This window comes from Pipistrellus hanaki (genome assembly GCF_964339955.1).
Source record: "Pipistrellus hanaki genome assembly, chromosome: 8".
NCBI classification, from domain to species: domain Eukaryota; kingdom Metazoa; phylum Chordata; class Mammalia; order Chiroptera; family Vespertilionidae; genus Pipistrellus; species Pipistrellus hanaki.
This window is the reverse complement of record NC_140510.1, coordinates 69934979-70007067: the sequence shown is the minus strand read 5'-3', so window position 1 is coordinate 70007067 and position 72089 is coordinate 69934979.

Here is a 72089-nt window from a genome sequence, read left to right as displayed (position 1 = left end):
TCATTAGGTTTCTATGCTGCCATTGTTGTTTTTATTTTTATACTGATTAAGTTGCTAATATGACGTCACTATATAAGATTGGTGATAGCTGTCATGTTTTCTTCCATATCTCAATGGGAAATGACGTTTTGCTTTAGGTATTTCTTTGGTTGATATAGGACTTATACTAAGCAGTTTAAAAACCAATTGTATAATTTTCAGGAGGAAGTGAAAAAATAAGTGTCATGGTCTGTAAGATCAGCATGTGAAGAGCTTCTATTTGGTTTAATGTATAATTGTAAGAAATATTTTTCATTGACAGAAGCTTTAACGTCAGTTGTTGAAATAATGTAAACATAGAAATATTCATATTTCTCTATCATTAAATGTTAAACAAGATTTAAAAAAGTAACTAAGCAGATAGTCAATAACCTTACTTTAATAGGAATTATCAATAAGAGTAATGCAAGGAATGTAAAATATTTTTGAATGATTGGGACATTTTAAAAATCACAAAATAAAACTTTTACTGATAGTCACTGTCCAAACTTTTGGAGATCACTATACAATAGCATTCTTTGCAATCCTATATAATAAAGATGTAATATGCAAATGGTTGTTATGCCATGAAGTGTTAATGACCAACCTCGTAATGACCAGATCACAGATCAGTAGAGGGTGGGGCAGCAAGCTACAAGTGGGAGGCAGAGAGCTACAGGAGGGGACAGGACAGCAAGATATGAGAAGGGGTGGGGGGTGAGGGAGATACAGGAGGGCAGGGCATTGGGCAGAGAGCTCCTAGTGGGCTGGCAGTGAGCTACTGGTGAGCTATTGGCACACGATTCGTGTGCAGGGCTACTAGTTGTAATATATTTAACAGAACTTTTAACACTACTATTATACTGAGCTCTCAAATTATTTTTTGAAATTTGTGTTTCATTGAGTTAAGGGAGAGGGAGAGAGAGACAGAAATGTCAATGATGAGAGAAAAACATAGATCAGCTTTTTTGAGTCCAAAATCCAGGTATATGTTGTGACTGGGAATGGAACCGTAACCTCCTGGTTCACAGGTCAATGCTCAACCACTGGACCACACAGGTCAGGCTGAGTTCTCCAAATTTCTTGTAAGAGTTTTTAGCAAACATTAGCATGAGGCTGAAACCTTATCTCTTCAGGCCTGATGGAAGTGAAAGCCTGAGTGATGCTAAGGAAGGAGCAGGAGAGAGAACAAAAGGATCTCTGGGGCAGTGTTGTGGGGTAGAACCCTGGGTTCAAAATAAGACTGTTGGAGGCTGATGATTGATTAAAAAAAGCAGGCAAGGATTTATTGAAAAACTGGCCAGGATGGCTGCTAGAGTACCACATGCAGGTGGAATCCACAGGACCGCACTGTTCCAGGTGTAAGCAGTCTTTTTAAAGGTTCAAACCACAGGAATTTTCCTTTGTTCTAAATTCTAAAGGCTGGGAACATTGGAATGTGGCCCTATCTTGCCGATAATACAGAAGCAGAACTCAGAGGTTAATCTCTAAAGGTTATCTATAGTTTCTACCCCTGAAGCTACTGAGTCAGTGGGAATCAATCTCCTGTAACTACCCTATTGTTTAAGCAAGTAAGGGAATGTTGAAGCCAGATAGCAGGGTTAAAATTCAAACAGCAGTTTTTACCCAAGTATGATTGCTATCATATTTCAGGCAGTTCACTCTCTGACACTTTCTCAGCCCAGAGCTGCACAGGGTTTGGCATGTGCCATTGTAGACAGCCTTCCCCTGATGTAGGTGGGGGATATAGGCAAACACCATTCATTTGCTGAAGAACCGCTGAGCCTTTGGGCCATTCAGGCACATACTAGTATGTCAAGTAGGCAGTTGAATAGATGTGTCAGGGGGTCAGAGGAGAGTCAGAGGAAGAGATACTTACTAGATGGTTATGGCATTTTGGAAGCTAATAGAAGTTTAAGGAAATGGGTAGATAAGGTTGTCTAGAACATTGCTTCACAAACTCATTAGTCAACAGAGTGGCAAACTATGGCTCTCAGGCCACATGTTTTAACAAGCTGCAGTTTGCCAACTGGTCTAGAGGAAGAGAATAGAATCTATAATAATAAAAGCTTAATATGCTAATTAGACCTGACAGCCAAATGACCTTTCGAACTACCCTCAGGACGAAGCTGCAGTGGCAGGACTGAGGCAGAGGCAGTTAGGGGCAATCAGGCAGGCAGGCGAGTGGTTGGGATGATCAGGTAGGCAGGCGGAGTGGTTAGGAGCCAGTGGTCCAGGATGGTAAGAGGAATATCAAACTGCTGGTTTAGGCCTAAACCAACAGTCAGACAACCCTGACGGGGTCCCAATTGTGAGAGGGTGCAGGTTGGGCTGAGGGACCTTCCTACTCCAATGAATGAATTTTGTGCACCAGGCCTCTAGTGAGAAAATAAGAGTCTCAGGTCTTATCCTGGATTTAGAGTGTAGGTAGCAAATAAAAGTGTGATGATAGGGACTGCAATAAACTAGCCAAGAGGAGAGACAACAAATGAAGGGACATAGATAGATACAAAGAAAAGAATGTTTAACAAAGAGGAAGGTGTTGGCACTGCTATGTGCTGCTGAAAAGCTGGGAAACAGGGAAGAGGCTTAAATAGGGCTGGTGGAGTGAGAGATGTGATCATTAGTGGAATAAAGGGGGCAGAGAACAGACTGATGCGGGCTGAGCAGCGAGTGGGTGTCAGAGAAAAGAGACAGTCAGGGCTCTTTTAGAGAAAAGTGCTCAGAGTGAAAAGCAAGAAAAGGGTGGCAGCCCGAATGGACAGGATGTGTCAGAATTGATGTTGGTGGTGAGGTATCCACGTCAACCGGTCACAGTTTAGTTGCTGAGTTGTGAAAGCAGATTGTAAAAAGTGTGGGCCCACTTGATAGCTTGGGCATAACTGACACATGATTGGTTGCATGCTTGTGTGAGTGTGTGTGTGTGTGTGTGTGTGTGTGTGTGTGTGTGTGTAGTCTAATTGTTCTGAAGGAAGCCATTCCATATTCTTAGTAAATATATGCTAATATTCAGGTCAATGGATGCTACATAATAAATGACCGCAAAACACAGTGCAATTATCCCTAAAAGGCTAAAAATTCCTGTCTATTTATACATACCTCATTTTGGAGAAAGAATCAAGGCTATACAAGGATTGATTGAGTGCTTTTTAAATTCATGTAAATAGGGAGAGTACTTGTTGTCATTTTTTAGCATTTAGGAAGGCCAGGATTTTCTAACCTGTTCCTTTGGCATCTGGAGAAATAATGGACCAAGAGAAACCATGAGTCCCCCATTCTATAGCTGTCCAAATGATATATTTGCTACTTATGGCTGTTTATTTGGCACCAATCTCCCTTCCCAGGGCACAGGAGGTAATCACGTTGATGAACTGTAAGTGGGTGCAGCTATAATTGGTTGGTAGCAGCAGGCATAGTGAACAAGTTGCCCAAATGCTGCAAGAATTCTTTGGACAAGACACGGACAGTCAGCCAAACAGAGACATTACTGTCATAAGATGTGGCCATAAGATGAAGTCAGTACTGGGAGCAATTTCACATTCTTTTCTTTTTATTTTGATCCTAGAGAAGCTGAAAGACATTTCAAAAATTAATGTAGGATTCCATACACCCCTCCACACACACACAATCTGTTGGTACCCTCAGGTTGGTAATTTGGAGAAATAATCATTGAATCATTAAGTCCCCCAAAGACAAGTGCTAGTAGACTTCATTTAACAATTGCTATGAGACCATGCATGACTAGGTCTAGCTCATACATGTCCTTGTTGTATCTTGCCTGTAGAAAGAGAGAGAGAGAGAGAGAGAGAGAGAGAGAGAGAGAGAGAGAGAGAGAGAGAGAATTGGAATCAAATTATATCAACCAGAGAGATGGGCTGAATGTCGGGAGGCTAAAAATAAAAGGATAAAGTCAGGCAGGAAAGAACAATAAATTAAGTTAAATATTGCAGATGAGTAGAAATGGGTTATAAAATTAATTCATTGTTTTTTTTTATCTCTTTAATGAAAGTAGGATTTTCTTTACAATAATGACAATAGTTTGAAAGTGTTGTTTTTTTTCTGTTTTTTTTTTCTTTTTTTTATATATATATTTTATTGATTTTGTACAGAGAGGAAGGGAGAGAGATAGAGAGTCAGAAACATCGATGAGAGAGAGTCATCGATCAGCTGCCTCTTGCACACCCCCTACTGGGGATATGCCCGCAACCAAGGTACATGCCCTTGACCGGAATCGAACCTGGGACCTTTCAGTCCCCAAGCCGACGCTCTATCCATTGAGCCAAACCGGTCCTGGCTGAAAGTGTTGTTTTTAAATCCTTTAAAAACTGTTTTACAAATCAATGCAATGTATTCCGGATCATATATAAGGCTTTTCACTGTCTGAGATCTTAATTTTAAAATTGTATCACTGTTCCAAATAATTTAGAGATATGAAAAAAATGTGCCAATAATCATAACAAGGGATTGTGAAGTGTTTTTTTTTCTCCATTAAAGAGGATACAAAAATTTAAAAGTCAGTTTAAATAAAGCAAGAAGTGAGAGCTAACATTGCATAGAGCATAAGTACTCATGTTCCAAGTTCTGCAAGGGAACAGTGGTGAGATGACATCAATTCAGAGGATTGGGACTCTACTGAGGGAATTCTTAAACTTTCAAAATGTTTGTAGCATCTAGAACCCTTTTATGCAACCTCAGCCATTTGACTGTAACTCTGTGTCGACTACCTTACAAAATGCAAGAAACTTAAAAAAAAATCTGCTGGTTGTCACAGCCGGTAGAACCTTTTCCTGGCTCTGGTGTTCTGGGCTGGGGAGTCCAGTGTGGGGTTGAGATCCCACACTTCTCAGGAGGAACCACTGCAGCTGGGCGATCCCTCAGGACTGTTAGCCACTGCCCGTGGGGCACACCTTTCCGCCTCTCCACCCTTCCTACCAATTACCATGTGGCTTCTTCTTTAACTCCTTGGTTTTGATGTCTATTCAGTTGGTTATTCAGGTCAATTGCTCTGTTTTAGTTGTGATTCCAGGCGGGTTCTGGGAGGAGGTGAATGCATCATCCACCTATTCTGCTACCACCTTGTATCTGCTTTGATTTTTCTTCATGTTTCTCCAAATTTATTAGTTCAACATCCAGCAATTTCCAGTCATTAGTCCAAATACATCTACTTATTGTGTATTAAGCATATAGCTTATAGCTCATCTATTTTTCTTATGACAAATACTGAACAACATAAACTAACTCTTATCGGTTTTCAAAAATGTGAAAAATATGAATATATTAAAAATAATTTTTATCTTTTAATCAGCATGAATTAACATGTTTCTCATTGAATTCTTGTTTTTACCACCTGCTTAAATCATACACAATAACATATGTAATTGGAATATAAAATTAAAATAGGTCGATCCTAATGATTTATAGACCTAGGCGTGGGGCTTTAATAACAAACACTGACATGTTTCATTACGTGTAGAAACAAATAGTTGCTTGAAATCGTAGATGAAGGTGTGCTCCTCCGGTGCCAAGTGGAGCCCTGATAGATTGCAGTGCGAAGTGGAAGGCAGGACAGGAAGGCACAGCCACTACATCTGCCACTCAACTCGTTTCACCCTTAAAGGGGGGCTATTGATTTCATCTATGTCACTTAGTTAGGAATCTGACTTAAGAAAAATTTAAGTTCACTGACATCAGCTCTAAAGATGACAGGATTGTATTGAAAATAGAAAAGGGAGCAGAAAAATGGTACGTGTAGCTTCATTAAGAAAAATATAAAAACGCGATTTTCTTCATGAGAAGGCAGCGGAGGAGGTAGGGATTCTGGTTCTATCTTTAATCAGTAGTGACTTCAATGGCACATGTGATCTATGGGCTTTCACTTATGAGTGTGTGTGTGTGTGTGTGTGTGTGTGTGTGTGCGCGCACGCGCACGCATTTTTCTAAGAACAATCAGGATACACGTCTATAAAAATGATTATATTAAACATTTTCCCCTCTGATTGCTACATGTTTTGTAGCTTTACAAGGAGCTTTATAAAATAATGCAATAAATATATGTTGCTTTCACTTCTTTTTTTAATCCTCACCTGAAGATAATTTTTCCATTGCTCTTTAGAGAGAGTGGAAGGAGAGGGAGAAAAAAAAAAAAAAAAAAAAAAAAACCAAAAAAAAAAAAAAAAAACCACACACACACTGATGTGAAAGAGACATATCAATTGATTGCCTACTGCATGTGCCCTGAATGGGACTGGGGATCCAACCTGCAACCCAGGTATGTGCCCCTGACTAGGAATCGAACCTGCAACTTTGGTCCATGGGCCAAAGCTCCAGCCACTGAGCAAAACTGGCCAGGGCCACATTTTTTTTTCAATAAAAATAATTTTAGTTTTTTTTCACTTACTGAATTTTCATCTTTTACAGTCTTTGTCAGTTTATTTTATCATAGAAGTTATCAGCACTGTTACCTCTGAGTAATAACACATTTACTGTGATTCTTCAATTCTCACATTTATACATTTAACACATATTTTTGAGTGTCTTCTGCATGTGGCACTATGGAAGACATAAAGACAAATCAAACCTAGAGGTATCTGTAAGGACTTTATAGAACATCATCTTAATCTAATACTTGGGAGATTGTGTTCTCTGGCAAGAATTCTGGATGGTGAGGATTCTCTTCAGAATGCAAGAACGACTGTCTTTTGTCTAGTTAGTTATTCCCTGCAGAAGCTGGAAGCAGGATCTGTCACTCAGGTGAAAATTGAGTCCATTCTTGAAAGCAAAAGTGGCCATCTAGATCTTTTGAAGCCTTTTTGGAGAAAGGCACTGTCAGAAAGCTGTGCACTTTATTGGGAAGAAGTGGAACTCGCAAATAGAAATTACTGTCTTGACATCCTCTGTCATTGAACACACACTGGCATAAGGTGCCAGAGTGAGCCCTGGTGTCAGAATGGGAGCCAGGCTCTGGCTGGTTTGGCTCAGCAGATAAAGTGTTGGCCTTTGGACCGTAGGGTCTCAAGTTCCATTCCAATCAAGGGCACATGCCCAGGTTGCAGGCTCAGTCCCCAGAAGGGTGCATACAGGAGGCAGCCGATCAATGATTCACTCTCATCATTGATGTTTCCATCTCTCTCTCCCTCAACCTTCCTCTCTGAAATCAATAAAAATATAGTTTAAAAATATAAGAGCTGGGGAGTCAAAAGAATTGGTGGGTACAAGAGAGAGGATTAATACCATTTGAGGGTGGAGGGAGGCTATTATGAAACACAATTTTCAAGCAGCCAATTAAAAAAAATGCATTGCTTATTTCCTATGGCCTATAAATAATTATAAAAAGATAAATTATTCTAAAGCAGTTTAAGTGCCATAGATTGATCTTTTTACAATGTTTTTTATTGGTTTTCAAAGAGAGAGGAAAGAATCACTATCTCTTGTCTTGGGTCAACGCTCAACCACTGAGCCAGATCAGCCAGGCCATAGGTCGATTTTTAATTTGACAAGTTAGATTTTTAATTCGACAAGCTTTATGACATTATTTAAATTCTTCTGAACCGTTTTGTTCAGATATGTGTAAAAAGATGAAGGCAAAGTGTCTTTCATGGCTAAGAATGGCTGCTGCCATTAGATTACCTTTAGTGATGTTGTACAAAGTGATCTGTAAAGGCTTTGAGCAAGGAAGTCTAAATGAGGGAGGTGTGATTCACCAGAAGTGGCTAAGGGGATGAATCTCCTCCTAACTATATGCCACGTGTGTCTTTGGTCTCTCTTTCTTCTGTAGCGTAGGAACTGTGCAAAAGAGAAGCAGCTCCCTCTCTCCACAAGGATAAAGACGTCAGAAGAACCTTCTAGCCACATGGAAATGATAAGGCCTCAGATGAAGGTCTTATTTGAGATAAGCATCCATCAGCAGGTGAATTAGCGAGAGCAAATACTTAACATAAAATGTTGAGATGTTGCCGAAACCGGATTGGCTCAATGGATAGAGCGTCGGCTTGGGGACTGAAAGGTCTCGGGTTTGATTCCGGTCAAGGGCATGTACCTTGGTTGCGAGCACATCCCCAGTAGGGGGTGTGCAAGAGGCAGCTGATCGATGACTCTCTCTCATCGATGTTTCTAACTCTCTATCTCTCTCCTTTCCCCTCTGTACAAAATCAACAAAATATATTTTTAAAAAAATGTTGAGATGTTAACATGTTCACACTTAGAGTGCTGAGGCAGCAAAAATAGAGCTCAGAAATGTTGGGCCCAGTTAAAGAGTCGGGGTAAATTTTTATTTTACACCTGAATATGAGGCTGTCCACACTAAATGAAGTAGTGATAGGTAAGAGCTGAAACATAGGATCTGTTTAGTTTCTGGATCTAATTTGTTCATCAGTTTTTTTTGTGTGTGTGTATGTTTTTTGTTCATTAGATTCCACATATAAGTGAAATCATGTGATACTTGTCTTTCTCTGACTGGCTTATTTCACTTTGCATAATACTCTCCAGTTCCCTCCATGCTATCTCAAAGCATAAGAGATCCATCTTTTTTACAGCTGCATAGTATTCCTCTGTGTAAGTGTACCACAGCCTTTTTATCAACTCATCTACTAAAGAGCATTTTCGCTGTTTCCTGATCTTAGGTATTGTAAATAATGCTATGTTTTATATTTTTATTAATGACCATTACTAACGGAATCCCATGCTAACCCATATGAAACCCAGCACACTTAGGCAATTGAGTATCAGAAAATACTCTACCCTAAGTTTACAAAAATATGGGGTGATAAAGTGTGTAACTTCCAGGAAAACTCCCAAGAGGAGAGGCAAAGTTTCCACTAGCCTGTTAACAGCAACATTTAAAGGGCAGCTCTGCCTACAACACCTGGCTTGTTTTCCTCTGAGGGCCACAATGGCCCAGACATCTCAGGGATCAGGAGCTCCCTGAAAGCTGGCTAAACGAGACGCTCACTGCTTTACTTGAATGATAATTCATTTCAGTAGACATGTCGAGCTACTAACTGGTGACTAAATGTTTGGTTATCTCCTTTGTGCTGGCTGAGCCTCTTTATTTGTTCTACTATTCAGACCAAGAGAAATACATGGTATGTATTTATTGAACACAATTCGGTTCTCACTGCTTCCTTTAAGCACAGCAATCCTGAAAACCAGGGAGAAGACCTCACATTCAAATGTAATGTAGTGTGAAAACTCATATTCCCAAAGAATGGCAGATATAACCCTGAAAACAAACACCACAATTGTAACGCTCCCTTTTCCATTGAATGTCAGCTCATTCTCCACGATCTTCCCTCTCATCTGTTCTTCTATACAGAAACTTGGCGGAGGCTTCCTAGCATTTTCCTTAAGAACTAGGAAATGTTTTTCAATTTAGCCTGTTTCAAAATAGAACATCTATTGTTTGACTACTTCAAGACTATTTGTTACCATTCATAGTTTCCTGCAACTGCATCTCCATCTCTCTTTTTCTTTCCTCAGAAATCTCTTCTCCATGGTTCTAATATAAAGCACTTAAGCATTTCATCTTATGAAATTTCCACTTCTTCCAAATCATACTTGCTAAAAGTCTCACTGTAGGCTATAGAACTAACTCCAAAGGACCGGCAGAGATTTTACACATAAAGTGCTGAGATCTTAACAATTTTATTCAAGGTAAAACAGCTCCTTCAGGTAATGGCTGGCTTATGTATAGCTCTAGAGAAATCTCTTTGTCTCATTTTCAAACTAACTTTGTGAAAGAACTTACTGTTTCTTTGGAAGTCATTCTGTGGACTGTGTGAAACTTCTCTCAAGTTCATACAATATGTGTTTTTCCTTCAGATTGAGGATAAACATGGCTTCTTCACTTTTTTTCTGTGCACAGTTCTCCTGTTTGAAAGGCAAGGCTCCCTGATCCTGCCAAATATCTGATTGCACCGTGACCTTTTGAATGGAGTAGCAAGTATGATTCAGAGGGAAATACACCTGCAAGGAGAAACCTGAGATATTTACTCCTCATAATAAACTAGAGCAAATATATGGACAGTTTATGGAAGCTCTGTGTTCTAATTTTTTCATTCTATAATACAGAGCTATAGAGTACATGCAGCCTTATAGATACACAGAGATTTCTCTAGAGTATACATAAGGCATTAGAAAAGACATCAAACTACTTAAAATATGTATAAAATTGCATATATATATATATATATATATATATATATATATATATAAAATTATGTGTATATGTGTGTGTATGACAGTATTATAATCACATAGGATTTGCTACCATTAGTTTATGGTTTCATTCATGTTTTAAATGAAATGTAATGTGGCTAACATGAAGACTGGGTGATTTTGCAGGTCTTGGCTGGCATAGTGAATATATGCAGGAAAAAGGTGGTTTCCCTGAATAGAATAAAAGGCGATGATTTTTTCTAAGTTTTCTTCAGGAAGTCAGTGAGATTAGCAAGTAGATGGTGAAAGCCAACAACTAGCAATAAAAAGAAATGTGCCAGAATTAGAAAGCAAGTGTCTCAGCCCCTCACATCTTTTATCACCCTTTAAGGATGTGCGTGTCCTGTAGAAATGGTCCAAGTTTGTATAAAGTGCTTTATGAAGTACTGGCTACAATGTCATGGAAACATGGAGGAAAGTCTGATTTTAGGTGTTTTAATAGGTCCAAAACTTTGGAAAATAGAAAAAATTTCAAATCAAAATTATTCATTCCTCTCTATGTTCCTCTCTACTTATTTATAAAAGTAAAAGCCTGCAATTTTTCTTGTCTTCACCCTGTGATTGAACCATACCAACTGGATTGTTTAAATTATATATTATTAATCCAGTGAGAGAACTACTATACTATAAGTAAGTGAATAACACTATAAGGTCATATACAGTCTGTTTAATAGCAGAGAAAGAATTTGCCAGCCCTAAAGCACCGATTTGATGTAACTTACATCTGAAACCCTATATAACATTTTGCCCAATACACAGCATTATACATTTTCATAGAACTAAAATTTAAGGTGGGTAATATGCAATTTTCTCCAGATAATAATTTATCTGGATTTTTATCAGTTGTCTAAAAAGAATCTACACTGAGACATGTCTTGGAAAAGTTATTAGATGTTAGAAGAGGAAAAAATAGCATAGACATTTGGGGAAATAATTTGTCACCATTGCTAGTAAAAATAAATCAAGCTGGCTGTATACTTTATGTATTCTATCAACATAGCATCAGCTGTAACATCCTTAGCAAGGGAGTGTGCTCCAAGAATTTTTATTCAAACAAATTATTGTTCAGAGCTAAAGCAACAGGCAAAGGTTTTCAAACATGTAAGAATTCAGAAACTATAGCAACACAAATCTTTCTTAGAAGAACAAAACAAAAGAAATCTAGCTTATAGGGAGATGAATTCAACATGCTGATAAATCTCAGAGGGAAGGGGGGTGGGCGGGAAGAGAGTAACCAAATAATTGATATGCATATATGCATAACTCATGGACCCAGCCAATCATGCAATGAAGGCCTAGGAAGGGGGGGCACAAAGGGGGAAAGGAGGACATCTGTAATACTTTCAACAATAGAGATACATTTAAAAACACAAACACACACACACACACACACACACACACATATACTGGCATTAAGAATTAAATAACTTAAATACATAACACAGTGGAAATCACGTTATAACAGAAAATAGAAATATTCTAAGTCTTGACAATATAGAAATTGTAATATGATTAGCAAAAGGGACACAGAAACGGGAGAGAGAGCCATTGCATTCATGAGGGATATGTAGTGGGTTTTATTTCCCAGGTCCTGGTGTGTGGTACATGGAGAATAAACGTTGAATGAATGAATGCTGATGGCAAGAAGCTAGCATCCTGCCTAAGCTCTGATTCCCCTCAAAGTTGCTTAGGAGTGAAAACAAGCGTTAGGGGCAGAAGCTGCTTGCTCAAGTTCGAGTGTGACTCAGCAGCCTGGAGTTTCATTTGGGTTCATTCTAGAACATCTAAGAACATGCTTCCTACACCGCTGACCCTCGGTGTAGGCTCTGCCTGCTAGTGGCCGCTGACACCTGGGGCTAAACTCCCCTAGTTGTCAAAGACCTCCCTAACATGAGGGATGTTTTTTCTTGAGAACTCAGCACTGTCATTTCAACTGATTTCTTTTAATCTGATGAAGCTAACCCGTTATAAAAAAACAAATCTATACATGTAGGGAGCGGCTATAGGGTTAAGCCTCGGATTCACCTGTTGGCAAAGGCACAAACAAGTCCCAGCTTAGCATAATTAAGCTTGACCTTATGACACTCCCCAGATCCTTCCTGGGTAGCTAATGGGCTGTGGGAGGTGGAGCAACTGCTGCCAAAACAAGTGAAACTCACAACATTGTAACTATGGTGACTACTACCTTGTTTACCTCTGGCTATAAAATAAAGGTTCAGCTTGCCATCTGGATCTTTCTCTGTGACCTCAGCCAGGCAGAGAAGATCCACCTAGACCCAGCTTATTCTCTTTGTCTGTCTTTTCTTCAGTCCTTCTCCGCCCTCCCTCAAGCTCGCCGAACCTTTGGCTGTGCTGGTATGGCACATATACAAAGCTCCCCATACTTAGCAGCCCCAACAGATGCTCACAATGTAATAGTGAACATGTGACTTTAGATAAAAATCTTTAATGTTTATCAAAGCAGTTGTGTTTATAATCATATGGACATTTTAAATAAGAATCTGTCCTTATCATAGAATTCTGAAATAATGTTGTCAGGGCAGATTATTTTTTTCTTAAGAATTTATCATCAACATTAGAAAGTACATTTTAAAACTGAACCGTTTATGGTAAATAGTCCCTTTAATAATCAAATATCCATTAAATGATTACGACGTGACCTTTATGGCATCATAGCAACCCACAGCTCTTGGGTGTAGCCATTGAGTGACTCAGGGGGGAGGGCGGAGGAGCTGAAAGGCCAGCTCATCTAGTGAAATATCAGACTTGAAAGCAGGGCCCGCACACCTGCCACCTGGCATTAGCGGGAGCAACCCACTGGGCAGCCCCAAGTCCTGTAGAGACAGGCTCTTTCAACTCTCATCTCCCCTAAAAGCATACAGAATTCCATTCCACCTCTCCCCGGTGCTCCCGAGGCTTTACTTGTATGCTTCTGCCGCAACCTGACCCAGCAGATCTTGCTGTCTGCATCAATAGCTTCATTCTTCACCTTCTTCATGAAATCAACGGGAAGAGGCTTTTTTTCTTTTCACTTTTCATAGTTATTCTTCAGACTTGAAGATGATCTAGCTAGCCCATGGGCGGGTACAAAGGTGACCTGGGAAAGGAGTAAGAAATAAAAAGATTAAAATATCAGAAATGGGCTATGTACCTACTCATTTCATTCATATTGATTCATTAATTCGCATAGCCACATGGTTTTACTTTTATTTCCAATTGTGAGGTCCACATGTTCTTAAGGAATATCATTGTGCAGGATGATTGCCTCATATTTCAGGGCCTCACATTTTGCAAGACAAGTGCTTCTTTGAAATGAATTCAAGGCTGGATGTTACTTATTTGGAGTATGTATATACACACACATATAAATATGATTTGAAAGCAGGCTCATATCCTGTCTTATAAAGTAAGTATTTGCTAAAGAAAAATTCATAGAGTCCCTGAAGTTGAGGTCTATATGTTCCCCAGAAGTTGAGAATCAAAAATATTCTTATAATGCATGCTAATATAACAATTCAGTAGACTCTGACTAACACGAAAGGGACATACTCATTTTAGTACTCCTTATTCTAAAAAACTAGTCATTGTTTGATACATGCTCAGCTTATAATGAAATTTTCTGAAGGACTTCCTAAAGCTTCTCAAGAGAGAAACTAATTTTGGAAATCTCCACGGTGAAATTTTCTGCATGTGGAAGGAGTCCCTCCCTGACCCCCTGGGAGTCATTGATACTCTGTGTAATGAAAGGATTCTAGGGTGACATCCAAAAATTCCTTTCTCTTTCTTTGTATAACATCTTCTCCTTAATGACAGGCAGAACCTGGAATTTGTTTCTAACCAATGGGACATGACGAAGTTGATAGGATGCCTTTCCCTTGATGTGGTTACCTTACATAAGATGCAGCCTTAGTAGGAGATACTCTCCTACTGACCTTGAAAAAGAGAGCTACAGCCATGTGAATGCCGATGGAGAGGGCCATGCACCAGGGGCCCAAGATGGCCTCTGGGAGCCGGGAACATGATTCATTCAGTCACATATCCCCCAGGATAGAGTTTCTACCCACAACCTCTTAAGTTTGGAAGAGGACTCTGAGCTCCAGAGAAGAACCTCCCTTTGAGGACACCTGCTGGCCGCCGTGGGAGACCCTGAGCAGAGGACAGCGGAGCTGTGTCCAGATCCTTGGCCCACAGACCACAGTGAGATGAATGTTATTTCAAGCTGTGGAAAGTGTGGCAATTTGTTTCCGAGCAATAGATTCTAACACATCTTGTCTTAGGTAGTATTGTTAGCTATAGAAGAGGGTGGCAACATATGCTTAATCAATAAAATGACGACATTGAGACAGCTGTACAACATGCATACATCAAAAGACACTCATACAGCTACTTGAAGTTTTATCAGTAAAACAAGTTCAGGCAACCAGCATCCAGAAGAAGAGCTAGAACATGACCAGAATCCCCTCCTTCCCACTCTCTCTAAAAATCAATCTATAACATTAAAACTTAATACGCTAATTAGACCAGACAGTCAAATGACCTTCTGGATGAAGCCACATGCAGAGGTGATTAGGACAGGTAGGTGTGTGGTTAGGGGCATCAGGCAGGCAGGCAGGCAGAGTGGTTAGGGGTGATCAGGTAGGTAGGCAGGTGAGCAGTTAGAAGCCAGTGGTCCCAGATTGTGAGAGGGATGTCCTAAACTGGCAGTTGGACATTCCCTGGAGGGTCCCAAATTGTGAGAGAGTGCAGACAGGGCTGAGGGATCCCCTCCCCATGTGTGAATTTTGTGCATTGGGCCTCTAGTATATAAATAAACAACAAAAAATAAATAAATGGAAAAATATCGTTGCTGAGGATTAACAACAACAACACAGCAAAATTGTATCTAGCTTTTATACTATGCTCCAATATTTGAATGACCAATTCCTATGAAATTCTATAAATGGTGGGTCTAAAATTCTAGTTCATGTGTTAAGCTATAGAAGCCTAATGAGCCACATGTGGACCACCATTCTCTCTGTGCTTCTGTGAAAATTTCCTGATTAATACTAATTAATGGCATGTCGCTGTTCATTAAAAATGAACGATGGAAATGATTATTCAACCCTGGTATTGGATCCACTCAGCAACTTGGCACGAGACCCTGTGTCAGGAGGCAGTGCCAGACTCGGATGCCTCTGTGTTCCTTCCACTTTCTGCTACAGTCAACGGGAACTAAATGATGTTTGTTTTTAGGTAGAGTGGGCCTCTAAAGTCAGGGTGGGTGATCTCACTTCCTCTCATGGCTTCTGTTTGAGTTATTTATAAATGGCTTTGGGTGGTAAATTAGGTAAACGGTATTGCCTCAGAATAGCAAAGGAGGGCGTCCAATGAAAGAGTCAGCGGTACAGACCATCTTGAACATCACTTTCCCTCTTCTTGCCCATCTTGCTGCATTTTCATGCTTCAAGGATTTTGTCAGCGTTCTCAGAAGAGAGTTTTTGCTAAGAGTTCCTAATCTCTGTTTTTTCCTATAGTTACTATTTTAGTCACAGTTGAGTTAGCTATGCAGATAATAATTTGCCAATTTGGAAGACATCGTGTAGGTAGATATGAATGTATATTGTCATTTTCCTGGAGGAGGGAAAGGAGCTGAGGTAGAACGTGTGGCTGTGTGTGGCTCATCTCACTTATACACACATCCCATTGGGACACTGGGACAAAGCAAGTCATATGGGTCAGGAAGTAGACCCCTCCCCCAGGGAGGGGCGCAAGGAGAATTTTCTCAAATATTTAATGCTCTTGGATCTGTTCATATTTTAGAGTGAGGCACCATATGAACTCACTGTATGAACTCATGTCAGATCTCCTGTACCTTCTGCCAGTGTCTGGAGGTACTGTGTGTGTGTGTGGCAAATCTTTAGAGAAGACAGTAATAGGTTTAGTTTGGATCAAAGGACAATCAACTTTATTAAGTTTAACTTCTTACCTTTAAGGCTAGTATTTTATTTTAAAACTGCTGATAATAGGCACACACAGTTAAATAAATTAAAAAAATGTAAATAGAAAATCAAAGGAATAATTTGTTTAAATTTCCCTAAAGATTAAAGCCTTTGTCAAAAAATAAGGTGGGTTTATTCGTAATCTTTCTGGCAATTGAGAATGCTATTAAGAACAGAGTTTCAATGATGCCTAAAAAAGAAAAGTTTCAGAAGCTTTTATATACACACAGGCCGTTTCTCGCCTCTTCACCAAGTTCTGTGTCTGTGAATGTGCAGTGACAAAGTGCAGTTCTGATGAAAGGTCTCAACTTTGTTTTGATGGAGATGGGAACTGCCAAAGCTAAGCAACAGTGAGTTTTAAAATTATGGCATAGAGAGCTTTTAACTTCGGCTGTCTGACTTAGTGTTGAGTTTGCCATCTAGTGTTTGAAAACAAATACTGGTGAAACCAATTGTTTCTGTAGATGGGACTGGGTCTACAGAAAGCTGAATCGCCAGTAAGAATAGCCAGGTATTGGATGAAAGATGGGAAGAGCAGCAATGAGAATCGGGCCATTTAGGAAGCACCAGTGAAGGATTCACAAGTATCATAGTCATCTGGAGTAGGATAGCCAGGAAAACAAACAAGATCATGCAGATTAAATCATGACTACCTGTGTGCTGGCCTTCTGGGTTGTGTCACATGGTTTTGAATAGAGAATGTTGAAACGAAGAGGTCATCTGCTTGATCCAAAATCCTGGTGGAGGACGCATGAGCTGAGATGTCACCTATATCTGGAAACTACTTGGAGACCTTGTTTTGAGGGTCAACCAGGAGATTGTATTGCCACATGGAATATGGACCCAAGTATCAACTCACTGAAGTTTGACTCCTGTGTGTGTCCTCAGTGCTGGATAGGTCCAAGGGCAGTCTTTCTATGTTAACTTTTTCAAAATGCCGAATATTCAGGTTGAGATTTGTTCCGTGGCTGAGAAGAGAGATGACCTTGAAAAGCAGCTTTTGCTTCTTGATGGTAAGACAGTGTAGACAAGATATTGAATTAGCTTCCTGTAATATATACATATGTCATCTTAGGAAAGATGTGAAGCCAAGATAGGGAGAGATATTGCCTAGTTATTTTATAACCTGGTACATGCTTAATAGAAGAAATAGATCATATATGCATATCAACGTTTCCTCTATATCAAAACATAGTAAAAATATAAAATTTAAATATTTTTATACAGCTAATGTCTATACATTTTATAAAAATATTTTATTTTGAATATTATTATTCATGTTTAGCCTTTTTATTTCTAAAATTTTTTTTTGTTGTTTTTATCCGAGTGTATAACTTACAAAATTGAGTAGCTAACTTAACAAAAAGTCAAGTTAGACATTTTTCTATTTGGTAGATATTTTTCAATTTTGTTTTCCTAATATACTAATGGGATTTTAAATTTATCTTATATCCATTTATAATTATCATATCATAGAACCCTTTGTTGTCCTTTTAAAGTTTCCTGCTTATAACAATTTATCTTTTTCATGGATGAAACATTCCCCTTCCTCTCTAAGGAATTAAGTAATAATTCCATCGTGGATTGGTTTTTCTCTACTATATGCACAGCTGCTGTATTGTTCAGCCTTTCTAAGTTTGCGATATTGAAGCAAACAATCTCCAAATTGCAGGGGTTTTTACCAAAACAGTTTATAACTCACCCAGTTTACATGACACCTGCAAATTGGCCATGGCTTCTCCCCTGTTTCTGTCATTTTGGGATTCAGACTGAAGGAGAAACCCTTAGGCACTGTGTCATTTTCCTGGTGGAGGGAAAGGAGCTGCGGTGGAAGGTGTGGTTATGTTTGGTTCATCTCACTGATGCACACATCCATTGGGACTAAGCAAGTCAGATGGGCCAGGAAGTAGACCCTCCCCCAGGGAAAGGCACGGGAGAATTTTCTCAAGTGTTTGATGACTCTTGGCTCTGTTCATATTTTAGAATGAGGCACTGTATGAACACACAGGAACTTTTTCTGATTTGTAAAGAAACTGGTCCAATGGTGTGTGTGCCTCACAGAGTAGATCCAAAGGAGAGCAGGTCCTTTTGGTGGGAAACCCCCAAGTATTAGGATCTGCAAGTAACGGGGTGGGACCCTTCCCTCTTCTGCCCGTGACAGCATAAACCTATCTCCTGATGTTCTGGGAAGACACGGGAACTAGGAAAGGATATCATTGTTCAATGTGCAAACTATCACTTCATCTGCCTGCTTTCAGGATGCCATCCAATACACATCACAGCTCTGCTCAACTTCCGTTCATGTCAGATCTCCTGTACCTTCTGCCAGTGTATGGAAGTACTGGGCCGGGGAGGGGGCCAACTGGTTATTAAGTAGGCTATTAAGTAATGCTTCTGTTAACTCCACATTACATCCTGCACCTCACACATTTTGTAATAAAAATCCCCTTGCTCCTCATTGTCTCTCTCCCCCATTTTGTAAGTGGAGTTCAGCTTGCATTCAACTCTGATAATAAATTCTCTAAACCTGCCACTCTGACTAGATTATACAATGTATTGGTGTAGTGTTATAGATAATCCTTTCTTTCAACCTCTCTCTTATAATATACTAGAGGCCAGTTGTATGAAATTAAAGCACTGGGGGTCGGAGGGGGTGTTCCTCAGCCCAGGCTGCACCCTCTCCAATCTGGGACATCACTTTCATAATCTTAACCACTCGCCTTCCTGCCTGCCTGATTACCCCCTAAAAACTCCCCTGCCAGCCTGATTAACACCTACCTGCTCCCCTACCAGCCCTATCACCCCCAACTGCCCTCCCTTGCCAGCCTGGTTGCCCCCAACTGCCCTCCCCTAATGGCCTGATCTTGCCCCCAATGGCCCTCCCTTCAGGCCTGATTTCCCCCAACTGCCCTCTTCTGCTGCCCTGATCTCACCCCCAACTGCCCTTCCCTGCTGACCTGATCGCCCCTAACTGCCTCTGCCTGCCTGATCACCCCTAATTGCCCTAACCTGATGGCCTGATCTTGCCTCACCTCCCCTTCCCTTCAGGCCTGATCTCACTCCGAACTGCCCTCCTCTGCCAGCCAATTTGGTTCTGATTGGCCCATTTCTATGCTAGTCAGCATCAAAAGCCTCAACTTCTAGACAGCCATTAGCTCCTCACAGTTGACCCAGATTTGGTTCTGATTGGTTGGTTTCTATGCCAGTCAGTGTCTCTGGGCCTATCAAGGAGACCTGATCTGAAAGGCAAGGTTGATCAGCAGCCCAGGTGGAAGCCTGGAGAGAAATGAAGGCAAGACTGCTGACCAGGCCCGGAAAGAAAGAGAGAGAGGCAAGTTCTGATCAACAGCTGCCACAGAGGCTACAAATCAGACCCTGCATATCTCTTCAGGTCTCTATCTAGGCCTGATTTGCCGCCCAATCAGCAGTCAGTGCTGGGTCATGACTATAGGACTGACTTCCAGTTGGTGGAGCCTCCTGGTCATTGTGGATGTGACAGACCCAGGGTTTTTAAAAGGCGAAAGATTTATGTGGTCTGAAGAGAAACCAGAGCATGACCCAGGGTTTTTATATATTAGGATGACAAACATATCTAATTATGATGAAATGTTCAGGAAAGGGTGCTCTAATTCAACAATGAATATGGAACTGTTTTTTATGAGGTTTTGTTCTAACGGGCATATACACATTTTTCTTCTTATTTACCTTTATTTTCTTTCCTTTTAAGATGACATTTTATGGACAAAATAGTTTATGATAACATATCTATTTCATCTTAAGTATGTGATTCTTGAGATTGAAACAGTTAATGATTAGAAAATGTAAACAATCTTGTGTCTGACTACATCTTGACACGTATGAGTCATTAAACTTGAACATCACTGAGTTTGTCTATGGGGGATGGTGGCACTGAGATTTATGAAAGTGATGTAGGGAAGATAATTATGATGGTAGTGAAGAAAGGAAGATTGCTTTTTAGTGTGGGCCACACTCAGGTTTCTCCTTGCCACAGTTAGGTAGGATATAATTACTCCAAGGGTGAAATATGTGACTAGAATCCTGATTGGAACAGAGAAGCCATGCAGGCTTATGTGCTCAGGATAACAGGGTCAGAAGAGTCCAATGCTTCATTAGGAAATGCAGGCAGCTCTCATGGGGTAAGGTCCTTTGGAGATAAGTGAAGCCGCTATGCAATCCATTGGTGATGTCTGCATGAGAAATTAGCTTCAGCAAATAAAAAGACTGAAGACTCTTGCACATAGAAATAAGAGTCCTGCCATAAGGAAACAATGACTTTTAGAGTAAATCATTGTTATTAGAACAGCAATAGATCTAAAAATGTAGTTCTATAGAATCTGGAAGAATAAGTATTTAGAGGAGGGGTAGATGGGGGGGAAAGGAGACATATGTAATACTTTAAACAATAAAAAAATAATAATAATTTGCCCCTGACTAGTTTGGCTCAGTGGATAGAGTGTCGACCAGTGGACTGAAGGGTCCCAGGTTTAATTCTGATCAAGGATATGTATCTTGGTGCAGGCACATCCCCAGTGGGGGGTGTGCAGGAGGCAGCTGATCTATGTTTATCTCTCATCAATGTTTCTAAATCTCTATCTCTCTACCTCTGTAAAAAAAAATCAATAAAATATATTTTAAAATAAATAAAATAAATTAATAAAAAAGTAAAAGAATTTAGGGTGAATAAATATACTTGCTGAAAGGTCCCAGCTGTTCCTTATTAAGGAGGAACTAGACACATGTACACACACACACACACACACACACACACACACACACACAAACATGCACAGATGTATCACAGTTCAGTGTAGATTACTGACATGTGTGCATGTTTAGGTACGTGTATACAAGTGTCTATGTGGTCTCCTATAATCTGTTTATAATTCTTTTCAAGAGTGTGACTTAGTCATTCTTAGCAAATCCTTTTGCTGTCCTCCTAAATCCTAAATTAAAACTACCCCCCTGAGGCATTGTAATTCTTGAGTAATCTATGTTGCTATTACTGCACAGATATTTTTGAATGAAATATACATTCTACTGGTGCAAAAGAGATATCTCTGATAAAAATCATAAGTCCCAGTCAGACTCCTGGACTTAAAGCCCTTATCTCTGCCACGTCTTCAAAATTGGGGTCATTTCGTTCCTGCTTGTCAGCTCACCCAGGACAAACTCCATATGAGAGAAATTTGTCTCTCTTCTGGGAAAATTGAAACTCTATCCTCTACCCAAGGAAGCTGAGGAACATGAGTTATATGAGTGACCTGAGAATGTTCTTATTGTTTCCAGCCACATTCAGATATATTTTACCAATGCAGTGCAAGAATAGAACTAAACGGGTATTTGTTAATTTGCTCTCCTAATGCATACTTTCTGCAAGTTGTAGGATGATTACAATGCCTAATCAATGAGGCTTTATTTGGTGGGTGCTGCTGCTTTAGCATAAAAAATAACATACAGCACTAGCTGGTTTGGCTCAGTGGATAGAGCATTGGCCTGTGGACTGAAGGGTCCCAGGTTCAATTCCAGTCAAGGACACATAGTACCCAGTTTGTGGGCTCAATCTCCAATAGGGGGCTTGCAGGAGGCAGCCGATCAATGATGCTCTTTCATCATTGATGTTTCTATCTCTCTTTTCCTTTCTGAAATCAATAAAAAATGTATTTTAAAAAAATAACATACTCCTTTTCTGCTGAAATCCTGGCTGATACCATTGAAGCTCATGTTACCAATGCTCAATAATAACATTCATCTGCCTGCATGCTCTGGACAAAAAGAAAAATGCAGGAGCAAGGGTTTGCAGTAAAAAATTAGTTCATCTGACCTTGGCCAATCCAGAGAGGGCAAACTCACCGATAGCCTGCAGATTACAGATCATATGGGCAAAATCACAAGACACCATAGGTCAGGAGTTCAAGGTTATGTTAGGAGCTGATTGGCCAGAGGTGAGATAAGGATAATAAATAATTTATCCAGGTCTGAGAACAACTCCGAGGTCAATTCCAACTTCCAGAACTGGAGTCAAGGAGGGTTAGCCAGGGACCTGTCCAGGCTTAGGACTCAGGGGCTGAGTCAGACGGTGTCTTTAAACGCCAAGGCTGCAACCTTATGACCATCGGTCTGAACCGGGGTATTGTCTTCTGCTGCCTCAGGGGTCAGGGATCATGAAGGGGAGAGACTAGGTCAAGTCAGTGAGGTGTCCTGAACTCAAAGAGGGAAGAAGGAAAATAATAATTGTTTACAAACTACAGTTTAAATCAAATCAGAACCACGAGGCCTCTTTCCTTTACACACATTGGCAAAACCATTTTATCAACATTGTAAAGTCACTCAGGTAATAAATAGACTCCAAAAATTGCTTCAGTGGGGGGTGTGGGGGGTGGGGAGAGAGAGCAATTTCAATGACTCAGTTACTGATTGGTTTTTACCTGGATACCTCAAGCGATCTAATGCCATGTGTCATTTGAAATACTGTAGCCACCATTCAGAAAAAATAAAAAATTAATACACCTGGTTCAGAAGCCTGTGTCAGCTCACGAAAGACCTTTGCATTTTCCATGAAAGCTAGCTAGAGGCGAGGGCATTCTTCTCATCTTTTCCTGAAAAGCTTCTCGTTAAAAGTACATTCCAGGGGCTCGCCTTTGCTCACATTGATCTCATCAGGCTTCTGTTCCTCTCCAGTAGAACATTCTGCAGTGTTCCAGGCTTCACGTCCTCATTGGCAGGATGGCGTGTTCCTACCCCCAGGCCTTCTCCTGCACTTGCATTTTTTCAGGAAGCTTTCCTAATTGGTCACCTCCGATTAGGTCTGGGACCAAATTTAGCCAGATACATAATTAATACCCTGTTCATTCGTATTCTTAGATGTGCTGCTTTGTAATGAGTTTTTCAGTGGTTTATTATTTATATGTGTAACTACTTATTTCATTAACCTTAGAACGTGTATTATACCTTCAGTTCAATAGTAAGATGTGGAGTGAATTCTTGTGGCTGAAGTGAGGGGGAGTAGGTAAAATAAGATGAGATGAAATAACATAACAGAGCATAAAATGACAACATAAAATTTAAAATATATATATATATATATATATATATATATATATATATATATATATATATAGAATCCATTAATCCATTGTGGAATTTAGTGTTCATATTTATGCATCCTTTTTTTTAAAATATATTTTATTGATTTTTTACAGAGAAGAAGGGGGAGAGATAGATAGAGAGCTAGAAACTTCGGTAAGAGAGAAAAACATCAACCAGCTGCCTTTTGCACACCCTATACCGGGGATGTGCCCGCAACTAATGTACATGCCCTTGATGGGAATTGAACCTGGGACCTTTCAGTCCACAGACCGATGCTCTACCACTGAGCCAAACCGGTTTCGGCTATGCATACTTTTTGAGGCTCGGTGCTTTAAGATTTGGGATTTGAAGCTTGATACTCCTTTATTGATCTAAAATTGGGCTCATAATTCTTTTCTAGCCTTTCTTGCCTCTGTAGTATTGCTAGAAACCCTTGGGGGATGTCCAACTGCCAGCTTAGGCCTGCCCCCCCCTAAACCAGCAGTCGGACATCAGATCACATAAATAATGGCACCAAAAATAGCTACTTTTTCACTGCAAACAATCAGCTCTTTATTTTTCTGGACAATAAATCGACAACAGATGATAAAGCAGACCGAGATCCTTCTGTCAGCTGAGAACAGTAAAAAATACAGGATACATTAATTTCAAAGACGTAGGCTGTCCAACATGAGCTCACCAGGAAGGAAGACCTACGCTGCCCTGCTAAGTCAGCATGTACTTAGAAACAGGCACTGTTTCACATGCTACCTCCAGCGGAAGGTCCTTTGAGAAAAATCTCATTGCAGATGCCCATCAGTCAGAGCCTAAGGGAACCCAAAATTATACAGAAGAATCTATAGGAGGAAAACGGAGTTCTGTTTTAGCCTAAGAACAAAGCAAGTGTAAAAGCATACCCAGGTAAACAAAACCCTTTTCTACCTGCTGCACTGGGGTTCTTCAAGAAAATACAACACATTTGCTGGCAGCTCCATAGCATTACTATAGGTATATAGTCAGAAGATGATAAAAACTAGTACTGTTCTAGCAGTTAACAATTGTGAAGCACTTACTTGTGACTTATGCTGCAGTATTTTTATACACATTGTTTTCTCTCATCCACACCACAGTTCTTTTAAGTTTGGTTTTTATTACCCCTGTTTTACAGATGATTACACACATTGTCCAAATCATCACCACGCTAAGAACCGTTACCGCTTAGAATCTTATGTATCCTTTCCATTTGGTCTATACCCAATGGTTTTAACCATTGTGCATACTTCCTTGTACTTCCATTAATTCTTTAGGATATCACTTTAGCCTGTGGGTTACAAAGGAGTTTTCAGGAGGTTTTAAAGGACAAGATTCATAGAATAAGTTCAAATTACTTTCCAAGAAATGTCTATGCTACCTTAACAGGTAGGTAATTTCAACTGACAAACTGCTTAAAAAGAACTTATTCTGGACAGGATTTTTGATGCATAAGATTTAGACTTCATTGATTCTATGAATAGCTAAAATTTGCTACATTCTTATAAAGCATATTATTTATCAATATATTGGGGTGTCAGCAGTTATGGGTGCAGGTGTATATCTGTGTCTCAGCTGCGTTTAGCTTTGTGGCTGCTAAGCAATTTAATGTTTCTTTCCAAGACTTTTAGTGCTAGGCTAAAATTAAAAAAAAAAAGTAAATGTAATGGCAACATGATTCTTGCAGTGTTAAAAAATATATATTTCTTAGCGAACATCATAGCCTAGCACTAATTGGATTACCTCTTATTGCTGTGTATTACTGCTTTTCTTAGACGATGAGTAGCTTAAACCAGCTAATAAGAACATCCTGAGGTGACTGGTGCAGAAAGCACACACTGATCTGCTGCCTGATTGTCACCAATGGCAGTGGGAGTCTTGTTGTTAAATCCTTGGTGACAACTTCAAAATAGATGCTCCATCTGTTGGAATATTGGACATAGGATTGGTTATATTTGTACTCGTCCATTTAGCAAACACATTTCCATGTCATATTGTCCGTACAAAGCACATAAGATTAGACTTGAAAGCAGCATAAAGCTCAGGTTCTGAAAACAGTCCACTTGGGTTTGGACCCAGATTCCAATTCATTAACTGTGTGACATTGGCTACATTAGCGCATGCCTCTGTGGCCAGATTCTTTAGTTAAATGGAGAAAATAGCAGTATCAATTGCATAAGGTAAATTTTAAATTATATATTTTAAACTATTAACATACTTATAGTGTTTTTCATAAAGCCAGCATCAATGCATGCTAGCTATCATCCTATATAATGAAAGACTAATATGCAAATAGACTGAACAGCAGAATGACTGATGGCTATGACACTCAATGCAAGAGCTGCACCCTGGTGGTCAGTGGGCTCCCACACGGGGAGCACAACGCTCAGCCAGAAGCTGGGCTCACAGTTGGTGAGTGCAGCAGTGGTGGCAGGAGCCTCTCTTGCCTCTGCAACAGCGCTAAGGACCCCTTGGGGGGTGTCCGATTGCTGGCTTAGGCTTGCTCCCTCTAAGCCAGTAGTTGGACATCCCTGGAGGGGTCCTGTACTGCGAAAAGGCACAGGCCAGGCTGAGAAACCCCCCACCCCCAGTGCACAAACGTTGTGCACCGGGCCTCTAGTTTGATTATAATTATTATTGCTATTGCTGTTACTATGTCCAGAGAGAGTTAGAACAGAAAAATATGACATATAAAAAAGACATGACCTTTGATATAAGCCATTTGTATGAAAAATAGTTGATTGTACAATGATCATGGTCTCGGTGTCCTTTTGAAAATTATTTATCAAAGGAACAGAAGTTAATGCACATGGTATACTAGTATGCAGCACATTTTACATGAACAACTTAATATTATGTTCGTAACACTTGTCTTGGTCTGGGTGGGCTGCTATAACAGAACGCTGCAGACAGGAGAGTCAATAAATTGTAGACATTTCTCTCTCACACTTTTGGTGGCTGCGAAGTCCCAAGTCAAGGAGCCAGTAGGTTTACTGTCTGGTGAGAGCCCATTTTGTGTCTCCACATCGCGGAAAGGGTAAGAAGGATTGCTTATTGGGGCACTAATTGCATTCACAGAGGCTCTATCCTCATGACTTAATCACCCCAAAGGCCCTACCTTTTCATACTATCACATTGGGGGTTGAGATTTCAATACATGCATTCTCAGGTGATACAGATGTGTGCTTTCTACACCAGTCACTCCAGGATGTTCTTATTAACTGGTTTAAGCTACTCATCATCTAAGACAGTAATACACAGCTCTAACAGGAAAGTGCTACTAAGACACATCTTTTCCCATAAAATCAATTCAGAAAACTTGGGTAACTTTCTTCAAGTCATGCAGCTGTGCTGGTAGGAAGCTGTACTTGAATCAAAGACTCAGCTCCCAATGGCCAAACTTGAAACCGGTTTTTCAACTAGAAAGTCATTTTGTCTCTCTTTTAGAAGATACACTTTCATAACAAATATCATCTTTACCTCCTTTTCTCTAAGGAATAGAGTTTATATAAGCTTCAGATGGATATTCTTCTAAAAATTAATTCTTTAATATTTGGAGCAAGAACAGAGATTGTGATAGAGTTACATCGTTTCTCTCAATTGCATATCCCTTTCCCCCAATACTCTCTAGATTTTGAGGTGCCCCCCCAAAAAAATATATATATATATAATCTATAGGCATTTACCAGCAGAAACACGTGGCTAACAGTCTCTCTTGCCAACAGTGCCTTTTTTTTTTTTTTTTTTTACACCATCAGCAACTTCATGGAAATAGACACCTGGGAAACATTTACATCTTGTAGTTATAGAAGTTTCTGGAAGGTTTCTTTTATTTTCCTTGCTAATAACTTGAAACCAGGTTCACTGAATCCTCAGGTCCAGGCTCATCTCTCTAGACCATTTTTGTGTGTGTTTAATTGCACATAATCTCTTGGCTTGGTTATTTCACCTCCGTTTTACTAGTGATGCTCAGTTAACTTATTGCAGGCACCAGCCCTTCAGTCTGATTTGCTGTGACCTACAAAATATAGAACAATTCTTTTCTAGTAATCCTATATCATAAAGAAGTAATATGCAAATTGGCCATCACTCCAACACACAAGATGGCCTCCACAAGATGGCTAGCAGAGGAGGGCAGTTGTGGGCGATCAGGCCTGCAGGGGAAGGCAATTGGGAGGGACCAGGCCTGCAAGGAGGGCAGTTGGGGGGCGACCAGGCCTGCAGGGGAAAGCAGTTGGGGGGAACCAGGCCTGCAGGGGAGGGCAATTATGGACAATAGGGCCAGCAGGGGAGCAGTTAGGTGTTGATCAGGCTGGCAGGGGAGTGGTTAGAAGGTGATCAGGCTGGCAGGCAAAAGCAGTTAGGGGCAATCAGGCAGGCAGGCAAGCAGTTTGGAACCAGCAGTCCTGGGTTGTGAAAGGGATGACCAACTGCCCTCAGACATCCCTCCAGGTGTTCCAGATTGGAGAGGGAGCAGACTGGGCTGAGGGACACCTGCACCCCCCTCCCTTACCCCCTACACATGAATTTCGTGCACTGGGCCTCAAATTTTTACATAAAGGTCAGTTAGAGAATCAGAAAAGAATATCCCATGTGTCCTTAGTTCTGAAAGTCCCCTTGCTAAGAACCAATTGGAATCATCATGACTCTCAGTATCTGCAGATGAGGTCTGGGCTAACCTGAGGAGAAGAATAAGTGGGTACCGATTCTGCTCTATCTGATATTTTTGTTTTTAGTGTGATGGGAGAGGGAGTTTCTTTCTGAACTGTGCGTTTTTTCCTTTTCTTTCTCTCTCATTTAATAAGTGGGCTGCTGGACTTTTGTTGGTTCCAAACAAAACAGAATTGCCAACAAAAAGCCCGGGCAATTTCAGAGCCTGTGCCTCGTTTGTTCATCACAAATCTTTTACTTTAAAAATCATAGATGTTTCAATAACCCGACTGCAGAAAATACTTAATGGCCATTCTGATTTTCATCTCCTGGTCTAATTCATTCCCCAGGGAGGTGTGGGCTTCACAGAAGAACCTTCTTTTTGTTGTTTGTTCTTTTTTTTTTTTAATGACACCTACAGATATCTGTGGGCATGCGGAGTGTTTGCAAGCAGCTAGTTATTTCTGAAATTAGCTCAGTACAGACACTGAGCAGTGCCTGAGAATAACTCATATTTAAAAAGTGAAAATTCCAGTTCTAGTTGGTTTGACTCAGTGGATAGAGCATCGGCCTGTGCACTGAAAGGTCACAGGTTTGATTCCGCAGCAGGGGTTGTGCAGGAGGCCGCCAATCCGTGATTCTTTCTCATCACTGATGTTTCTGTCTCTCCCTCTCCCTTCCTCTCTGAAATCAATAAAAATATTTTTAAAAAGTGAAAATTCCAAAGGTTAAGGCTGCTTTACAAACAAAACTCATACAAACCATAAAGTTAACACATTTTCACTTTTGTATTTATTAATTTGTGAACTCCAGCTGATAGTTCAATTAGAGTGCACGTTTTTTTAAATCTTTAATTTTAAGAAAGTTGTGTTAGTCTTGGTGGGAGATAAGTCGTGGAATTAATTGGTTTGGGAAAGGGCTTCTAATTTTGAAGAATTTACACACATATGCTTTACAAAAGAAAATATTTCCCTTTACGACAAAAAGGATTATGTTTACACATGCTTGTTGCGCTTTTAATCAGAGTGAAATCGGATGCGAGCTTCTGGGTTCTCAGCAAGAACAGGGCATGCTGAGCCCATGAGCAGTTTTAGGCCCTGGAAGCTGTTTCTGATGAACTTTGTACAAATAATGTCTGCAAGGCGAGGGTGGCTCACATGCCAGCCTTACTCCAGGGGCAGCATCTTTCTCTGCCATCAACTCTCTCTCACAGAAATGAATTTCCCATGTCTATGCTATTGTCAATAGCACCGCTTCATTGGAAAGTGATGATATTGTAGCATAATGATTTGTATTGCCTGAGGGGAAAGGCACGGGGTGGTGAGGGACTTCTCTAGTGGAAGTTAACCCCCGGGTCTCATAAAATAAGCCCCTATTCTTCCCCATCCCAGGAGCAGTGCTGGTGGAACAGTTCAGGGTATCACACGCTGTCATACGAGTGTCATGTTAAGGCATGTATGAGGTATAATTCTTTGCACCTAAATTATTTGCTGAAAAATCACAGACTTTTTCCTGTGGGAAGCACATCACTCCACTTGATGTTCAATGATCAATAGTAGCTTCTACCACCCGTTCATCGGTGCGAAAAGAGTTCTTTACTGCTTCTTGCTGGTCCCCCCCAGAAGTCCGCCTCTCGTTCCTGTGCAGCCCAGAGGCGGGCCTTCCTTAGGGCAGACCAGTAGCTGAGGGCTGGCCCTGCATTAGCCAGTTCACTCTTTTAAGGAGAGCTTTGAGGGAGTTGATGGACAGTTCCTGGTTATGAACAGTGTGTTTTGTATAAAATGCGTGTGACATGGTGTTCATTGTGCAAGGGTTCCAAGTGGCACTAAAAAGGAACCTGGAGGTGGTTCCTTATCTGCCTCCCCTTCCCTTCTGCCCCCGGGGAGTGGAATTGACGCCCTCAACAACTTCTGTCTCACTTTATTTTTGGTTTGTTAGTTTCTTAAAAGTATGAAAGGAAACTTATAAATGGTCACTCTGACAGTTTTCTTGAAGAATTGAAGAAACCCCTCAGTAATGCAATCAATGTTGGTGCTTTCCTCTTGTATTGTCAAGTATAGACAATATACTGAATTAGTTCCTTATACTATATTAGAAGACCGTTGCATGATATTCATGCAAAAATAGGCCTTCCTTTCCCTGGCTTTGCTCTCGGCTGCCTGGGAGCCTGAAATTCCTTGTTCCTGGCCAGAGCACCACTCCTGTAGCTCCCTCCACCATTCCCCTCTCTTCGTGGCAGGAGTCCTGCCCCTCCCAGCTGATCCATGCCTGCATATGCAAATTAACCCACCATTGATGAGTTAATATGCACACTCACTTCTGATTGGCTGTGGTCATAGCGGAGGTACCATCAATTTAAATGTTTGTCTATTATTGGGTAAGATACCTGTCAGCTTAGAAAAGATTTGAGGCCAAGATAGGTGGAGATATCTCCAAGTTATTTTATAACCAGGTTCATGCTTCATAGAAGAAATAGAACATACATGTATGTCACCATTCCCTCTATATTAAAATATTTAGATTATAGCATGTGTATAATACATTTTATACAGTCAATGTGTATAAAGTTTATAACATTTAATTTTTGTTTTAATGTATTATTATCTCCACTGACTCGAGGTACACTGATATACAGCCCAAAATGGCTTCTTGGTGTTCTAACTCTGATGTGATCTTTCAGGATAGCAAGGGGAAAGAAAGACAGACAACTCATGAAACTACATTCCATCGACCTAATGCATTCAGGCTTACATTCAAATCGCTTCAGGATTTGTCTCTTTTAATAATACAGTCTTGTAGATTTCTGTCTCTTTCCTGCTTATCTCCAAGGTGAAGTGTATGCCATGGTGGGCCTTGCGCACCCAACAAGATGGTACACATCTCGGTCTTAATATCTGCAAGACTTTGCTTCTCTGATCTCTGCCACCAAGGCCTTCCCTGGTGGTTGAGGGTCCTGCTCACATTCAGTTGCTGCACCAGGGAGCTCCTGCTGGGGGAGCGGTTTCTTAGGATGGTCAGGTGTCCCTCCTGCTGACTTGGCTTTTACCTCAGACTCTTCTGAATTCTGGCTGTACCCTCTCTTTTCTTGTAATTTCCCCTCACCTTGGGCCTTTGCTGTGGTCCTCAGATAAATGGTCAGTTCTACCCCTGCAGCTCTCTCCTCCGCAGAAGCCAATATGTTTCATGGCAAATGGGAACCTCAGAAAACCAGGTGAGGCAGTGTCAGAGCTTCTTATTCCCAGCCTTGGACTGTTTTTCTAATATACCTTTTTAAAAAAACATGTATTTTTATTGATTTCAGGGAGGAAGGGAGAGGGAGAGAAAGAGATAGAAAGAGAATCATTGATCAGCTGCCTTCTGCATGTTCCACGCTGGGGATCGAGCCTGCAACCTGGGCATGTGCCCTGACTGGAAGTCGAGCATGTGACCGCTTGGTTGCTGGGTTGATGCTCAACCACGGAGCCGCACCCGAATGGGCCTAATATATCTTAAAATGGCTTTCTTCACAGTTCCAGGTGGAAAACATCACAAAGCCCTCTCTCTAGTCTATGGCTTTCCTTTCAACTTACCTAGCACGGTCCCCTGTCCAAGACTTCATTGCAGAGAAAGGTGCCTTTTATCTCTTTCTCATCAACTTTCTTGTTTTCATTCCACAATTGCCAAGGAAAGAAGGGTTAGGCTTTATTCTTCTTCTGTTTGTCTGTCTGTTCAAAAAAGTAGCTATGTCATCAGGTGACATCTCACCTTTCCTGGTTCAATAATGGCAGATGGGCATAGGTGTTTTAAATATGCTTTACCTTTTTTAGGTTTTGGATACAAAATGTGGTGTATCTGATATGCTAGTGACTCATTTAAGAGATCACCTTCCTTTTCTGGATAGGGTAAGGTTAGAGATAGGGTTAGGTTTAGGGTTAGGGATAGGTCTAGAATAAGTGTTAGGGCTAGGGTCTGGGTTATGGTTAGGGTCAGGGTTAGGGCTAGGGTTAGGGTTAGCACTAAGGCTAGGGTTAGAGTTAGGATTAGGGATAGGGCAAGGGATAGGGTAAGGGCTAGGGTTAAGGTTCAGTTAGGGCTAGTATTAGGGTTTGGTTTAGTGGTAGCTGGTTTAGACATCATGAAAGCCATGATGTCCCCCACGTGAAGTTTTGTCTTCAATGCTGAACAAACCAACAGGGACTCTCTCTTTTATGGCTTCCACTCGAGACATAGACAAGAGGGAGGCAGAGTCTGTTCAAAATGATAGAGAAATCATGTGGGAATTCTTACTGTATCACAGGGTCATTCCCAGAAGTGGAAGCAGTTCACTTCCAGAATGATGCTCTGGACTCCATGGCACCCAGGAAACTCAGAGAGACCCTGAGGTTATGTCCACCAGAGGACAGCAAGAGATTGACTGTGACCCACACACGTTTCCCATGAGTGTGAGGAGGCAGGAGGGGCAGTCCCACTGAAGCGTGAAGGGCACCAGCAGCCAGGCTGCCAACCCCGTGCTCAGATGGCTCACCTGCTGGAGGCACCCGAGCTCTGAGACAGGCTCTTCCCCACCAGGTGCCCTTGCAGGGGCCTGGGGCGGGTTCCAAGCATTCAGCCCTGAAGGTCACGGCCCTGCTGGAAATCCAGTCCCTTCCTGTCTTTGTGCCCTGAGATTTGCACAGAACTTTTCTTTTTTTAATCTTTCCAAGATTCCTCTGATGCAAATTAATGGGACTTCAACCAAATTAGGAGCATTTTCTTAAGCCAGCCAGAGAAAAATAAAACCAGTGGGAGCAGAAAATGAAGCAGTTCAGACACTGACCTTGTGACGTAAACATAAAATCCTTGTGGTGTTTGGACCAGGGCTGTTTGGAACAGATATTTGCGGATAACAAGAGACAATGCAGAGCTGAAGGGCCATTGTCAGAGTGGTGCTAATTGGAGTCGTTTCCATCAGAGCTTGTTTGCTCCCCAAGGGGCTGATCACAGGGATATGGGAGCCAGAGATGGAGGCACACAGAGAGTCCTGGTTGTTAGGGACACAGCCCAGCAAATCTGCCTCTCTAGGCAACCATTGAGTGTCTTGGGAAGAATGTAGAAAGTCCATTATCGTTTCTTCAAAAGTAATTTTAAAATGCAAATACAGGTGCTAACAGATTCTTGTCTCCACAAGATTGTCAATTTTCTTGCCCCACATCATTCATTTTTCATGAAGAATGAGACGGGGGCATGGATTTATTTGTTGACAGTTACCAAGCGAAGTCCATCTCAGCGCTGACCCAAATTCTTCACGCTTCAAAGCAGCGAGAGCAAAAATAATGAGGGCTGAGTTGTTTCTGAAATGTAAAACCTGAAATTGCCAGAATTGACTCAGGTTTCTTGAAGGTAGAGTTTAGAGCTTTGTGGTTTATTTTTTTCGTTTTCTTCTTCTTTTTTTTTTTTTAAAGTAATTCTTTTATTATTCTGTAAAAAGGTAACAAAATATACAGAGCAAAACTTTCCCTTTCTCAAACTAATGTGACAAATACTTATTATGGCCCCTATAGAAATGTTGTACTCTATAGCTGATCACTGGTTAGGTGTGAACATTCAACAACATAGCCCTTTAAAAGGCAAGAAAACAAGAAAAGTTTATCCAAGAGCAGTGTCCTTTGGGGCTCTTTATCCCAGTGAGCCAGGATATTGTCCATCCTGGGCAGGGGGGAGTAATTCTGTGTGTGTGTGTGTGTGTGTGTGTGTGTGTGTGTGAATGCTTTAAGGCCCAGTTTTCAAAAATGTTCACCCCTCAGAACACATAAATATACAGAAACCCATCCTTTATAGAAATAAAGTACAAATACATCAACCTGAGCTAATTTCAAACAGAAGAAAGCATGGTACAGAATGAGGCCATGAGGTGGGTGTCTTTAATGACACGGAATCTCTGTCACACAGGCCAGCATGGAGCTGTCAGCCGTTACAGGCAGCTCTTTCCTTAATTCGGTCAGCCCTGCTCCAAGCACAAGGTGGGGAGTGATTCAGTAGTAATAATAATAATAATAATAATAATAATAATAATAATAATAATAAATAGTAGGCCAGCTGGCCTGGCTCAGAGCTTGAGCACCAACCTGTGAACCAGGAGGTCATGGTTTGATTCTTGGTCAGGGTGCCTGGGCAACACCTTCCTATTAAGCTCGTAGAAAATCCTTTCTTGTCTTCATCCTGGAGGCCCAAGTAGCAGGTGGAGGAGACTTTGATGGAAACGTGTTTCCTGTCCTATTGGGTTGGCTGCCATGCTATGGGATGGTGGGACATGGACTGGCTTCGGCACGTTCGGTGACATCCTCTGGAAGTGCCAGCAGCCAGCTGCTGCTGAGACCGCTCTTGGGACCAGATCTGTTCTCCTGAACTGACTCCCCCCTAACGAGGGGGCGGGGCTTGGTCCTTCCATTTATTCTTCTGTAACATAAACCCAAGCCTATTTCCACGGACCCCGAGTTTAATTTGCATACTCTCAATTTATGTTGGTTCTTACTTTCTGTCTATTTTCAATGAACCAACTGTACACTATGTATATTTCTTTTTCTACAGAGTGAACTTGGAAACGATGACACATGAAATGCTGTAAGGTTTTTCCAGTGAGTGCTCAAAGGTCTACCCTAAGGCCCTAGACCTGCTTCTTTTGAAAATGCCGGGCATATTTATTTATGCAAATAATACTGACATTTATAAATAAAATTTTCTGAAGGAGCCGGACAAAAATGTGATGGCTAGTTCACACAATGAACTCATATTTCCATTAAATGATTAATTCTCAATTCTTGTAAAGGTTTCTCTGATCTTAGAGATTGTGAGAATATTGCAGAACCATCATTCTGTGTCCATGAAGTACTCATTTTTTTTTATAGTCTCAAAGGACTGCTATCACAGGAGGGTAACTCAGTGCTCGACTATTGCTTCTTTAAAAAATATATATATTTTATTGATTTTTTTACAGAGAGGAAGAGAGAGGGATAGAGAGTTAGAAACATCGATGAGAGAGAATCATTGATCAGCTGCCTCTTGCACACCCCCCACTGGGGATGTGCCCGCAACCAAGGTACAAGCCCTCGACTGGAATCGAACCTGGGACCTTTCAATCCACAGGCCAACGCCCTACCCACTGAGCCAAACCGGTGTCGGCGACTTTTGCTTCTAATATAATAGTCATCATCCTGCATAATGTTGCCTCAATACTTGCCTGATTCAGATTAATCATCAAGGAAAGGGGTGTACAAGCTGATAAAGTTTGAATTTAGGTGTCTAGGTCCTCTTTTCTGTGTTCAATCACGATCCCCTTCACAACCAACTGCCCCCACCCCCATCCAACACACACACACATACACACACACAGACACACACAGAGACACACACATACACAGATACACACACATACACACACACATCTCAGGATCCCGGGTTTGTTTTTCCCTCAGTGTTTTCTGCTTTGTCACTTCCATTCATTTCCTCCCATTTAATCCCATCTTCTGTGAAATTATGTAAGTCTCAATGTGTGTAGGGTGTATGCCAGCATTTGCCACACTCACTCATGAGTCTGAAATATGGTAAGCAGGCATGTTCTAGAAGCATTGTATTGTGTGCCTCACAAAGCTTGGGGAGGGCGCATTCCAAATCCTCCCCTGGAAATTGCAAAAATGCAAGTTGTCATGCGAATGTTTCTGCCAGTGAAACAAGAAACTTATTTAATTTTGTTTTACAGTAAAAAAAAAAAAAAAAAGCCAGTTTGCTGAAGGGAAGACCAATCTGGCTGTATCTCTCACTATCCCTAAATAGACACATCGCTTAACCACAACGTAAGATGCGCTAACTTTTGCCAAGAAGGAAAGATAAATGACATCTCTGAAACCTCAGTGTAGAGACAGCCTCCACGTCCCTCTAAAGAAAGCTTTCAGAGGCTCATGCGAAAGTCCTCTCCTGGGAGGTGTGGAGGTTGCATTGAATACAGGCAACTCTGATATTAGAGCTGTAATAGGGGCTGGATCACACAAAAAAAAGAAAGAAAGAAAGAAAGAAAGAAAGAAAGAAAGAAAGAAAGAAAGAAAGAAAGAAAGAAAGAAAGAAAGAAAGACAACAACAACAACAACAAAAAACAAACTTAGAAGGAGTTCAAGATTTAACGTATGCATATTGGGCAGCCACCAGAAACTTTTAAAGGAGAACATTCATGAAAAGATCTGTGTTGTCAAAGCTAATTGAGGCAGCAAGATAGAAGTGGGGCGGAGTGTGTGTGGGAAGGAAATGGGACTCAGAGAGCCAATTTTAGGGTGTTATAAGAATCCAGTGGAAATGTTGAGGTCCTGATTGGGATCAGGACTCTGGAGAGGAGTTGAGAAACATATTTAAGGGAGATTTAGCACAAGAAAAAGAGTGGAATGTGATCTGACATGCAGACTCAGTTTAGTCTCATGTGTTGACAATGGTAATGGAATGAACTTGAGAGGAACATAAAGAAGAAACAGGGGGAGGAAAGTATGGCAGGGCTAGGAGTTTGATTCTGGTCCATGTGAGTCATGAGCACAAGCCCTTTTAAATGAAACCATTTGCTAGACTTGCCTATGGGGGAGAGGGACAGTGCCATATTCTCTCCGGTGTCCTGCAGTCCCACGCCTCTGTCCCTCTTTCTGTTGACTGACTAGTGACCACGCTGACATTTCCCATGGTTTTGCCTTCCGGGGTTCTGTCTACCTGTCAACATTTTCTTCCCATCACTGTGAGTGAAAGGGAAGGACAAAATGAGTTAAGAGGGGGGGAAAACCTGGCAAAAATACCACTGCAACTTTAGCCCATCATTAAAAACCAGCAGGCATTGGTGCAGTGAAAAGTTACTCCTTTGAAAACAGGTTTGGGTTTTAAGGTTAAAGTGATCAAAGGGAAAATGTCCCATTCTTTCTGAACCAGATGATTGTTAATAACATAGTTAAGTGTCAACTTATGTGAATGTCACCCCAAGACAGCATGACCACAGGTCCATCTGTGAAGCCCAAGGAGGAGGCCGCCTTCTGGTGTAATGTGAAGAAGTAATTGAAGATTCTCAACTACATATGCCTTTAACTTGTGCCAGTAGCAAAATCACCTAACCTGCCTTGCCTAGTGGGTGGAGGGGGTCAGGATAAAATTGCTCCCATGAAGACATAAATAAAATGGGCTATAATATCTGCCGTACCAAGGACTCTGTGACTTTGAAGAAGTCAATTAGTTTTTGAAGGTCATTAACTTCATCTTAAAAAACGGCCTAATAATAGCTACCTTGCTTTTATTATAATGCTATTACAGGTATCCACTGAGATCATATGTATTTTATGGGCTATAAAAGGATAAACCCATGCCCAGGATTAATATTTTGAGTTGAACAGTTGTCCATTAGATATAAGATATGACATTTTAAAGAGGTAACACCAATATTCACATTAATTTAGGAGACTAGCTGAGAAGGCCAATGAATCATTTATATGGAGAAGTGGGTTAAAAATATTTAGGCAGGGGGCGAACAGGAACATTTGAACTCTGGGAAGAAGGAAAGCATTTTTAGCATGAGAACAGATGTCCTGTATGAAATGGAGGTCACCCAATCAGGCTCTTCATACAATTCTGCATAAAGCGAATTCTGTGGAAATTTAATATGCATCCAAAATCTGATATTTGAGTTCTGAACAATAACTAGATAAGTGTATTTAATAGTATGTAAAGATGAAGAGCCTAGGATTATACTTTCAGACAGTATTGTGGGAAAATCAAGAGGACTTTTTCAGGTAATTTATAGACCACCTACCTCTTCATTGCTTCCTCCCACTGCCACCATCAAGATATGAACACACACACACACACACACACACACACACACACACACACACCATTTCCATATACCATACTGTTTCCCCTTTCCTGGAATGTTTTGGCCACAAGACATTTCGCTTGACCCACAAGATGGGCTAAGTAATCTTCCTTTCAGTCCATATGTACCCTGTGCAAAATTTTACCATAGTACTGATTCTATTACATAGTTATAAATAACATTACACACACACACACACACACACACACACACACACACACAACATATTTGTCTTCATATGTTTGTCTTCCTTGGAGGAGGACTCTCAGCTCTCTGGATATAGGATCCTAAGGAATTAATGTATATTTCCATGGGATCTGGCAGTGTTTCCTATATTTAAAAATGTTCAATAAATGCTCAGAGTCAACTGAATGTCAGGTTTTCAAAGCATTGAATGATGCAATGAACCCTACTTGGTGAGATTCTAAAAGATGTGGTAGTGGGGAGTTGTAGTGGCCATGTATGAGAGGTTTTTATTTATTTATTTAAGAGTCATGGATTCACCCTAACCAGTTTGGCTCAGTGGATAGAGCATTGGTCTACAGACTCAAGGATCCCAGGTTCTATTCTGGTCAAGGGTATATACCTTGGTTGTGGGCACATCCCTAGTAGGGGGTGTTCAGGAGGCAGCTGATGGATGTTTCTAACTCTCTCTCCCTCTCCCTTCCTCTCTGTAAAAAAAAAATCAATTTTACACACACACACACACACACACACACACACACACACACACACACATATATATATATATATATATATATATATATATATATTATTTATTTATTTATTTATTTATTATTATTATTATTTTTTTTTTAAAGAGTCATGGAATCATTCATTTGCTTATTTTACAAAACTATTCAACACTTGCTATGTCCCAGACACTCTGGGGAAAACAATGAATCTCAAATAGAATGAATAGAGCAAAATAGAAAGTATATACATAAATGCAAGGCACATGAGGGAAAACGGTCAAAGGGCAATGACGGAATCATATCCCGTGCAGGCTTTCTGTTCAAATCCCCATTTTCTCTTTGCTGTTTACAAATATGCAACCTTAGCCATCTGTACCTCAGTTTGCTCATGAGAAGAATAGCCCTACATGTGTTGTTGCTTTGTTGTAAATATTACATGAGTTCGTCTCCAACAGAATCATTTCCAGTCATTGCTGCTTGGAGATGTTGGAATTATTTCTGTGCAGCAATGGGACCAATGTCCAACGGTCATCAATGCTGCGCCAGGCTTTTGATATGTATTACTGAACTGTCGCTTAAAATTATTGTACCAATTATTTTAATGACAATGCGAATGAATCGACTGGTTTTTTGGAAACCTTGCCAACACTGGCCTTTTGCTAGTATAAATGCAAAAGAGCATTTCATGGTTTGGAATAAATGTGTAGAGATGGCTGGTGTCATTGAGCATTCTTTCCTGTGCACTGATTCCATTGGCATTCCTCTTATGTGGATCATTTGTGGGTTCTTCCAACTTTGCTAGAGTGTGCACTGAATGTAAATAGCTGATTCCAACAGCCTATTTGTCATGGCAGAATAAATGTTAAGCATTCCCGTCTTCCAAACAATTTCTCCCCTTGGCTGGCAATGCTATCAGGACTCTTCTGTATTTCCCAGGGCCTCTGTTGGCGCTTCCTTCTGAGCTTGCTTTGAAGGAGATATCAAAATGACCCAAGATTTTCATGATTGTGTAACATGTGTGCCAGTAGTGGTAGCACTATTCATGTGAGATTTTAGATATGAGTGAATAAGAGTTTATTAGGACATACTGAGACCGGCTGCTGTTGTGACCTCTGAGATTGACCACAATCCTTTAAATATTGGAGCTTTATGTTTCCCCCACAGATGAACAAGCAGTTCATGTACCGTCTACGCTGAGTGGCTAGATTATTATGATCTCTGAACGTGTAATAATCTGGCTACTCAGTATGTGTGTGTGTGTGTGTGTGTGTGTGTGTGTGTGTGTGTGTGTTAGAGACCTGGTATATGAATTTGTGCATGTGTGGGTCCGGCCAGCATGGCCAGGGGGTGAGGACATGAGTGGTTGGCTGGCCTGCCTGCTGGTTGAGGTCCTGGTCGAGAGGGCAATTTGCATATTATTCTTTTATTATATAGAATATACACTGAATGGCCAGATTATTATGTGTTCAGAAATCATAATAATCTGGCCACTCTGTGTATATGCTAATGTCTCACACACTTAGATTCCCAGCCCAAACTTCTCCTCCAACTCCAGGTTTGTTTGCTCCCATCCCAATCTCAGAGGTCACAGTGTCAGTATGCCCTGATACACCAATCTCAAGTAAATGGTGCTGCCACTATTTATGTTACACATCATGAAAATTTAGATTCATTTTGGTATCTCTTTCTCTCATCCAAAATGATCACTGCCTTTTTAAGTTTTGCTTTCTTTGTATCAAATCTGTCCCATTTTCTTCTTCTCTGCTATCAATCAAATTGAAGAAACAACTGTCTTGTCTAAATGACTGTAGAATATTCTTGAGAGATCTAGCCCCATACTTTTAACCACTTTTAATAGGAACGTTTAGCATGCAAATGTTACCGCTTGAAAGTGTTCCTGACATCTGACAGGCACTGGGATTAAGATCATAGTCCTGAATAGTCTCTCAGCCTCCTGTTATCTGTCCCTCCTTCTCAGCCTCTCAGAGAGCACCATTATGCCAATTGCTCTGTTCTATCACATCCTCATATCACGCTCCCTCCCACCTCGGGGTGTTAGCACAAGCTGGTTTTTCTGCCTCATTTCCCTTTACCTGTCACTCTACCCATTATCAGTCAATTCAGAAGCCATTCACACAAGAAGCAGTCCTTGAAGTCACCACTGGATGAAGGTCCTTGGCTTACTGTACTCCCTGCACCCGAACTTCCCCTTCATCCCAGTGATCATAAGCACAAGCAAATATTGAAGGAAGTAATTAGGTAAATGATTGACTTCTCCCATAGACCTTGAGCCCATTTATAGCAAGGTTACTTGGAGAAGAAACAATAAGTACTGATGATAAAAAACATATATAATTTTAAACTTCATCTTTCCTGTTTTTAAAATGGAAATTCCTCTTGTGATATAAATATTTTTCTGACTTTATTCAAATAGACTATTTCTATTTCAAGTCTGTGGGTGAGGTAAATAAGCCAGCCAGACAAAGACAAATACCATATGGTCTCACTTATATGTGGAATCCAATGAACAAAATAAACTGACAAACAAAATAGAAACAGAGGCATGGATACATGATACAGACTGACAGCTGTCAGAGGAAAGGGGTGTTGGGGAGCTGGATGAAATAAGTGAAGGGATTAAGAAAACAAAACATTTATGTATATACTAGAGGCCCAGTGCACAAAATTTGTGCACTCGGTGGGGGGAAATCCCCTGAGCCTGGCCTGCGCCCTCTTGTAGTCCAGGAGCCCTCGAGGAAGCAACATCCTTAGCGCTGCCACAGAGATAGGAGAGGCTCCCACCACTTGCCAGCCATGAGCCAGGCTTCTGGCTGAGCAGTGGTTCCCCTGGTGGTCAGTGCACATCATAGCAACCAGTTGTTCCACCGTTCGGTCAATTTGCATATTAGCCCTCACATAGACACAGACAAAGGTGTGGTGTTAGCCAGAGAAAAGGGAGGTGGGGGAGGCAAAGGTGGGCGAAGGTGGGAAAGGAGACAGAAAGAGCCTTAGCTTGGGGCAATGGGTGCATAATGCAGTGTGCGGATGATGTTTTGTTGAGTTGGACACTTGGAACCTGTGCAGTTTTGTGAACCAATGTCACTCCACTAAAGTCAATATAAAAAAAGAATAAAGTCTGTGGGGTTTGAAAGATGTATTTGAATAATGTGCAGGGGTTTCAGTTAGACTTGAAGTTGGCTCTGTGGGTTCCACCTTGTGAGGGAGACTGCTTGTTAAATTTGCCCACTCTCCTGCATCCTGGCAGGCCTCTGGCGATGTGTCATTGTTAAAGGTCAGCTAACTTTGATGCCTCTGCATTGCACAATGTCCTCCTTTTGCATTAAAGAAAAATGTGACCACAGAAGAGAAGGTCTAGGTGCCTGGTACTTTGAGACTGGTTATCACCACTGTGCATTAGGGAATTGGTAGAGGAAACATAAAGAATGTGTGTTCCCTATTGGATGTATAATGTGCACATAATTTAGAACTCTCCATGTATGACACTCTACGGGGCACAGGGTCTGATCATAGAATGTTAAAGAAGTTTCTTCTGAAAGGCAATTGACAGCCTTTCCTCCCACCTTTTCTGTTATGCTCCACATGGCAGCAGGTAAATGTGGTATTTTGGAAGAGGTAGACGTGGGAGACTACTGTACATTTTCTTTGTTGGGTCTGTAGGATCTCACAAGCTAAGGCAAGTTAATTATGGATTAGGGATCTCACTGATTTATGCATCTGCCAAGAAATCCTGGACCCCTAAGAGGTCATGCCCAATGGGGTGGGATGGTGTTGTATCTCAGCATCAGTAAGGATGAAAGGGATAAAGCACACTTCAGGGTGAAAGTATATAATTCCTATATTATATATTACTGGAAGGTAAGAATGAGGCTAAAGAGATGAATGACAAATTAACATAAAAGTCCTCAAAGGAAAGAATATAATGCAGATTTTGTACATTCATCCAGTTATTTTAACTTTTTAAAATGTAAATTGAAAACCCAATATTTGATTGGACTTGATTATCCTATATAATAAAGAGGTAATATGCAAATGGTCATCACATCCTCATGTGGTCACAGTAATGGCTCAGACACTCAACACTGGGAAGAGAGGAATGGGGATCAGCCAGGCAGAAATTAGCTTGCAAGAGAGGAATGGGGACCAGCCAGGCTAAATACTGGGAGAGGACAATCAGCTGCACCTGCACCTGTGGTCCCGGTGCCAGCAGGTGCTCCTGCCTGTGCCTGTGGCCCTGGAGAGGGACAAGCCGCCTGCCCTGCAGTCCTGGGCGCCATTGGCTATACCTGTACCTGCCCAAAGGGACTTCTTTTCCCAGCTCTGGGATCCTGGGCTGGGGATTTGGTGTGGGATTGTGACCCTTGCTCCTCTGGGCAGCCTCCAGAGAAATGCTTCCCCTCCAGATTAAAACAGCGGTCCCCATGGGTGCTGTGCCAGCCCATTCCACACCTCCAGTCTCCTACCAGTCTCAGTGTGCGCCCTTCTTTATCTTCCTAATGGTAGGACTTCCATTCAGCAAGATTTCCAGTGGTTCTAGATAATGGGTCTATATTTTACTTGTAATTTTGATATGGTTATGGGAGGCAGTGTGTACAGGCATTTGCCTCTGCCGCCATCTTGGTCTCAACTAATATTTTTAATTATTCATCTTCAGTTTAATATATTCGGAATCTGAATTTTTCTGATTCTCTCATTTCTTCATTTCTCTGCTTGTACTCTCACTATTTTGTTTTTTAAGAGCTGCAATGTTACTTTTTTCCCCTCGTCTTTCTTTTCTTCTCCATTTTTCTCCAGCACAGGAGTGAGGATATTTTTTCTTTCTGTGCATGTCCTCCAACTTTTTTTGCTGAGATTTTGGTGATGTTCTGACAGGTTCTTTCTCTCCCCCTTTCCTGTGCGGTGGATGCATTGCCCCTAGATACATAGTAATTGCTTACAAAAAGCAGGACAGTGCTCCATGTCAGAGTACCGGTCTGGAAAAATAAAATGACAAGAGTTAAAAATACCCTGGCACATAAGGAGCAGAACTCATGATGAGTAGTTCCCATGTTTCTAACGAAAGCTGAGCCACAGATGAGAGGTCAAAGGGATGATTATTTAACGCACCTTTATTGAGTATTCGTGTCCTGTCCCCAAGATTGCTCTGGATACAGGCAGTCATCGGGTTACATCCAACTTGACATACATCATTCTCTGGTTCCATTGCCATCTCCCATTTATTTATAAAGAAGGAAAGTTCCGTCATTTTGACGTCTGTACAGATGTGCTTTATGTTTTTTATTATTTATTTACCACAGGTAAAGGTCAGGAATTGTTATCTCTCTTTTAAATTCTTTTTACTGTGTCACTTCATTACTGCTGTGTCTGTGCTCCATGTGGGTAATGTGGGTGCTTATGTAGGTGGGTTCCGACTTATGGCGAAAATCGCGTTACGTCGCTGTTGGAGCGGATCTCTGACCTGCTGTACTTAAAAGTACTGTACGATTTCTCACATTGCAGTGTGATGAAGGTGTATTAGACACATCTGAAAGCTTACTGTGTGACAATGTCAGAGTGCCCATCTTCCCATCCAGGGCCTTACAGTGTTTGCTGCAGTTTTGAAAGTGATAAATCCAAGGAGTTAGTTTATATGCTACTACAATCTAAGGAGGCTTAGAAAACAAGGTAACAATTGACATCTGAGCATATATAAAAACGAACTTAATTATAAGAAGGGGTATTATTTCATTTAAATAATAGAGGCCCAGTGCACAACGACATTTGTGCACTGGGGGTGGGGGGTGGCCTCACCCCGGCCTGAGTCCTTTAGCGGTATGGGCATGTCCAACTGACATACATCCTTAGTGCTGTCAAGAAGGCGGCAGAGGCTCCCACCATTGCTGCTGCGCTCACCAGCCCTCAGCCTGGCTTGTGGTTGAGTAGTGCGCCCCCTGTGGGAGCACATTGACCACCAGGGGGCAGCTCCTGCGTTGAGCCTCTGCTAGTCATTCTGCTGTTTGGTCAATTTGCATATTACCCCTTTATTATATAGGATTTTATTTAATCAAATTCAGATAGAAGTATGTCTTTAGCATATGCCTGTTCAGTAGACTGTGTAAACTTTTAGAGGTTTCTTCTTAAATTTAGAGCATTTTGATTTGACTTCAACTACCTCTCTGTGTGTTCATTTATCCATTTACTTGTTTGTTAAATGTCCTTGATTTTTAATTGTAATTTTTGATTTATATTTTTGGTAAAATATGTTGTTTTTAGCTTGAAATTATACAAATAACAAGATATATCTAAGCATTTTTCATGTTTTAAAATAAACTCTAAGACATATTATTTTACACTATGCTATATTTCTGTTTAGCTCTGCAGAAATGTAACTGTGAACTAGGTACTCTGCGAGATAACCAAAGGTATAAGGTGAATAATCGTGCATTGTGCTGGGAAAATAGCAGATAAACTCATAATTTCAAAATACTGTGGTTTTTTTCAAATAACATTATTTTAACTCTAGGAACCTGTTGCAGGAGATTCCTGCAAGTGGCCACCATGGCTGCGCACGCCCAGCCTGCCCTTCTCTGCCCCACCCCTGCTTTCTCTCTGGCAGCCACCTTGCTTTCAGCTTTCCCTCCCTCTTCCTTCTAAGCTGTCTTCAGTCTTCACTCCTCCCACCCTCAGCATATGCAAATTAACCACCATCTTTGTTGGGTTAATTTGCATATTCACTCTGATTGGCTGAGGGTGTAGCCAAGGTATGGTCAATTAGCATTTTCCTCTTTTATTCATGTACATGCTGTCTAAAATTTGAGCATGCACAAGTTTCTATAGAAGCATAGAACATAGGATTTAGTCCAACCAAAGATATCAGATGAGCAATTGTTTTACTAGTTCATTTTATACTCTTAGAAATAACCTGTTACTAACATTTGTCAAGAGTCTATCAACAAATAAATTTCTTTCAAACATTCCTCATGATTCGCAGATTTTATAAGCTTCCTTAAAGCTGTATACCCTCACGTTAAAAATGTTGAGGAGAGGACTAGATGCTGAGGTGAACCTTTCCCCAGGTTGACGCTCCCATTATTACAAGGTTCTGATAAATATTCCCCATTCCTGATGATGAGCAGATTCCATTGCAAAGGTGTCCTTAAAATAGCCCATTGTATTGCAAAACCTGATCTGCACACTCTGGAACCCTGCAGTAGCCAACTTCAAACATTTCCCATGGGCTGGTCGATGTTGATGTTCTTGACCAATGATAAGTTGTGGATCACAACCCACTATTTGTGCCTGAATTTTGGAAATATGCTGTCTTTTCATTTTGTACTTTTAAATGTGGTGCACAGAGAAATTTAGTAAACACTTAAATATATTTTATTTTCTAGTAAATTTTTTTTTCTTTAAAGTTTGAGTTTTTTTTACTCATGCTTCGCTATAAAAATGGGAGGTGAATATTCTCTCTCTCTTTCTCCCCCCCCACCCCCATCCTCCCACAATGTATGTTTCTGACAACTGACTGCCTAAGCTCTATGATCTGGATCACTTCTGTGTGTCAGTGAGAAATGAGACAGGAGTAAAAGCAAAGAAGCTATGTTTTCCAGTGGAGACAGTCACTAACTCAAGGAACAAATAAGTGAATATGCCTCCCTAAATATTAGAAGATCATTTTGCTGTTATAGAACTTCTCTACAGCATTCTGCATCATCCACAACTTCTTCCTCTTCCTCTGCTTCCTGTGACATCACATGTTCCAATTTTCTCAAGCTTCCTATGATTCTTATTCTGGCTGCCCATTGGAATCACCTGATAATAATAATAATAAAAAAGTTACCCCTGCATCTCACCTACAGGACTGTGACTTAACAGACCTGGGGTGGGCAGGGCGTGGGCTCTGGACCCGTAGATTTAAAATTTCCCTCAGGTAATTGTAATGTGCTACCAGAGAGAACCAGTGTCTCAAGTTATAGGTTGGACTGAAGGCCATTGCCTACAAAACTGTCGCTTTCATATGGTTCAAATTAATATTTTTTATATTTGTATATAGTACATTTACATTTACACAAGTTAGAAAAATTATAAAAATTAATTTTTATATCATGGGGCTTACTCTGTACAAGGCACTTTATACATATTACAATAATTCGTTTAATACTTATCAAAACCCTATGGTATAGAGACTATTAATATCCCATTTTTGCAGGTGAGAAACTGAAGCACAGAGAGGTTAAATGATTTGCTCAGGTTGCACAGCAGGTATTGATTGACTAGATTGTAAACTACTCAAGGGCAGGAACCACTGTTTTGCCCACCACTGTCTTGCTAGTTCCTGGATTATTGTCTAGTATGTACAAGAACTTAGTAACATCTTTTGAAAGAAAAAAGGATAATAAGGAAATGCTTTTGTTCTTTAATAAAGTATATATGTGAATTTCAAATTTATAGGACTAATTATGATGTACAATTTTTTCCTTATCTTTAATTTAGTATATGTGTCAAAAGCTAGAAAGCACTTATGGTTGGTTTGAAATATTCAGCCTCAATTTTAAGTAAATAACTGAGAAATGGAAAGTACTTGATTTTATCTCAGAACAGACTATGACTCAGTTGATAAAACATTTAATTCACGCTTTTATTTCCAGTCTGAGTTTGTAATTAAATGGCAAGGAGTTCATGTTTACTCCAGTCTGTGCCTCTGTACTGAAGAGTCATAGGATTCTGCACTGTGTATGTTTTCATGCTTATGTATGTTCTCTTAAATATCAAGAAACTTTAAAACTATATAAAATCTTTTACTGATGAATTTTAAGGCAAAGGACCTTTCTTTTCCATCTTCCCGCCCTGCAACAACCCCCACTGCTTACACTTAAGACAAATCTATAAGAGCCCCTACCAACGGTCATATCCACAAACATAAGCAAATGAGAGTAATAACTATTTTTTCCTTAAGTGTGTGTTACCATAAAATACAAAAAATAAACATTTCATATTTTAAATTGTGGATTAAAGTCATGACCTTATTTGTAAATATAATTATATTAGAGGCCCAATGAACAAAATTCATGCACCAGGGGAGGGCCCCTCAGCCCAGCCTGTACCCTCTCTAATCCAGGACATCCCTCTCATAATATTGGATTACTGGCTCCTAATTGCTCACCTACCTGCCTGCCTGGTTGCCCCTAACTGTCCCCCTTGCCAGCCTGATTGCCCATCACTGACCCCTCCTTGTTGGCCTGGTCATTCCTAACTGTGTCCCCTGCCAGCCTGGTAGCCTCTCACTGCCCCCCTGCCAGCCTGCTCACCCCAACTATCCCTCTGTTGGCCTGGTTACCCCCAACAGAACCCCCTGCTGGCCTTGTTGCCCCCAACTACCCCCCTCCCCTGCTGGCCTGGTCATCCATTGCAGCCTGCTGTTCAGTTGTTTGGTCGTCCCTCACTAACCCCTGCCAGCCTGGTCACCCCATGCATCCTGCTTGTTCAGTTGTTTGGTGGTCCCTCAGGCCAGCTCTGGGCAGCTGGGCAGCTGCCATCTGAGGCTTGCCTGTGCCTCGGGCCAGCCCTGGGCAGCTGGGGGGCTGAGAGGACTGGGGGACTCCAGATGCAGGTGTGCAGAGCAGCTGGACGTGCCTGGGAGTGCGCCTGGCCATGCGTGTGCCTGCTGTCCCGGTGGGGCTGAGAGGACTGGGCTGTGGGTGCTGCCATCTTTGAGCGCATGGCAGTCAATTAGCATATTCTCCCCTTATTGGCTGTGGGTACAGTCATCTTTGTGAGGGCGTGATGGTCAATTAGCATATTCCCTCTTTATTAGATAGGATACCTGGGGCCATTGGCATACTAATGTAATTGTACAAAAGCAGAGAAATACATACCTTTTATACAGGGATAAGAATATATAACATTAGCAAGAATCCTGTCTGTCAGAATTCTGCGTGCTCACACTGACCTCTTGCCCTTGCACTCTCAGGACAGGGGAGGGGCATTTTGTGGGAACATTTGCAGCATTTCAGGGACAGAGACCCCCTTGGAGCATTTTCTCTTTGGGGACAGATGAAGGCCTCGGTGTCTTGGGAGAGTGCCCTGAAGACACCACAGGCATGGCTCCTGCCGGCCAGCTTGTTCGCCAGAGACTGGTTCTTTTATTATTAGCTCTGTCTGACTTCGCCATCCCCTCCCCCTCCTCCCGCCGCTCTCTTGCTCTGGACAGTGAGGCTGGGAATGTGTTGCATGGCTGAGTTTGGAAATCAGGAGTTGGAGAGGGCTTGGCTCCCATGGTGATGTTAGCTTGGCATCGCTGCTGACATTCAAGTGCGTGTCTGTCAGCCCTGCCAGATGGGCATGAGTTTGGCTCTCAGGACCCCGAGTCTACACTGAGCAAGACACACGTGAAGACAGCAGCTGCTCTTCACTGTGCTGTCTGCTCGCTAGGAGCACCAGATGGTCCCTGAGATGGGGTACCCAGAGACCTTCAAACCTCTGACTGAATTCGTGTGCAGAGAGCTTTGGGGCAGGGTCTGCCATCACTGCTTTGGGAGATAGAGGTTGGCATGTGGCAAAATATACAAGATGCTGTCTAGTTAAAGGGCAGCTAGTTTCTGTGGGAACACTACCCATATCATGGTTAGATTTCAGTAGCAACTAAATCAGTCTGTTATTAGAAGCACTGCAAGCTATCGATGTTTACATAAATGCAATTCACATATATTCATTGCTATTTATTATTAATTGCCTTTCTTGGACTCCTTGCTGTCACACGCAACATGTCATTTACACAGCCACGAAAAGTCTTGCACAGATGTGAATGTACACTGGTGAGATCCTCACGGAATTTGCTGGAAGCAGCACTGTACAGGGACCATCAGTTCCTTTATTGTCTCTTGTTTGTCCCAAGGTTTTGATTGCCTCTCTAAACCCCTAAAGGACTCATTAGGCTGGCTTCCTTTCCATCTCGGAGTCCCAGTGCTTAGAGCACTTTTGCAAATAATGGTTTGAACTTGGGTGGAAGTTTCTGAGACATCCCCAAAGATCAAACCAATCATCTAATTTCAAACATCTCAAACAACAGGATCTGGAAGTAAAATCGATTACTAAAATATGTGTCACGGACTTGTTAGGAGCTGTTATGGCAATTACACCCCCCAACATATGCCCACATAAAAGAATTCCGATGGGATCGGGGAAGATAAGGATGTTGGAATCAGTATATATGTGTAGAGATGTGCATGGAGAATGGGAGAGAGTAAGGCAAGGACCAAAGAGAGAATTATCCAAACAATCATGCCCTCCCTGTTATTCTCTATGCAAACTAATGACCACTTCAAATACAACTCTCTGACCAACTTATGACTATTACAATGAGAATAAATTTTCATAACCTAAGTGTGCATAAGTTATGCAGACACTACATTTCCTGCCCAGAAAGTATCTTCAGGCAGTATGTCAGGGACTGCCCACTAGGGGGCAGGGCACACACCAAGACAGCAGGCTTGTGCAGGCCAGGAGATGGTTTCTGAGATGAACTGGAATATCCTGGAAGAGGCACATTCTTCCAGTTTATGCTCAATAAGGAATGATGCTCCTTACTGAACCACGCCTCACATGGGATTATGCAGCTTCAGCCACTTGTTAACCTTTATATCTAGTTCTCATGGCATCTGAGATTTTAGAGCCTTTGCAAAAAGACAGTTTCTTAATGAAGTAATTTCCCTTTAATTACATAAATATATACATTTCCCAGGAAAGATATAAATAACGATTTTTCTATGCGCTATTTAAATATGTATTTATTTCTACTGAACAGTTTAACTTATGTGAAATTTCTCCTGGGCTATAAAAATAAAATTTAATCAACACCCGCTCTCTTTTTTGGCACTAAAGAGTATTTCATGGCACTGCCCAATGCATCCTCATGGATTCGCGTAGCCTAGACACATAGGCAGACACACACAACGTGGTATGAATTAGTGGAGAGATGGGTGTGCGATACACACCATTCATTGTTCCAGGGCAAGTCTTATAAGGGCCAGGGACTAATGATAACTCACAATTTTGTGTCATATATAATAGGAAAATGCTTTCAGTGCATTTTTAATTATTTGATTTGATTTATTGCAGCTACTTTTCATCCCTTAAACCAGTGTTTCCCAAACTTTTGACATATGTGTACCCCTTCTATAATTTTTGTAATGCTGAGTACCCCTCGAACTCATGAGAACATAGAATTAGGCACAGCTAAGCACGGTGCAGTGCATATCCCCACCAAACTCAGGTGCAACGCATACCCCCCACCAAACTCTTCCCATACCCCTGAAGGTATGCATACCACACTTTTATGGAAAGCAGTTATGGTAGCTACAACTTTTGCTCCTACTCTAGTTGATTTTAAATAAAAGAGAACACAGCATTAGCAAATTAAAGCAACATATTAGAATTTCTGCCAGAAAGTCAGAAAGGGCTTCTTCCTGGGCACGGTCTTTTCCTTCTGTGCGGAAGACTTTGAAGGCTCAGAAAGAGGAAGGAGCTTCTGCATGTAAGTTAATCATTTCCTTGTTAACCTTTCACCATCAGCCACAGTGAGATTCCTTCTTCAGATCACAGTAACTTCATCAGCAGGAATGCTCTTTTATCTTGGCCACGTGGTTGCACCGGGCTGGAGGGAATGGCTCCACCAGGGAATAACTAAAGAGGTAATGGACAAATTATTTCCTCATATCTCCATTCAGACTTCTTTCTCACCGGTGCTCTCATCGGGCTAAGCATCAGTCAGAATTATTCATTGAGCACTAAGGGACAGCATGGTGTCTGAGGGTGGAAAGGGAAGAGGTAAAAAAAAAAATTTTTTTTTTAAATGGAGCCCTGGCCAGTATTGCTCAGTGATGGAGCATCCACCTGTGAACCAGGAAGTCAGAAGTTCTATTCTCAGTCAGGCACACAGGCCCAGATTGTGCGCTTGATCCCCAGTAGAGAGCGTACAGGAGGCAGCCGACTGATGATTCTCTCTCATTGATGTTTCTCTTCCACCTTCTCCTTTCCTCTCTGATATTATATATATATATATATATATATATATATATATATATATATATATATATATATATATATATATATATATATGGAGCAAGTGGGACTCAGACCCAATATGCTAAAAAGTAATCTTGATGTTATTTTCTTTTTAAAAAAATACATTTTATTGAGTTTTTACAGAGAGGAAGAGAGGGATAGAAAGCTAGAAACATCAATGAGAGAGAAACATCTATCAGCTGCCTCTTGCACACCCCCTACTGGGGATGTGCCCACAAACAAGGTACATGCACTTGACTGGAATTGAACCTGGGACCTTTCAGTCTACAGGCCGACGCTCAATCCACTGAACCAAACCAGTTTCAGCTTGAGGTTATTTTCTATGCAGACATATTAAAGTTAAAGAGGTTGGAACAGTGCTAAACCAACTTACAAATCCTAAAACCATGAGCACATCGATAGCTTTCAGTTCTTATAAATTCATCTCCTGCAAATGGGGTTTTAGCAGAAGCCAGGACATTCTCATTTTGTGAAAGAAAGGTGTGTGTGTTTTTTTTAAGTCATTCATGCAGTGAATGACTAGTTGCTAGTAATTAGGTTTCAGCATCTGTTTTACTCTCGTTTAAAAAGCAGCAGCAGCCCTGGAAAAGACAAACTGCACCAGTTAAAAAGGGAGGAGGTTCTATTCCAGGACATTGCAGTGGGGGAGAGAGAGGACTGGAACAGGGGAGGGAGATGGAACTCAGTTCTGCTGAAACCAATGGCAGGAGGATGTTACCACACTGGACTGAACTAATGAAAAAGAACGAAGAACGTTAGAGGGAGGCCATCTGCCTTCCCTAGTGGGTGTGCACTGATGCTGGGATCCTACCCGGCCACAGAACCGGGGGTACAGCGCGCTCACTCCTTCCACCATTCCAAGGGAAAGAGGCGGCTTCCAGGGCCTTGAGCGCCAGTTCTGGGTTGCAGAAGGTTTACATTTCAAAAGGACAGGAAAAAATATATATAATTAGAAGTTATTTAAAGGAAACACTCAAAACAGAAATTCGAGAAGCAGCCTGTCTATTGTTCAATGAAGCCGAGAGGAGTGAAAGCCATCTTATCAGTAGGTGATACATCTCTGTTTTGATATAGGACTTTGTCCTTCAACAGATGGAAGTTGGGCAGTGAGGCCAACGCTAAGAGCAAATGCCTTGGGGGTCAGGCCTCCATCAACTTTATCTCCCAGAGTGGGCGAAGTCAGGCTGGCCTAAGTCAGGACAGGTTTCTAGAGGATTGCTTCATGAAATTTCTCATCTACCTAATACAAAAATAACCTAATTGACCGTACCTTCGCAACACCCACTATCCAATCAGGAGTGAGTATACAAATTAACCCAACAAAGATGGCAGGTTAATTTGCATACACAGGCTTCCAGCCACTCCGGACCTCTGAGCAGCTTGGGAAGGCGGAAAGGCAGTTCCAGGCTGGAGCAAAGGCAGTGCCCACAGCCAGGGAAAGGAAGGCCCATTTTGGCACAAAGATTTGTGCATCAAGCTTCTAGTTTAGAACAAAATGAGGTGCATGGTAAGAGCTGATCAGAATGTGGATGTGCAGAGGCCTGTTCCTGGAGAAATGAGATGACTTAGCAGGTTTTCTTCTGCTGCAAAGGCCTCCAGGAACCCTGTTGCTATTCCGAGCAGAACTCATGCCTCCAGGCAGGGATGTGTCTGTCAGTCCTCTTTATTGTATGTTAATGACAATGAGAGGCTGATTGGATTTCCAGATTGGCAGCCATCTCCAAAATGCTTCAGACAACACTGTAAGTGGTAAGATGCTATTACCCACTTCCATCATGACACACATATAAGTGTCACAGATCCCTGGTTACAGGAATAGTGGGGAAGAATATGCTTTCTGCCGCTGGAAATATTCTGGATTCCTAATTTTAATTTCCCATGATTAAGCAAGATAGTATAATGTGGTCTATTTTTACATGAAAGAAAAATGATCTTGGAACATCTATCCATGGGCAATGAACAGAAAAATTACAAATTCTAATTGCAGTTACAATGCTGTTTTTTGGGAACTCTTCCATCCTCTTCTTTTCCAAATTTAGCAGGTGGATGCACTGTATTTAACTTACCACTGTTGAAGGCTACTTTATAAAACATGAGCACACCAGGCTGTGGATTGCATGTTGAATTTGACATGAAAGGTATGAGGAGAAAACCAACTGATGGTATCACTAATGGCCCAAAGGAACAAGGTTATAAATAAACTGCTCACTGTTTGCCTGCATTTTTAGTAAAGAGATGTGGGAATAATGCAGCTAATCCCCAATGCCCCATTTATCGACTCTTAACTAATTTAACCAGCGCATTGGAAGTGTGTGTGTAGCTGGAGATGCTTTAAATAAACATGCCTTGCATGGAAGGAAGTTTCATAGCTAAGCAAATGGCAAGGCACTTCTGATGCTTTAGCTTTCTAACGTTCTTTGTAAAATTGTTATAAGAAAAGAAAAGAATAAAAAGGTTGAACACTATTAATAGGCAAATATCAAGAGGGGATTTTCTTTAGGTAAGAATATCCTGCAGTATTTTCCTTTTAAAAAAAATCTGAAGAGAAGTTAAGGCTTGTAAAGATTTCCAATCATTTTTCAAAAGCCACCCAATCTTTTCTGCTTGTTTCTCCCCCCCCCCCCGTATGATTTGATCGTACATAAGTATTGATCAAAAGAAAGACAAGTATCACATGATCTCACTCATGTGTGGAAACTAATGACCCAAATAAATTGATGAACAAAAATCAACCCAGAGACACAGATGCATGAACAGACTGTGGAACCTCAGAGGGAAGGCAGGGGAGGGTGGGTGGGAAGAGATCATATATGCATCATCCCTGGACACAGACCATGGGGTGGTGAGGGCCTGGGGGTGGGGAGGACGGGAACAGGCTGGAAGAGGTTAATGGGGAAAAAGGAGAACCTATGTAATACTTTCAACAGTAAAGATAACAAAAAAACATATGGATCATAGATATGGGTAAGAACAGATATGCACAGACAGAGGAATGAATCAGACACTCTCCCATCTGCTGGAACCAATGTATGGTGCTTACCAGATGAGAGGATGAGAGCTGACCCATGCACAAATGCAGGGTTCCCAGGTGGTGGCGCCCTCCCTGGCAGCACTTTCTGCAGAGGCTGCGATGCAGGGAAGCCTCCTACTGTCCCTGTCTGGGAGGCTGGCCCTCCGTTTCTCTTGCACAAGCTTGGTCCTGGAAGATTTTCCCAAAGTGTGCAAACTGCACTCCATTAACAACGTCTGCAGGGCCCAGGCAGCAGATGGACGCCAGAGCCTGGGCCGCCTTGGGGAGACTCTGCCAGGGGCAGCCCAGTGCAGAGCAGGCACTTGGGAATGCTAGGTGGGAACCAACTCTGAACATCCTGGGATGGGAAGTAACCTGGTTTCTCATTGTGCCTTCGTTTTCTCTAAAGCGCTAGGAAGGGGTGCTTGTGACTCGAAGTAACACTGAGAGCCCGCCTCTGTCCAAGAGGAGAGGTTGCACAGCCCTACTCGGTGCTTGGGACCAGCTGTCCAGAGGAGGTGGTAATGAACCAATGAGCGCCCTCTCCTCTACACTGTGCTCATTTCAGCCCCTGTTGTTCTTGGGCGCTTTAAACATCCCCAGGAAGAGGCTCCCACTTTTGTTAGTTGAGGTGATTTTTCTGTTGGCTTTTGTGTAACTTCGGGAACTTTCAGGTAGAGGTGCCATGGGCAGGGCATTGACATAGCCAGATGTCACTGCAAAGTCTGGTTCTGACTCTGTCCCCTCTCCCTAACCCGGTTCATGTGCTGCCTTTCCAGTGCTATGGAATTGCCCAGGAGAGAAATGGGAATTATTCTGTTCTGATGAATGTTCTGGGTGCTTTATCAACTTAAAAATACAGTAATTAGATGATTTCATTCATTTAGTTGAGAACTTTGCTTGTATGAATAAGAGAGTACCAAAGAAAGCTTATCTGGTAGCATTTTAATTAGAATTACAGTAATAAGTAGTTATAATAATACCAGTGGCCAGAATAACTCAGGTCTGAACAGCAATATCCATTTGTTCTCTACTAGACTCAATATCTACATCTCTCCATAGTGAAAGAAAATGTTCAAAATTATGGATGTTGCAGATCTGAATATGTCACATAAGTGTTTTTACTTTGGGACATTTTCAATAATAGCTTTACTTATAATACTAAAAGTAATTCTGCAGGACATGATGTTCTTCCTCTTATTTAATTGTCACTTAAGATGTACTAGAAACAATGATAAAAATCCAACCCCAGGCCATTGACTCTGCTTTGTTAATAAATACAGGGCTTTGATTTAGTTAGACACTACTTATTATATACTAGAGGCTGGTGCACAAAATTTGTGCACTGAGCAGGAGCAGGGATGGCATGTCCCTCAGCCTGGCCTGGGCTCTCTTGCAGTCCAGGACCCTTCACACCTTACTGTCCACCTGCTTGCTGCTCCTGAGTGCTGCTGTGGAGGAAGGAGAGGCTCTCGCCACCACCACTGTACTTGCCAGCCATGAACCCAGCTTCTGGTTGAGCAGTACTCCCCTTGTGGGAGCGCATTGACCACCAGGGGGCAGTTCCTGCATTGAGTGTCTGCCCCCTGGTGGTCAGTATACAACATAGTGACTGGTTGTTCTACTGTTCTGTTGATTTGCATATTAAGCTTTATTATATAGGATTATTCATTTACACACTATTATTTCTATGCATGTTAAGTGTGAAGGCAATGGAATAAGTTAACCAAACTCACATTCTCTAAATTAATCATTGTAAGCAGCTCCACAGTTGTAGTGGGAATGTCGTCCACACAATTAGCTAACTACGTTTACACAGTTAGCGTGGGGAAATTTCCCTGCCAGATTTCAGTCACTGTAACCTAATCAGACGAGTCACTTTCAATGCAGATTAAGGGCAATTGTAGAGAAGAGTTAACTGCATTGCCTTGGAAAAGCTCTCATGTTATGGACAGTTTTTTACAGGCACCCGGGCTATTTCTTTTCAATAAAACAGATGCAGAGATTCCAACATAATCAGTCCCATTCCCTGTGGATGATGTGCTTAAACAAGCAAAGCCAGCCCTGCTGGCGATGTATGACGGGAAAGAAGGCAGTGGGCCCTAGAGAAAGCTCTCGTGCGGGCTCTCAGATACACCTCCACAGCAGCCATGTGGACACTGAGGAGGAGTTATCTTTTTCTCTCTCCCTCACTTGACTGAGAGCTCTTTGAAGATGGAGATTCATTCATGAGCAAACTGCCAATAGCCTCAACAGTCTCTGCCACAATGGTAATGGGAAAGGAAGGGAGGAAGGAAGGAAGGAAGGAAGGAAGGAAGGAAGGAAGGAAGGAAGGAAGGAAGGAAGGAAGAAGGAAAGAAGGAAGAGAGGGAGGGAGGGAGAAAGGGGGGAGGGAGGGAGAGAGGGGAAAGGGAAGGATGAAAGAAAGGAGAAAGGGAGAGAGGGAGGAAGGGAGGAAGGAAGAGACGGAGGAAGGGAGGGAGGGAGGGAAGGAAGGATGAAAGAAAGGAGAAAGGGAGAGAGGGAGGGAGGGAGGAAGGAAGGAAGGAAGGAAAGAAGAGAGGGAGGAAGGGATAGAGGAAAGACTGGTCTTTAAGCTTTGATCTCCTAATTATTGCCTGTGGGCATTGCATAAATTCCTTAATTTCTCTCAGTATCAATTTCCTCATATATAAAATGGAGAAAATGATATGTAATTGTATTGTGAGTTATGTGAAGAATGCATTGGGCTACATAAATCCAAGAGGTTATTATTTTGAACTTAATAATGAGTATAATAATCTTAAGAATTAAGTTAGATATAATAAATATGGAATTTACTGAATATCTAAAACTCTCTAAGAATGTTAGCTCTTCAATTTAACAGCAAAACTGATTAATGTTCATGAAGGCCCTTTCACTAGGCAAGTTAGATAAGAATTTATTTTCCTGGCCTTTGAGTCATATTTTGATTTGCCTAATACCAATGGTTTCAAATAATTTTTTTTTTTGCTTGAGTCATCTTTGAGTAAAAAAGATGTTAAATGACCCTTGAATATAAAACAATTTAAAATGCTAAGTTGTGAAATGATGGGATTATAAAACGTGCTTTTGTGAGAGGAAAAGGCAGGATGGGTGATGGGGTAAATGACACAAACTGTTCACGGTAGGCAGCCGGATTCCCTTGCAAAGTCACCTTCACCACTCACAGACCTCCCAAGGAGCGACATGCATTTCCTGTGGAACCTTCCTGGTGAAATGTCCCACGGTCCATGGCCATGAGCCGGCACCGATAAAACCAGGTTCTGGGCATGGGAGTGACCTTGGGAGCCACAGCTATCTCCGATGTCCACCAGGCTGGCTGGGTCTTGCTGGCCACTTAGGACTCAGCCTGGACATCATGTCCTCAGAGAGGCTGACGGACCAACCCTTCAGCTGAACATTATCCTTAGGGAGGCTGTCTCCATCCATCCCTCTATTTCAGCCGTTCTCAACCTGTGGGTCATGACCCCTTTTGGGGTCGAATGACCCTTTCACAGGGGTCACCTAAGACCATTGGAAAACACAGATATTTATATTATGATTCATAACAGTAGCAAAATTACAGTTATGAAGTAGCAATGGAAATAATTTTATGGTTGGGGGTCACCACAACACGGGGAACTATGTTATAGGGCCATGGTAGTAGGAAGGTTGAGAGCCACTGCTTATTTGATTGCTTCAAGGCATTTACTGCCATTTGCTTTGTGCCCATTTTTAAAAAATATCTTTTATTGATTTTTTTTTTTTTTTTTTTTTTTTTTTTTTTACAGAGAGGAAGGGAGAGGAATAGAGAGTTACAAACATTAATGAGAGAGAAACATCCATCAGCTGCCTCCTGCACACCCCCGACTGGGGATGTGCCCGCAACCAAGGTATGTGCCCTTGACTGGAATTGAACCCGGGACCCTTCAGTCCGCAGGCTGAGGCTCTATCCACTGAGCCAAACCGGTTTCAGCTATGCCCATTTGTTTATTGCCTATTCCCCTTGCCTCCCTCACCTCCTAGAACAAAGGGATTTTAGGTCAGGACTTTGATCATCCGGGTCCTATGTGTCCCAGGCACCTGGGGAACACTCAGCAGGGAGTCAGCACAATCTCTGAGAGCTGGAGGAATAAGCTCCTCATGGCTCATCTGAGGAGCCAGAGGAGAAGCCAAGGAAGGATCTGTCCAGGGTCCCACAGCTTTCTGTCCCCGGGGCCAGGCATAGAGACGCAGCTTGATGTGATCTTCACTGTGTCCCTCGGATATGCCTGGGGTTAGAGATGCGGAGCCTGTACACAGGGACACAAAGCAAAGCCTGTTTATAAGCTCCCCCCGCTCCCTTCTGAGCAGTGCCCTCTCTCCAGCAGTATTCTTCTCCAGGGCAGCGGCTCTATTCTTCACTTGGGATCCAGCTCTTAATCCCAACCCCCTTAGTGTGGTTCTGCTGTCCTGTGGTGCTATCACGTAGAAACAACAGGAAGGATGAGTGTAGCTGGACTTGACGCGCTGTTTTTTGTGCCCCCATGAAGAAAGGAAAGCAGAAATATTATTACCATAATGCACCTTCCTTCACGGATGCACTTATGAATAAAATAAGCATTTATTATCAATGTGCAGGCATTGTTTTTAAATATATTTTATTGATTTTTTTTTTTTTTTTTTTTTTTTTTTTTTTTTTTTTTTTTTTTACAGAGAGGAAGGGAGAGGGATAGAGAGTTAGAAACATCGATGAGAGAGAAACATCCATCAGCTGCCTCCTGAACACTCCCTACTGGGGATTTGCCCAGAACCAAGGTACATGCCCTTGACTGGAATCAAACCTGGGACCCTTCACTCTGCAGGCTTTATCCACTGAGCCAAACTGGTTAGGAGGAGGCACTGTTTTAAAGGCATTGCTTTGAGAGGCAAAGAGGATCCTGGCGTGCTGGTGCTGTGGGAAGTGGTGGAAGGACTTCCACTGCAAGTTATAAGATCAGATTTTCCTTTCCTGTGGGTGGGGATCTAGGTGGATAGTCTTTTAGCACAAACCCCATGGCTCTGCTAAGGGGATTGTCCCTTATTTTTACTCACCCATGAACCCCTTTGCTGCAACCAGCCTTGAGGGGACAGGATGACAGGATGAAACCACAGGGCCTGGGTACTAGGAAGGCCTTGCCAGCTGCCTTGCTGAAAGGTGGTGGGAGGAGGGGAGGCAGGGAGGAAAACAGCCCGAAACACCAGGGAGGATGCAGGCAGCCAGGAGTTAGGCTCTTGCGAGGGGCAGGCAGGGAGGGAATCTTCTGGGACTTTTGGACAGAAGGCTAAAGAACTATTTTTGGAAAGAAATACATTTCAGGTTTAAATTAAAGAAATAGCAGCTTCGTTTTGAAATGTCTAATGAAACAGTTATTATTTCCACATTGTCATGACAATAGAAATTTATTTGTAGAAATCGCACTAAAAGAGTGTCATTACATAAATCCACACTCAAAAAAAAAAATGTGTTCCTCACACTTCATCACTTCTGGGGTGTCTGCAATTTTCTTTCAAAAGAAGTATGTTTCCAGAAGTAAATTTTCTTCTTGGAAAAGAATATCCTATTAAAATAGCATGGATTTCCATGAAATGCCTGGTTTTACAAAGAGCAAATTATGAAGCATCGACTTGTGTGTTTGTCAGAAAAATCGGAACCAGATGGCAGCTGACACAGGGAACCACCTTTATCGTTTATCATTATACACCCGACAGGGCTGCTTCCCCACTGGCCTGGGAGCTGTGGACAGAGACCAGGAACCACAAGGGGCATGCGGGCATGGCCTGTGTCCAGTGGGACCAGAGCTGCTTTCTATCTGTGTGCTCGGAAACAACATTCAACCAAGCACATTTGAATGTTTCATTGACTTTACTAAGCAATTCATGAATCAGGCAGCATTCCAGGCAGCGACTGAAGGGGGCTCCCAAGGGTTGTACAAAAAGAAAGGTATTATAGGAAGAAGGGTGGATCAAGGAAACTATAGAAAAAAAAAAAAAAAGAAAGAAAAGAAAAAGGAAGGAAGGAAGAAAGAAATGTTTACTTTTGCACCTGGATGTTTTCTTTGGGGGAAGAGAAAGGAAGGGTTTTGTCCTGCAGATCGCCTCTTCTTCCTATGGGGAATGGAGAGAGCCATAGATTACTGGTGCTGGACCCAAACATCCTGGACTGGTAGATTAAGATGATGTTTTGGAGGAGATTGAAGTGGCAGTTAGACCACGGACTAAATCCTGATTTGGTATCACGGTTTTCAGCACAAGTGACACCATGATGGGCCTCTGGTTTTCTAACGGTACTTATCAAAAGCCCAATGGAGCCATAAAATCTGGATTTCTAATGGTAATGTAGTAATCACCACCCTTCCCCCTACCCCCCATGGTCTACACACTCTACTATTGAGGCTACTTACTTATTTGGATGACAAATTTCTCCTTCCCTTATTTAAGCTGTGGGGGCTTCAGTTTACTTAAACACAGCCCCTCCAAAGGGTTGAGATAAGGAGTAAACACAATCATGCTTAATAGAGTACCTGGACTAGAGTAAAATATTAACAATAAGTTATTTTTAAAAGACCAGACTCAGTAAATGAAAATGACCCATCACAAATTTTGTCAGAGACAGAATCTGTAGAGTTATTCATAGTATCTCCCTCTTCTACTGTTATGATATTATGTTAATACTAGTGCCCCGGTGCACGGATTCATGTACATTGAAAGAAAATTAATTAGAAGGTGGCCAGAGGGGTGGGACAGGCTGGACACGCCTTGGAGTCAACCTCCCCCAGTCCCTCCCCACCACAGCTCTAAGGGTGTCTGCAGAGTGAGCAGGTACGGTCTCTAGGCCTGGCCTGTGGGGATCAGGCCAAAACAAGCTCTCCAACATCCCCTGAGGGGTCCTGAATTGTGAGAGGGTGATTCTTGGGTGACACACCTGGGAATCAGACTCCCTTCTCTCTGATTCCAGGGTGCCTCACCCAAGAACTGCAGCTGCCAAGTCACCGCAGCTAGGCAGCAAATGCATTGACTGTCTGTCCCTGGTGGTTAATGCACATCATACCTACTGGCCAGTCAGACAGTTGCTTACCCTTTTATATATTTAGATAACATGTTAAGCATTTTAAACAGGCCTTCCCACGGAAAGTAATCAATAGAAACAACTTCTTACTTTATAGCCTAGCTTCTCTGCCTGGCTTCTTGCTACGTTCTGGGGTTGGCTGCATCTAAAGCAGAGGTAGAAAAATAGCTGCTCACATGATGGCTCTAGGTCTCACTCGCCCATACACTGTATGAACAATGAATATGGATGTAGCACAAGCTATCTTATCACCACTCCATAGCCTTTTGTCCTCTACCTGACACATGGACACACTTAGGCCACCTGCTTGATGCTGAACTATTTATTCTAAAATACGTTGTCTACAGTGCTTTTCTTTGCTCTTCCATTCTCATTTTTTAAATTCCCTGCTCCTCTTCAAGCTCTATTTATCATATGGAAGATAAAAATCATTTATGCATTTGCAGCAACCCTGACAAGAACACTTCATTGGCTTGTAATGGAAAAAATGAATATTGGATCAATATGCTATCTCAAACTTTGCCCCAAAGAGAATTTAATTAATTACCTCTAGCTACTTTTTCTTCAATGAAACACAAATGAAAACAAATAGTGTAGATTTTATTTTCTCATTTTTCTTTGCTTACAAAAGATTTCATTCCTGGATTTTGTACTGCTAGTTGTTTGCAAGAGGTATTTTAAATTTTACTTTTTATAGAGTAGCTAATATATGTGCAACAAGAAAACTCACAATAATGGTAAGATATTGAATGAATGCCAAATTGTCAAGACAAAAGAGAGCCTCTGGAGGAGATGCATATATATTTTTTTTCTTCCATGGAGTCCGAGTCACTGCCCCAGTGTGTGTGCTGATTTCATCTGAAGTATCTATATACTGTAAAAGGCTAATATGCTAAGTGTTCCTCCCACCATCAGACCAGTCACTATGATGAACATTGACCACCAGGGGCAGATGCGAAACACAGGAACTGCCATGACTCACACTGGCCATTTACAAAGAAACAGCACCGAGGACCTGGTACTGACAAACCAACACTTGGCTTCCCCCAAGTTGGACACAGGCCCCACCACCACCCTGGAGCAACACCCCACAAATCACAGCCAACGCTGCTGAGACCCCATGGCACCCAATGCGGCCCACAGTCAGAAATGGTCACTGTGGGTGTCTGGTAATGACCCCACTGTGCTAGAAAAAAAAATTAGCTACATCGGAAAGCAGGTCTAATCACATAACAACACCTGACTTCCTCTCCCTAGTGACTAGCCTCCTTGGAGTTTCCTCAGCCCAGGAACATGACTTGCTTTATAGCCAGATGGAAACATTTTCACTTTAGCCAAATGTCTGCGAAGCGTTTTCCCATGCCTCATCTCATTTGATCCTCACAGAAGTCCTTTCTTTTCATTAGCCAGAAAACTGAGATTTAGAAAGGCTAAAAGAAGTAAGAAATTGTGGATCTTGAAAATGACTTCAGGTTTTCTCACTGCACAGAATATAGTCAATCACTGCCGCAGTTAAATATTTTACCCTTTGTTTTCCCTGCGTGATCTACAATAATAATCTGTTTTGTGTTGATATTTACTGCTGTGTTGCTGACAATTACCTGAAAGAGAAGTTGGGGTGTTCACTGGGCTGGAAAAAGTTTAGCTATCTCAGAAAGCAGGTCTAATTAAGCAAGTTTATTCTATATCAATAAAAGGCTAAGTTGACGCGCACATGTGATATATATATATATATATATATATATAAATAAAGTTCTTTCTGGTGCCATTGCACACATGTGTTTCAATCTGTCATTGTGGATCATGAATTTGGTTGACACTTCTATTACAGAGAAAAGGTCAATAGTGATATTAAAATATTTCTGCTAATTTTCTTTCAATGTGCAGGAATCTGTGCACAGGCCACTGGTCTATTATAACCAAGCTCACCTCTTGATGGCAGAAGTAATTTTTTCACTGAAGTTGAAACCTTTGAGGTTTGTCTCCTGAGACAAAGCATCTTTCAGAATACTTTGGACAGATGTATAAATGTAGTGAGTTTTAATGGAAGGCACTTTTATCATGTAAAAGAAATTGGTTGAAATACTTTGCTTTATACTTTACATTAATTATGTTTAAGTTTTTGGTGGAGGGGGTTACTATACATATTTTCATTGGCCCATGGCCCATAGCTGATAGGGGAGCCCAAGAATAGAAGGTAGAGGTCAGCATGCCCGCATGCAAGGTGTTTGTAGGAACAGAACAGCATTCGTTCCTGCTTCCTGCTAAATGTCTCCTGGTCTCTCTCTCTCCTTTTTGTTTTCTTTCTATTTTCTCAACATTGTTTTTGTTTACTTTATATATGAAGACTTTCAGGTTTTCAAATGTTAGTGAATTTTGTCTGGCACCACTTATGTGCCCAAGTTTTCACAATTCTGTTATGAAAAGGTTCCCAGTCAAATACACTTGGGACAATGTTAAAAATAAATCTAGGAGCCTGATTCCCAGAGCACAGGCATATATTGATGTCTCTGGTCCTTACAAACCTATTTGATTTTCTTTAATGATTTTTTCTTTTTGTTTATTTTTATAAATTGGTTTTATATTTTAAAATCATATCTGAAGAGTATTTAATTTATTTGATTAAAACATATTATTGACATAATTCTTTTTCTGTTTTTATATAATGGTGGTGGTGCCTTTTATATACTCCTCAAATGTATTTTTTTCTTTAAATTTTGTAAATGTAGCATCTCTAATAAAAATCAGGGCCAAATATTTGAAAAGCAGATGTTAACTGAAAAGTATAATGTGCAGCTGTGTGTGTATGTATGTGTGTGTGTATTCCACATTTATTTTTTATTAAAAAATGTTAATGTTGACCTTATTTCAGAGTTCCCCTCCCTCTTTTCCTCCCTCCAAGCTCCCCCGTTTACCTATCCCTAGGCCTTTACCCAATTCATCCATATCCACTGCGTGAGCATCTATGTTCTTTAGCTATTTCCTTCACTTTCTTAATTCAGGGACTCCCCATCCTCCTCCCCTTGGGCGCCAGCCAGTATATTCCATGAACTCATGGTTCTGGTTCCATTTTGCTCGTCAGTTTATTTTGTCCATTAGAATTCACATATTAGTGAAATTGTATTTCTCACAATGGTTTTTATGTTACAGAATTCTTTGTTGTTGAATATCTATCACTTTCCCAAGGAGGACTCAATTCTATGGGTGCTTCCATAGGCTTTATTTTACTGTGTTATTTCTTTTCCTTGTAATTTTCACTTAGCACATTGATCGCAGCTTTGTCTCAGATTTCCTCCTTCTTGTGTGTCCTCACAGCCTCAGTACCCACAGCTCTCTGACTTGGTTCCTTCCTTGCTTGTCTGCTTGCATTCTGTTTGCTTTTTCTTAGTACAAATTTCTGCTGGGGGGGATTTCAGCTCCCAGCTGTGATAGAGTGGCTTGCAGTCAACCAATGATCTCACTGAGGAAAACATGGAAAGCCAGATGAAAAATAAGTGTTTGAAGGCAAAGGATAATCTTTTCAGCAGTTAAGTCTTGAGGGGACAAAATCTTGATAAAGCAGATTCAGAGCACAGACACAAGAAGGGATTCTGCAACTGTTATTTATCTCCCTCGGGGCGCCTTTGACTCACCGAATGGGGTAGCAGTTCATGTTACCCAGAGACAGAGAGACTGGCAGAACTTTTGATAGCCCCATCAGGCTCACGAGACAAGAAACTTAAGATTTAAGAGGCCAAATTCCCTTTAATAGGAGAGAGCTCAATATTCTTCTGAGAGAATAGAAATCAGAGCAGAGATTTCACAGTCTCACGGTGGTGGTTAGTGTTCGGAAGAGAGGCCCTGTGGACAGACCCTGTGGACAGGACCTCAGTTAGAACCTGTGAAGGAATATATCCTGGGATTGGCAGCATAGAGGCACATGGGCCTGCCACCCTTGTACCAGCCTAGGGCCAGCTCAGTCCTAGGCTGGGAGCAGGGGATCGGACAATCTCCATTCCACCGTCTATGGAAGGAGAGGGTGATCCCCACTGAAGAAGAAAACACACTCAGAGCCGCCTCGTTTCTCATAGACAGGGCTCAACATGCAATTTAAAATCCCAGGAGAAGGAGCAGACAGACAATGGAAACAAATGCCAATGACACAGATACTGAGATAATCACACGGGGGCTTTAACATAACAATAATTAAGATAGTCAAGAAAAGAAGAACGAGATTTGAAATGATGATGAGAATAGATGGAGAATGTAATGAGAGAATGAAAGTCTTTAATATTTTTTTCCCCCTGAAAGGGAAAATGTAATTGTCTGAGCTCATGCTCTTGTGCGATGTAATGAATATTGGCAAGCCAAGATTGAAAGATTGATGATGGCAGTCAGCAGCTCATACCCTCCAGTTTCCCTGTGCTGGGAAAGAAAATTCATATCATGTATTAACTTTTCTATATAAGTTTGTTGCTTTAGCAAACACTTTGGGGTGTGGGTAATAAGGAGCACACTGGTAAGTGTAGTATACATTCCATGAAACATTTAAAATATCTTCCACCACACCCATAAGCAAAATGATGAGTAGACAAGGATATTCATTGCAGCACTGTTTAAATATTTATTAAAAAGAACTTTATAAAATGAATATATTAACAATTAAAAGTAAAACAGTTACAGATATACAAAATACTATTTGTCAAAAAAATCTTTCAAGTAATTGAAGTCTTTTAAAACCAGGACTTGCATAAAGCTTTGAATTGGACATGGTTGTGGTCAAATTTATAACACAGAAATGGAGAAATGTAAAACCAGGCTATTCCCCTCCCAGATTTGATTCTAAAACATTTACAACCCAGGACCAAAGACCTTTTAGCGATAGCTTGGGGGTTTATACATTGTTTCTATCCATGTCCAACCTAAATTATAATATGGACATCTTCAAAAGATTTTGGGGTGAAAATACCCCCATTAAAGAATGCAAGTCTAAATTATTGGTTAGTCTAATTACAGGGTATGTCCCAGGGGCTGAATTTATAATACAAACTTTGGATAAATTTTTTATACTTGGTTTCCAGAATTATTTGGTCTCCTGGGAAATTTACTGTAGCTCTTCTTGTGAAATTCCACCTAGTCTTTACACTAATTCTATTGGTTTAAACATGCCCTTATTTTAATTTCTTTGATATTCTTTTAATACCTAATGAGAAAACCTGCTTAAAGTTGATATTGTTAATGGGAAAATCTAACAGAATGTAATTGGAGGTTTTCACTAAATTAGCGTTTTTGACTTCTAATGGCCCTCATTAACTGGTGCTTTACTCAAATTAAAAGCAAACTCTCAGACTCTTTCTATGATTTTACTAACTCCAACTTCATTTTTCATTACTTGTTCATCCGCATAGGTGACAATTCTATTAGGCTCTCTGCTACCTTTATAGATGTTTTCAATCTATACTAAAATTTATCAATTAGAAAAGATAAGAAAAATCAGAAATTTCAGGAGATCTATGGAATCAAAGTTAGGACTTTTGTTTCAAGTAATATGTCTCAAATAACAGTAACATGTTTTCATTTTTTAAAATACATTTTTATTTATTTCAGAGAGGAAGGGAGAGGGAAATGAAAAGATCAATGATGAAAGAGAATCATTGATCAGCTGCCTCCTGCCCACCCCCTACTGGGGATCGAGCCTGCAACCCAGGCATATGCCCTTGACCAGAATTGAACCCAGGACCCGTCAGTTGACAGGCTGACATTCTATCCACTGAGCCAAACCAGCTAGAGCAACAGTAACTGTTTTCTGGTCACTCATAATACTCTAAGAAGGTTGATAGAACATGCCTGAAGTTATTCACTTATATTTACTTATATATTACTTATATTAATATTTACTTATATTTTTGTGGACACAATATTTCCCTCTTTTATGTTCCTTTTGTTTATAAACACATTCCTATCTATTTATATATTATCTATTTCTTTATGTGTATGTATATATGTATATATAAAAAACAAAGGGATGTTACTCTTAAGTCTTAATATATACTGCTAATGTATATGACTTTCTATTTTCTATATCTTAGCCATACAGTCTTTGTTTGATTTGTTTGGCCAACAGTCATATATTATTTTAGGTTTTAAAACTCTGGCTGTGATTTTTCCTTTATTATAATTGATGCATAATCCAAACTTTTAAATATAGTTTTGTATTTCTAGTATATCATTTGTAAGATGTATGGTCTTTATGTGAACTTATGTCCTTATCATATTTCTGACTAATTCTCTGTCTACCTATGTTCCTATCCCATTGGACTTGGGTTTTCTCTTGTTTTCAAACATCACTTTGCCTTGGCTCAGGTCACTAATTTTATTTGGAACATTATGCTTATTAACAAACTAAAGGTGGTGCATGAAATTTGTTCACTCAAGGGAGGAGTCCCTCAGCTCAGTCTGTGCCCACTTGCAGTCTGGGAGCCCTCAGGGGATGTCTGACTGATGGCTTAGGCCCACTTACCAGCTTCTGGCTTAGTGGCACTCTGCCTGTGGGAGTATACTAACCACCAAGGGGCAACTCCTGCTTTGAGCATCTGCCCCCTGGTGATCAGTGCACATCATAGCAACCGGTTGTTCCACTGTTTGGTTGATTTGCATATTAGCCTTTTATTATATAGCATAGTCACACCCATGCATGTTTTGAGTATAAACAAATGTTCTTTTAAATCAGGTTTGGGGAACCTTTATTCTGCCAAAGGCCATTTGGGTATTTATAACATCATTCACTTAATATAACTTACTTAATATAAATTTATGTTGCTATGGAAAAAACTTCCTAACTTTATTGAATCTGAGTCCCGCCTGTGGTAGCATTGGCAGAGCCAGATCAAATGACTTCATGAGCCTTAGACAGCTGTCAGTCCCGATGTTCCCCACCCCTGTAGTATTGCTGATTCACCAGCCAAACAAAACCCCCAACAAGTTCTGCATTCACGAAGCTTACAAACTGGGGAAGGGAATAGGAAACAAACAAAGACATCTGTGAAAGCTAGTTCCTATGTAGCAGGGTGATCAGTGATACAAGAAAAGGATCGTGGTGTTGGCAATCAAAGGTGAGGCTGAAATTTTAAACAGGTTGTCGGAAGGTCTCACACACTACCTCACCATTTTAAAGATCCTTGAAGGAGATGCAGGAGTGGGCCACACACACAGACCTGGGAGGAAAATGGTCCAGACAGAGGGAATAGTAAGTGCAAAACCCTACCAAGTGTGGGAACAGCAATGTGCTCTCCTACCGGCGATGGGTGGGCAGAGCAGGTGAGGGGTCTCAGGTGGCTGCCTAGATGCAGGTAACATTCTTATGCAGACTTTCCTAGTGGTTTTCTGAAATCTGGCATATCCCAACTCTTCAATTTAATTTTATAATAATTACCTATGTGATCTCTCTGCTTTCTACTGTCCAGCGTCAAGTCTGAGGCCACTGGTGCTCTATAAAATGCCATGGCAACACATAACTTAGGCATAGAAATCCTCTGTCTCATAATCTGTTTCAAAACTTTCATTTCTGCTTTTGATTTCTATTTTCTTGTTTTCATCTAGAGTCTCTTCCTATGTCTAACCTTAATGTGGGCATCAATTATCTGGATGGATGGCGTGGCTTGTTTGTTTTTGTTTGGTTTCTCCCTATATCACCATCTTTTTCTTTCTTTATTGACCGATAGTACTTGCTGACACTCAATGTCTATTGTAATGCATCTGGATGGAGCTTTGTGTCCACCGATGGGGTCTGCAGAAGTGTCATCTCATCTGTCAGGAAATAGTCACCTTGCATTTCAAACATAGAAATGGGAGTTTCCAAGTAGTTCTCATGGCACTGAATTCCTGCAATCAGATGAAAGCAGTAGAAGAATCCGGGAACTGGTAGATCTGTGGTCCGAGCCTTGGTTGAGTAGTTTTGGATCCCACCCATCCCAGGCCTTTCCTACGGGGGTAGACGCTGCTGATGCACAGTTGTTGCTGAGCCCCCATGACCCAGCAGATAATGACGATCTGCTACACACAGTGGTGTATCTCCAGAGAGAGGTATTGCCTGTATCCTGCTTATCCTTGGTTTTTGGGCAACCCTCGTTGGATATCCTCAACTTGATATTTTTTCTGAAAAACTTGTGCTTATCCATCATTTCACTTCACATTTTTGTTTTGCACTGCTTTGGTTCTTTTCTCACTTTGGGTTAGACTATGTTACTTTATCTGAAGCCTACTCACGTTTTTTTACTGTATCATCAGAGATATTTTTATGTGCTATGGCATATTCCTAAACTTCTACAATAGGTCTTGTATATCTAATGCTCATTGAGCAATTATTATCAATTGCACTCTATTGCAATTTTATTTTTATTTAGGTGGATGGGCTTTATATTTATAATTAGACTATAAGCTTTAATTCTCTACAACCAAGCACTTTACTTCTTTGTATTTTCTAGTGAAAAGTGGATATTCAAGGACTATGATATAATAGTATAATGATATGCAATGACTGAGAATAATATATTTGGTCAAATGGCGATGTTTATGTTCTGAATATTTTAAAATATAGCTCATACGTTGTGATGGATAGATTGGATCACACTATAGACACTGACTTGTTTTAGACTTCTGTGACATGAAATATTTCACTTAGATTTTATTGCACCTTATAATATTGATCATTTTGTTGTGAAATACACTTCAAAGATCTAATCTTACTGTTCCCTCAGGTTTAGTACAAAAGCTTCCCAATTATCAGAGAATACCAGAAAACGAAAGCATTCATGTGTAAGTTTTCTTGTGGTTTCCCCATCTCTGCCTTGTTCCCAACTGAAACTCATTAGGTTGTATTGGTGTTAGCAAAGAGAGCCAATAGAAAATGCAGAACTGACCGAGGCGCTATTCTAAATGCCACACAATCAAAGCTGTGTTTGAAGGCATTAATGATTTGGACTTTCAGACCTATGACATTTTCCTGGATTTCCAAAGGCTCCAGAAAATATATAGGATGATCAGCTAATTTAACTAGGTCAACATGCAACTAGCTAGCATGCCACACACATGCTAGAATCCTCTGTGATGGGAAACATTTCAGTTTGGAACTGTAGTCTGTCTTTTCTTTTCCTAATGGATCAAAAGGTACGTAAACACGACTGCAAGTGAAAAATAGGGGACAGAAATCAGGTATTGGCAGCTTTTTATTTTCATGTACTGCAAATTTCTAAAATATAAATGTGGGACATAAAGCATTAATGGGAGTCAAAATGTGTTGGTGAACAAATTGATGAGCAATTCAGCTTTCTAACAATTATAAATCTTTTATATTTTCCTGGACCATGACAGCATTTGGATTAAAAATAAAAATAGTACATTTCTTATTGATGGCAACTGTATGTATCTTTGGAGTATAATGCTTTAATTGTATCCTTTGGTATTAAAACGTGTACACAAAAGCAAGCAAGTATTCAGCATTTTCCCCCCTTGAAACATGGTTTAAATTGGGGTTTCAACCAAAATATATATGACATAGGTATTACTAGACGTCCATTGCATTTTCTAATGTGTTTGAGGTCAAAGAATGTGGTACCCAAATAAAGAGAGCTCAGAAGTTCTCTTCAGTTTGAGAGGACTCTGGTTAGATCCGATTTCACAGGGATCTTATTTAGAGGATTTTCTCTGAAGCTCATCTTTACAGGGCAAGCTCCGATCCGGCTCCTGGGGTGTCAGTGTTTAAACCCCAACCTCCTCTAGGGTGCCACTATAATCCTTTTTTAGCTCCATAGCAACTCTCTCCTGTGAGCCTCAGATACCAGATAACTATTATTTACTAAGCTATTAAAATAAAGGCTTTGCAGCTTCCTCAGGTGCAGAATTGGAAAGAAGCCTAAAAGCCTGGGAGGCTTACCTGCCTGGCTAAATCCTGCAATCCATCAATTAAATGCCGAGTGGTTTATGTCACTAGTGCTCAATGGAATCTAATTCCTTATTCTAGCATCTTAGTGCTAGAGTCTCTACTTTCTGGTTTCTTGCTATTAAGTCTATTTGTTGCTGGTTTCCTGTGTCTTCCTCTTAAGTAGTATCATAATTAATGAATGCTATTGTTTCTCAGGCTCTCTTGGCTGCCAGTTAATCATTTTTACTGTGTATAGTAAGGATGAGAAAGTTTAAGAAATGTCACTAAATTGCTGCAACTCTAAATGTAGCAGACAGCTATAAGCAGGTTACAAAGGATAAAAGCCCCGGTAAGAATTATTAGGTCAACTAAAGGCAAAAAGAAAATTTCTCTCTTATTGTTGAGATTATTACAGATGTCCCTCTTTTTTCTCCCCATGGCTCTCTTTCACCAGGTTCCCACCTCACTCCAGGCCTTTGCCATCCTATTGTCTGTGCC